Below are 72,089 nucleotides of genomic sequence, written 5' to 3'. Positions count from 1 at the left end.
AAGGCAGAGATGCTGTGTGTGGGGACTGACTTAGTCTTTGGGCAGACAGTAGCCCTCCGGGATCCATGCCTCATTCATTTTGATAAAGGTGAGGTACTGAACAGTTTTTTGACCTGACTGCTGGTGGTATAATACAATGTGCAGTTACACAGGTGCAGGGAAAAGGTATGCACTGACTGCTGCTATAATACAATTGTGCAGTCACACAGGTGCAGTGAAAAGGTATGCAGTGACTGCTGGTATACAATGTGCAGTCATACAGGTGCAGTGAAAGGTATGCAGTGACTGCTGGTGGTATAATACAATGTGCAGTTATACAGGTGCAGTGAAAAGGTATGCAGTGACTACTGGTATACAATGTGCAATCACACAGGTGCAGGGAAAAGGTATGCAGTGACTGCTGCTATAATACAATTGTGCAGTCACACAGGTACAGGGAAAAGGTATTCACTGACTGGTGGTGGTATTGTATAATACAGAGTGCAGTCACACAGAGGCAGTTAAAGGTATGCACTGAATGTGCTGAGCCTGGCACAGTACAGCAATTAGCAAGGGCCAGCTGCGACAGACAGGGCTGTATATGCAGTGTCAGTGGCAGTGCCCGCTATAAAGTGTCAGTGTTGCTGCCCGCTATAAAGGGCTTCCCCATCTTCCTTTCCCGCCACTACAATTCCCACTTGTCCATGCGTAGTTCTGGACTTCCGTGTTGAGCTCCTTCCTACCAGTTTCATCACAGTGTGACTCATTCAGGGGAGTGGCTCAAAAGGAAGACGGGAAGCCCTGTACAGCAAGCAGCAATGGTCTTTGTGGCCCACTTTTGGCACATACAAGCATTCAGAAGTGGGAAGTACTAACACCAGTGTTTTTTTAATCAAACAGTGTGATCCCCCAATCTCTGTTTGCAGTGTGTTTTCAGACAGCATGCGGACTGCAAGCCTAATCATATTTAAAAATAACTCAATGCACTAGACCGTTTGGAAATGTGCGTCCACTCAAATGATTTGTGTTGCTGGGAGCTGACAGGCACAAAGCTCTCACTGCACATTGTGTAATGAAACTGATGAAGTGTGTACTAGAGATGACATCACCTGGGCAGGTCATTTGTGCCTGCTCATCCAACTGATCTCTGTGCTTCACATTACTTCTTGATTACAACAGCTGCCATATAGCCTCAGAATGCTTTCATTTGTGGTGAACGAGTCTGGATATATGTGACAGAATTATCAGCTGCTGACTATAAAAAATATCATCTGCTCTCATACACTGCAAGACAAACAAATCACAAACTGAAATACAGAAATTGATAAAAGTTCAGCTACTCTCTCTCTCTCTCTCTCTCTCTCTCTCCTTTCCCAGTGTGATGAGGGTGTCAGGGCCTCCTGTCATGTGCTCCTGGTGTGCCCCCCCCCCCCCTTCTCAGCCCGCAGGACATCATGAGGCCCACAGCTGGAAATTCTCTACTGTGGAGCCTCCAATATAGATCTGCAAGCAGGGCATATTGGAGGGTTAACTAACCTATCCTCTTAGCACATGCCGGTAACTCCTATATTCCATGAAATCTGCCTCTTTGGTCTCCATGACTCCCTGTAACCAAGTGATTGCTCCTGCAGGAGGGGGACAATGCAATAGGCATATGGAGGTATACTCATGAAGGTGTGATAAAATTGCCATGCTGGTATTTGCCAATTTGGGAGACACACGAGAGCATATTCAACAAACTGTGGTAAAATTGCCTAACACAGGCAGCACACTTCCATTTTACTGGTACTGACACCAATTATATAGTGGGCATTGCGGAAACTTGTTAGTGAGTTTTGCAATGCGCAGTATACTAGCAATGTGCCTGTTTCCTAGGTAACATGATCTGCGCTTATTGTGCTATGCTAACGCATGCTATGTAACTGACCTGTGTACCAGTAAAATTTTACTGCAGTTTGCTGAATATATATTTTGACTTCCTAATTCTGGTATCTGGCATCACAAGGCAGAATTAATTTTGTATTTGGGGCAGCCAGCAGCCTGCTTTCAGTATTTGAGGGGTATATGGCTGTCTAATTACTGAAGTGTGGCCTGCAGGTAAAAGCCAAAAGCAAATTTGTCAGCTCTGAAAAAGTTATTGACAGGCTTTATACTAGTACAGACGCAGTTGTGTACGCATTTCAGTTACACATCAATGTTACAGATGCTGAGAAGTAGACAGAAGCGGACACATCTGCATTAGTGGACTCAGGACTTAAAGGGGCACTATGGCGGAAAATTGTAAAATTTAAAGTATGTGCAAACATAAACAAATAAGAAGTACTTTTTTTCCAGAGTAAAATGAGCCATAATTTCCTTTTCTCCTATGTTGCTGTCACTTACAGTAGTTAGTAGAAATCTGACAGAACCGACAGGTTTTGGACTTGTCCATCACTTCATAGGGGATTCTCAGCAAGGCTTTTATTCTTTATAAAGATATTCCCTAAAAAAGATTTAAACAATGATGCTGGACAGCTTCCCTGCTCGCTACACAGTTTTTTGGCAGTTGGACAGAGCAACTGCCATTCACTAAGTTCTTTTGAAAATAAATAAATCCCTGAGAATCCCCCCATGAAGAGATGGACTAGTCCAAAACCTGTCGCTTCTGTTTCTGCTACCTACTGGAAGTGACAGCAACATAGGAGAAAAGTAATTTATGTCTCATTTTACTCTGGAAATAAAATGTACTTCTTATTTGTATATGTTTGCACATATTTTAAATTTCACAATTTTTCGCCATAGTGCCCCTTTAAAGGTTTCCTTATTTCTTTCAAAGCACAGTCTAACTGCCACAGTAGTGTACACATGAGTAGGCAAGCCTGCCGCCAACTTGATTTGTAACAGGGAGATCTTTTATAAAGCATAAAGGGAACCTTCAGAATTCCCCATAAGAAGATGGACCAGTCCAAAAACCAAAATCAGTAAGAGGTTCACAGCTGTCAGAATAATAATCCATGTTGTAAGTGACCGCTACACAGGGAAACACTATTTTACAGTGCATTTTACACTAGGACAAACATATTTTATAGGTAAATGTGCATATGAATTTTTGTATTTGCAACTTATATTTCATAGTTGTCCTTTAACCTCCCTGGCGGTAAGCCCGAGCTGAGCTCGGGCTATGCCACGCAGGGGGAGATCTCACCCCCTGGTGGGGCGATTTTCATGCTGTAAATTGCTGTGCGCGCAGCCAGCACTTTGCTAGCCGCGCGCACAGCTTGATCGCCGCCGCTCTTCGGCGATCGGCCGCACGCAGCGGCGAAAGAGGGCCCCTTCCGCCAGAGCCCTGCGCTGCCCGGACCAATGAGTTCCGGGCAGCGCTATGGGCTGGATTGGAGGTGTCTGACGTCAGGACGTCGGCTGACGTCCATGACGTCATCCCGATCGTCGCCATGGCGACAGGAGCCAAACAGGGGAACGCGTTATATACGCGTTCCCCTGTTTGCTATAGATGCCGGCGACGATCGCACTAGAGGGACACATGCGCCCTCTAGTGGTGTTTCATGTAGCTACCACTCTGGTAGCTTTACATGAAACAAAAAAAAAAATTAAAAAAAAAAGTTTTTTTGCCAATTTGGCAAAAAAAATTAGCCGCCAGGGAGGTTAAAGGACAACGGAAGAGAAAGGGATATGGATGCTGCCATATTTATTTCCTTTTGAACAATACCAGTTGCCTGGCATTGCTGCTGATCTTTCATGCATCAGCAGTGTCTGAATCACACACCTGAAACATGCATACAGCAAATGCGGTCAAACTTGAAGGACATCTGAGGTGAAAATTAACTAAATTAAATATACAAAACTATAAAATCTGATTGTGTGTAGTTGTTAAGCAGAATATAACAGTTACAGTCTGCTTACTGTAGAATGTGGCGCACCCTTGTCCTTTCAGCTGTGTGTCATTGGGAATGCCTCAAAAGTCACTTTAGTCATATGATCTCAAAATCTGGATTGATAGCATAATTATGAAATGTGCAGTTACATCATTAATTAATTAAAAGGATCATTCATCTTCTTTCACACAGTCACAGGGGAGTCATCACAGAGCCATCTGAAGCTTTAAGGTCAGCTAGTCAGAACTTAGCATCATCCTTCTATTGAAGTTAAATATCTCATTTTAGCTATTTGAGAATAAGATTTCAGGATAGGGAATATTTTAAAGTGACAGTGAACTAGAATTACAAATACAAAGTGGCTGTTGTTAAAGATAGCGATAAGGAAAAGAGCAGGGATGTAGCAGTAGCCATAGCAGCCGCTATATGGCCCTGGAGCATGGAGGGCCAAGTCTGTGGCGTAGCTAGAGATCATAGGGCCCCACAGCAAAACTTTCATGGAACCCTCAGATGTAGGCACTCTTTAAGCTAATGGGATATTTATTGAAAAAAAAGAAACCAGATACGTACCTAAGGAGAGGGAAGGCTCTGGGTCTTATAACGCCTTCCCTCTCCTCTCCCGGTGCTCTCGTTCAGGCGGCAGCTCCTCCGTTCAAATTCTGTGCCGCGGGATGAGTCCTCCCGAAGACAGATGGCTTCAGACTGCAAGGAGCGGCCCATCTTCGGGAGCACTCGGGCTCCCGAAGACTTCCAAAGACTTCCTTTGGTGGCGGAGACAGCAGCATTTGACCAAATTGGTTGAATGCTGCTATGGTAGAGCCAGCGCTTCTACGGGGACTGGGAGAGGAGCGGGAAGGCTCTGTAGGACCCATAGCCTTCCCTTTCCTTAGGTAAGTATCTGGCTTTTTTTTAAATGTCGGTTCCCATTCATTTTTTGTAATGCCACCTGCCCATACCCTATGGATATGAGTTAATTGGGCAATTTACATTCCCATGCACTGCGCATAGATCATGGGCACTGAGACAAAATTTGAGGGTGGAGGAACACAAGAAAGTTAATTGTGAATACAGTAAGTACCATCTGGGCCCCCTATGCTCCGCGGCCCCATAGCAGTTGCTATGGCTATTGCTATGCATCTGGGCCCAGTGGGTACTTAACCTCCCTGGCGTTTTGATTAATTGCGGCGCACGGCCACGGGAGGGTTTTTTTCAGCAATTCTTTTTTTACATGTAGCTAGCCTAGTGCTAGCTACATGCTTCCCCCCTCCCTTCGCTATCCCACCCACCCCTCCGTTCGCCGCCTGCGATCATACCCAACAGGAAATCCCGTTCTGAACGGGATTTCCTGTATGGGCTTCCCCCGTCGCCATGGCTACGATCGGAATGACGTCAGGGGGAGCCCCGATCCACCCCATAGCGCAGCCTGGTGGTGGTTGGCCAGGCTGCGCAAGGGGTCTGCAGGGGGGCCTCTTTCACGGCGAGTAACGGCGGATCGGTGGCAACCGCAACAAACATGCAGCAAGCAAAGTGCTATCTGCGTGTTTAAAAAAAAAATTATGCAAATCGGCCCACCAGGTCCTGAGCAATGCACTGCGGCGTTATTGGGCGAGCTGAGCTCGTCCGTAACGCCCAGGAGGTTGATGTATTCACCATTAACTTTCTTGTGTTTCTCCACCCTCTGACTTTCTCCACCCTCTGACTTTGTGTGTGCAGTGTTGATTGCATGAGAATGTAAATTGCCCAGTTAAGTCACATCCATGTGGTAGGTCCAGGTGGCTACTCACCTCCCTGGTTTTAATCGCCGATCACTCACTTGCCGCCGGTCTCCTGCTCTGCATAGACACGTATACACACGCTGCTTCCTGCTAAACAGGAAGCAGCGTGTGTATACCTGGCTATGCAGAGAGAAGACATGCAGGCATGGGCAAACTTGGCCCTCCAGCTGTTGAAGAACTACAAGTCCCACAATGCATTGCAGGAGTCTGACAGCCACAGTCATGACTCATAAAGGCAAATGCATTGTGGGATGTGTAGTTCCTTAACAGCTGGAGGGCCAAGTTTGCACATGCCTGAGCTAGTGAGTGATCAGTGATTGGAACCAGGGAGGTGAGTAGCTATTTACAGCGCTTTCCTGCTGCAATCACTCTGCATCTGAAGGGGGAGCACGGAGGGCAGCCCGGGGAGAGGAAGGGAGGGGCAGGTCGGGCTGCCTTCCCCGCAGCTGCGGCTCCCCACTTTATTGCAGCGCCCCCTCCCAATAGCACTCAGGGTGGCTGCACGGCTGCACGGCCCCTAGAAACGGGCTGGGAGTATTTTTTTGCTTACTGGTGACAAAGGCATTTTGATTGATAAGGTGTGAAAATATCAACTAGGTGAAAACTTAGGCGAAAAAGTGAATTGCTACATGCACAGAGTCAGGATCTCCATGCATGCCCACTAGTCCCTGTACATTTTTAATTCTTATCAAACTGTGGGGATGTGGTGGTATGATCCAAAATGAGCAGGAATGGGCTGGGAATAGGTGAATATACCTCTCTTGCAAATCCATACAAAGAAAATGGTATATGTAGAATTAGAGATTGTCATACCTCCCAACATTTGAAGATGTGAAAGAGGGACACTTAAGCCATGCCCCTTGTGCGGCCTTAAGCCACACCCCTGCTTTTGCAAGAGGGTGACAATGGGAGGGAGTTTGCGGGGGGAGGGTGCCAGTGGGTGGGAGAGGGTGACACTGGGTGGAAAGGAGGGTGCCAGTGGGTGGGGGCGGAAAGTGCCAGTAGGAAGGAGGAGGGTGTGAGTGGAGAGGAGGCGGGTGCGAGTGGGCAGAGAGGAGAGTGCCAGTGGGCAGAGAGGAGGGTGACACTCAGAGGCAGGGAGGGTGACGCTCAGGGGGCAGGGACTGGGTGCCTGGGACAGGGACTGGGTGCCTGGGACAGGGGGCAGGGACTGGGTGTCTGGGGAAGGGTGCAGGGGCCAGGGGTAGGGTGCCTGGAGCAGGTTGCAGGGACTGGGTGCCTGGGGCAGGGACTGGGTGCCTGGGGCAGGGACTGGGTGCCTGGGGAAGGGTGCAGAGGCCAGGGTGTCTGGGTAAGGGTGCAGGGTTCGTGGGGAAGGATGCAGGGTGCCTGGGGCAGGGGCCAGGTGCCTGGGGAAGGGTGCAGGGTGCCTGGAGCAAGGTGACTGGTACATGGGGCAGGTGCCTGGTGCAGGGGCCAGGTGCCTGGGGAAGGGTGCCTGGAGCAAGGTGACTGGTACATGGGGCAGGGTGTCTGGGGAAGGGTGCAGGGTGCCTGGGAAAGGGTGCAGGGGGCCTGGGAAAGGGTGCAGGGTGCCTGGGAAAGGGTACAGGGTGCCTGGGGATGGGTGCAGGGTGCCTGGTGAAGGGACAGGGACTGGGTGCCTGGGGAAGGGTACTGGGTGCCAGGTGCAGGTGCCTGGGTGCAGGGACAGGGGACAGGGACTGGGTGCCTGGGACACGGTGCCTGGGAAGGGGCCAAGGTGCAGTGACACCTGGGGAGGAGGGTGGTAGGGGGAATTCCCGTGGGTGCGGAGGAGGGTGCCACTTTAGGTTGGGGGGGGGGAAAGGTTGGCTGGGCAGAAATGAGGTTGATAAACTGACCGAGGCTCCAGCCGCGGTAATGAGGGATGCGGGAGCTTCACTGCTTCCTCCCTCCCTCCCTCTCTCTGAATACCCCCCTATGTATGTCTGTGTCCCCCCTCCCTGTAGGGAGAGTGAGCGCAGCGGAGCGGGCAGTCGAGTCCTCTTACCGCTGATGCACGTGTACTGTCTCTGGCATCGGACCTCCATGTGCTTCCTGTGACGTCATAGTAAACAGGAAGCACATGGAGGTCCGATGCCAGAGACAGTACGCGTGCATCAGCGGTAAGAAGACTCGACTGGCCGCTCCGCTGCGCTCACTCTGCCTACAGAGAGGGGGGACACAGACATACATAGGGGGGTATTCAGAGAGAGGGAGGGAGGAAGCAGTGAAGCTCCCGCATCCCTCATTACCGCGGCTGGAGCCTCGATCAGTTTTCCACCTCATTTCTGCCCAGCCGGCCGGGATTCAAGAGGGGGGGCCTGGGACAGCGGGAGGGCCCCCCCGGGAGGGCCCCCCAAATCGGGAGAATCCCGACCAATCCGGGACGGTTGGGGGCTATGGATTGTATTGTTCTTTAGGACTGCCTGAACATCCCTATACAGGAAATCCATGGAAGCTGCTTACATCATAGAAAGTTTGCAGCACTTGTATAAATCCAGATATAATCAATCAGCCATGTTCAGCTGAGCTACTTCTTTAATAGGTGCTAAGCTAACCACAAAACATTACACCAGACCTCACACTGAAAGGAAATCTGATGTGAAAAGTAAACCAGATAGAGTTGGAACTTTTAAGGCCTCCTGCAAATGGAGCTGAAGACAGTTCAGGAAAAGGTCAGATGCATGATGTAAAGTGTAGCTTATGAGCCAGTTGTGATGTGTAATGCTAGTGCTGAATTACAACCTGTAATCTGAATCTACCAATCTAGCAAGTGTCACAAATCCCCACTGTAATTATTTATACATTTTTATTTATAAAAGTGAGAGCAGCTTCTTTTTATGGCTTCTGTGAGACAGATTTAAAGTTATTAATTTTAATCTTCATATTCATTTTGGTGCAATGCAGACAGCACATACAATAATACAGAGAATTGAGAGAGTAGTTTTGTTAGAAGACAGTGGGGTGGATTCACTTGACCTCTGTAAAATGCTGTGTGCAAAAAGCACACTCCAATTTTACTGGTATTCATGCAAGTAATGTAGCATGTATTGTACACTTAGCACAACTTTAGTTATATACTGTATGTTATGGTCATATATCCCAAAGCTGGCTGGCCAATACCCCATGTGGCTCAGCTAATGTGGACAATGTGAGAAGCGGAGGCAGGGCCGTTTCTAACCTTTTTGTCACCCTAGGCAAGAAGTCCTGCCCCTTCCCCCCCCCCCCACACACACACACCAGGGCAGTTCCTATGCCAAATTGCACCCATGGGAGGGTGTAAAAATTGCAACCCATGGATAGGTGCCCGCATTATAGGTTAGCCAGGTCTAGTTGCACCCAGTATAGGTAGCCAGCTATAGGTCCCCCCAGTATAGGTAGCCAGTATAATTGCCCCCAGTATAGGTTAGCCAGGTAGGTGCCTCCAGTATAGGTTAGATAGGCAGGTGCCCCCGGTATAGGCTAGATAGGTAGGTGCCCCCAGTATAGGTTAGCTAGGTGGGTGCCTCCAATATAGGTAGCCAGTATAGTTGCTCCCAATATAGGTTAGATAGGTAGGTTCCCCCAGTATAGGTTAGCTAGGTAGGTGCCTCCAATGTAGGTAGCCAGTATAGTTGCCTCCAGTATAGGTTAGATAGATAGGCGCCCTCTGTATAGGTTAGCTAGGTAGGTGCCTGCAGTATAGGTTAGATAGGGAGAAGCCCCCAGTATAGGTTAGATAGGTAGGTGCCTGCATTATATGTTAGATAGGTAGGTATCCACAGTATAAATTAGATAGGTAGGTGCCTCCAGTATAGGCTATATAGGTTGGAGCCCCTAGTATATGTTAGATAGGTAGATGCCCCCCGTATAGGTTAGATAGGTAGGTGCCTGCAGTATAAATTATATAGGTAGGTGTCCCCCCATAATGGAGGGGGGAGATGCAGTCTCACTGGGACTCAGCCACGGAGAGGGTGGCCCGACGTCTCCCGCCTTTCCTTTCCCCGGGGCCGCCCTGCATGCTCCCCCCTCCGCTGCAAAGTAAGCGCAGGTAGGCCTGCTATTGAGCAACTCACCTCTTTCTGCTCGTTCCATTTGCCGATCACGTGCTGCTGGTCTCCTCTGCATATCCACATATACACGCTCTACTTCTTGATTAGCAGGAAGTAGAGCATGTATCAGTGGCTGTGCAGAGGAACCAGTGCCAAGTGATAGGGGATTAGAGCAGAAGGAGGTGAGTTGCTCAGTAGGAGGTTTCCCTGCGCTTACTATGCAGTGGAGGGGGGAGCACGGAGGGCAGGAAAGGGGAGAGTCGGGCCGCCCTCCTCGCGGTTGAGTTCTAGTGAAGCTGTGGCTCCCCCCTCTATCACGGCGCCCGCCTCTCCAGCGCTCAGGGTCGGTTGCACAACTGACACACCCCTAGAAACAGGGCTGACACACTAGAGAATATAAACCATGTACCATATAAGGTGGATGCATAATACAGAGAGTCCCTGCGATACAAATAACTCACCAATCCTGACGCATTGCGTTGCACACCTTCTTTCTTCAATCCCCCAACCCACGGTGGAAATGCAGAGTATAGCGCAGCAGAAGCTGTGCTCTCACCTCTGTGCTGGAGTGCAGTGCTGTGCTTCTGCCTGTCTTCTTAATGCTCGGCCTAGTGCCTGGCATCTCCTACTGCATGCAGCATGATTACACATGAAATGAGGAGATCAAGATGTTGGCATTAGAGGGAGCAGGAGATGGACATGATGTCCCACAGTGCTGGACTCCAGTGTGGAGGTGAGAGCACAGCTTCTGCTGTACTATACGTTGCATCTACACTCTGGGCTGGGGGAGTGCAGCAGGTGGACAGAAGGAGGCACAAAGGGGGACAGAAGGAAGCACAGAGGACAGAAGGCGGCCAAATGTGGACAGGAGGAAGCAGAGACTGAAGGAGGCTAAATAGGGACAGAAGGAGGCACACAGGGTGGCAAAAAAGTGAAAGGAGGCACAACAGAGAACAGAAGGAGGCATGAAGGAAGAAACAGGCGGCAGAGGTGGCACAAAGGGTGACAGAAGGAGGGACAGGGGAATGGAGGAAGGCACAGAGGGATGCACAGGGGGGCATAGGTGGCACATGGGGACTGAAGGAGGCACAAGGGTACAGAAGGAAGAGAAGGAGGCACAAAGGAGGACAAGGAGGCACAGTGGGACAGGAGGAGGCACAGGAGGACAGAAGGAATAACAAATGGGGACAGAGGGAGGCACAGAGGGACACATAGGAGGGCAGAGGGGGCACAGTGGGACTGAAGGAGGAGCAAGGGGACAGAAGGAGGTCAAAGGGGGACAGCAGGAAACACAGGGTGACAGAAGGAGGCACAGGAGGACAGAGGGACACAGTGAAGGCAGCCTGCAACTTACACTATTATGTCTGCTCTTCAGCGCCATGCTGCTGGTCTTCAGGACACCAAACTGCCTGCTGCTGCACACAGGCAGACCTTCATTCAGGTGTGGCACCTACCAGGACCAATGGCCTTGAATGCCTTTGGTGAAAAATGACCCTGAGTGGTGACCTGTGTCCTCCCCTTACATCAGTCTGCAGGGAGGAAATATACAGGACAGACTGTGCCTGTACTCTCTCCTTCCCCTCCTCTAAGAGTCTCCTAGATACACGCATGCACGTACAGACACTTTTTAAGGCACAGTGTATACTGACCTGAGGAACCAGGAGAGTACCTGTGAAACGCCTTGTTCACCTTCGAGTGCTCAGTAGAAATCTTTACCAGCTACACTGGTGTGTCACTATTTGAGAGGTAAGGCCGTGCTTCTCTTATCCTTACTGTATACATTGATTTAGATATAATATATCTCAGTCAGAAACTTACACTGGGCACCTCCACCCGAACATTTTAGTTATCCTAGACCTCCACAGGCGTTAACATCTTTTAGGTTTTAGTGAAAAACCATAAGGAACCCCAGGAGAACGACCACCAAGGAGATGGCCACCCTGGCAAACCAAGAGTGGATGGTTTATTTCCTGCATGCTGATACAGTGGTTGGAGGGTCTGCATCACTTATCCTCCACCCCCATACTCAACAATACTGCACCATTGGGATCCTCTCTTTTTCTCTTCAAGGGACCTTGGATTTTACCTCAGGGCTCACCAACTACCTATCAGCCACTCTTGTAGCATTCTTCCAGTTGCTCCTTTAGCATCAATGCCAGAAGCCTGAAATTACACAGCTAGAAGTCATGTTAAGACTGAATTGGGGATCACTCACTTTGAATGGCTAGTGATCTTACACGCCCATGCTTTTAACAGAGTGGTTGGTCCTAAATCATGTAAAATTGTAAAGGTAATATACAAAGAATAACAAGCATACATACAGGGGCTACTATTGTCAGGAGAAGGTAACATATTTATCACAGCATTTATTGTAATGCAAAATAGTATTTCAGATTACCTCCTAGAGTTACAGTATACAGATTATTCAGATAGGTCACAGTGACCCAGAACCACTAGGGAGCTATAAGGAGCTCTAAGAGGCCAATAAGCCCTCTTACTAAAAAAAAGCTATGCTCAATATAAATGTGCCTGATTAAAATAGAAAGTATTAGCAGGAATTCAGTTAAGTGAGTAAGAAAGATTGACCCCATTACTGCTGAACATAGAAATCATCTCTTTATACCTCTAAAAGTCAGACACGCATCCAAAACTGCCCATCTCGTACAGCCGGATTCATCCATGCCATGCACTGATGAGGACTGAGAGCAAAAACTCCAAAACAACTGTATGCTTATTGGTTCAGTATGGCTCTTTAAAATTAGCATACTTAAGACCAGAAGCGCTTGATGTGTTTCTGTCTCCTAAAACGATGACCTTATGCAATCCTATTTAATCAACTTCTCTCATCTTTGTACGTTGGTGCCCCTAGTCCAGGACTAAAGTTGGGGAGAGATGTAGATAGCAGGATAGGTAAAGGTTAACAAGGGCAGGGAATGGTAAGAAGAAAGGATGATGGTGGCCTTATTCATTTAGTTATCTGCCTCTCATTAAGATGTATACATCAGTCCCATGGAGTCTGTATTTTTAGGGGAGTTGTGTATGGGGGGGGCATATGGTTGCCTGATGTTACCCAGGGGGCTTGTGACCAGAGCTGGGACAAGGTCCTCCTGCACCCAAGGCTGAGACACCAAAGTGCGCCCCTCCATCCCTGCCACCCCAGCCGTCACACACTGATTGCTATTAGACTAAGAAGTGCCACAGGGCCCACAACCTCCCTAACACCTTAATATCTAGTTATCTGGCTTGCAGTCACTGCCATGTATCCCTTTCTTATTTCTTTCTGCTTCAAACACAATTAGGAATGACAGCTGAATGAATTGTGCGCCCCCTCCTACACTGCTCCCTGAGGCTGGAGCCTCTCCAGCCTATGCCTCGGCGGGCCCTGCTTGTGACAGTGAGTTAGACTCATGCTAAGCACAGGCCGTTTCCCTTCTAGCATAAAATCCCAGTAGTTTATCCATTTAAAGGGACACTTAAGCCAGAAAAAAATGAGTTTTACTCACCTGGGGCTTCTACCAGCCCCCTGCAGCAGTCCTGTGCCCTCGCAGCCACTCACTAATCCTCTGGTCCCCCGCTGCCAGCTAGTTTCGTTTTAACCGACAGGACTGGCCACGCGTAGCTTTTTCCGCATTCCCGACTGCAATTAGCGCTATTGCGGGATGCAATGCGTACAAAAATATGCGTTGCCGCATTTCGATCGCATAGATATGCGGCAACGCGTATTTTGTACGCGTTGCAGCCCGCAATAGCGCTAATTGCAGTCGGGAATGCGGAAAAAGCTACGCGTGGCCAGTCCTGATGGGCCTGTCAGCAAAAACGAAACTAGCTGGCAGCGGGGGACCAGAGGATTAGTGAGTGACTGCGAGGGCACAGGACTGCTGCAGGAAGCTGGTAGAAGCCCCAGGTGAGTAAAACTCATTTTTTTTTCTGGCTTAAGGTACACTTTAAGGACCACGGGCTTAAACCCTCCTAGTGACCAGGCCATTTTTTACAAAATAGGCCACTGCAGCTTCAAGGCTTCATTGCAGGGCCACACAACTTAGCGCACAAATGATTCCCTCTCCCCCCCCCTTTTCTGCCCACCAACAGAGCTTTCTGTTGGTGGGCTGTGATTGCTCCCAGGATGTTTGCTTATTTTATTGTAAATATTTTAATGTTTTGTTTTTTAAATAAATAAATGCTTTTTTAAATAAATGATTTCTCTAGCTTTCCCTCCCTTCCCCCGCCAGCCAATCAGCGCGATCGGCTGTCATAGGCTTCAGCCTATGACAGCGGGCCGCTTCCTTGTCACCCAGGGGGCCAACCGCGTGACATGGCTGTCCCCAGTACAGCGCTGCCGTAGATCGCAGCGCTGTACAGTGTAAATAGACAGCGTGATGCGGTCAGAAAGAAGTTAAATAAGGCTTGATTCTTCTTAGGTATTTATTCTTCTATGATCCCCAGTACAGGAAGATTTGGAGTGGTAGGTAGTGGTCTGTAATCCTGGCACAGGTGCCAGAACGTGCTATCCCCTCCATATTACACACCCGTGCTTAGTGTGTATCAGCCCCGCCTACATGTACCTTTCTCAAGGCTGCTTGATGTTTGTACGCACTAGTTGAACCCCCCACAAAATGCAACTATATGAATTGTGCACCTCCTGTTTTTTTAACAGTACAATGTACCGTACATCCTCCTACAGTCATTTAACCTGTCCTACTCTCCATACATTTCTCCATTCCACCTTCACTCATATTCTATACCAACCCACCTGTGTCCAGTTTGTCCTTCCCTTTCCCACTCTCTGCTTCCTGTGGAGCTAGAAACTCACCTAAAGTCAGATTTAAACCTTATCCCTACTTCTTTGTTATATGCTAAAAAATCCTTTCCGCCCTGGCAGTTAACCTTTGACCTGTGCCTTGCACAGTGAGCATCACTTTGCTACTGACTAGACGGGGAGGGGGTAACCAGCGGAAGTGTCAGACACGTCTTCAGCTTCTCTCGGGTTTCAGCAACCTCAGCAATTTCCCTGAGAGCCAGACAGGAGAAATACCGACTAACAGCTTGTACAATTAGCTAGCTGACTTGGGGGTTGATTTATTTTGTAGGACGAGATCCTTGCACTTTGGTCCAATCAGTTGCCTCAAGTGACAGGCAGCCTATTGGGCCAGTCATTATGCAGAAATCTCGTCCTACAAAGTCACTGGATCTGACAGGGTCCAGAGTGGGACAACTGGAGCAGCTGCTCATTTTGGGGGAGCGCGAGTAAGTTAGTGGTGCATGGTACAGCAGTAGTGTGCCTACTTTGAAAGTTGTACTTGCGCTGTCACACTAAGCTGCGCTGCTTGATCAGTGTAGCTTAGTGAATCAACCCCTACTGATTTGTCTGTGAGCCAGATGTAGCCATCAAAAGAGCCCCATCTGGCTCCCGAGCCATAGGTTCCTTACCCCTGGACTAGACTATTATAGTATTAATTTTGTTATTGATCTGTTATTAGTCTTTTTATCACTGTTAGATGATTAACTAGTTGTGATTTTAATTATTTCTTTTTAAGAAAGGATAATTTATTTAGTTTTGTCTTTATGCTCTCCTTACATTGCAGAAAAAAAGACCTTCTAAAGCCCCGTCTACACCATAAGAGGTTGTAGCGATCCGGCGGCTCGATTAGCCGCCGGATCGCCTCCTGCGCGTACCCGCCGCGTCCCCACTCGCCGCGCGTGCGCCGCATTCGATTCCCCGCTCGTCCCCGCTGGCGCAGCTTATCTTCTGCTCGATTCCCTGCCATTGTCCCCTAGCGGGGAGCGAGCAGGGAATCGGCGGAAGCAAGATCCGTCCTGTCGGATCTTATCAATCGAGCCGCATCAGCGGCTCGATTGATAAGGATCATCGGAGCCTCATCTACCCGTGTAGATGAGGCTTAACACTATCTATTCTCTTCCTGCACACACAATCCCTGTGGTAGAGACTGCCATGGAACTCACCCATAGTGAGCTGGCAGGATTCATAGCGATATTGCTATGCAGGAGTTACTATGAGCTGCAGTAATTGTACGCCATTTTGATATGGTACTGTTGAACAAAGCCATCATCAATGTCCTGACAAGTAGATGTACAGAGGCGCCAAAAGGATAAAATATGCTAAAATGTTTAAAATATTCGGGTGGCGGCGGTGGACCGGCCACTCAGAAATAGACTATTCGTGACCTTGAGACTGTACTGTGTACTCCTATCTGTTTATTGCCTGAGGAAGCGGGAATATACCCGTGAAACGCGTTGCGGTTCTGTTCATGGAGTATGTGAATAAATTGTCTTTATCTTAAGCGACAGCATCGAGTCTATTTCTGAGTGACCGGTCCACCGCCGCCACCCGAATATTTTAAACATTTTAGCATATTTTATCCTTTTGGCGCCTCTGTACATCTACTTGTCAAGATATCCACCCTTGGTGGTTGGAAGGGTGACAAACCCTCCTTTCCTTCTTCAGAGAGTGACATCTTAATCCTGAGTGGGGACAGGTCTAATCTCCCCACCTGCCTATATAGTGGTTGCCTAAACGGTAACCCATGTTTATAAGTATAATACTTACTCCACACTAATTCTCCCTGATCCAATACATACTACACTATATTGGGCTCTCGGTTTCTCTGTTTTACCATCAATGTCCTATAATACAAAGGCAGACAATAGCAAAGTGGTTAAGTTCAAATAAACAGTACATCATTTGGTGTACAGAAAACTTCTGGAAACATATTTTCTCCCAACAGCAATTTCTGCACAGACCACATATGCTATGGCCTAGAGGTATGCCCCATACATGGGGCAACACAGAAGATCGGAAATGGAAAAGGAATAGAAAAACTGCATTAGGCCAAAAACCCTCTAGGAGCGATTTCTAAGCTCTAGTGATTTGAAAAAGCTCTTACTAATGCAATGCTATGAGGGATTTTTATAAAATCACATCGCTCAAGTGGGATCACACCCATAGCATTACATTAGCAAGAGTTTTCAAACCACAAAGCGCTCAGAAAATCGCTCCTAGTGGGTTTCTGGACTAAGGAGGGACTTGCACATAGGAGTCAACATTTGGAAGCCAGAGACTGCAAATGGAAGGGGGGGGGGGGGGGAGGGTTTAATCAGCACATGGAAGGGGGAGTCAGCACAAGGAATGAGGAGGCAGTACATTGTAAGGCAGAGAGGCAGCACATGGAAGGGGCTGGGGGTCAGCACATGGAATGGAGAGGCAGTACATTGTAAGGCAGAGTCAGCACATGGAAGAGGGAGTAAGCACATGGAAGGGGAGGGTGTACATAGTAGGGGGAAGTCACTAGAGAGAAGAGAGGATCTGTACATGGATGGAGGAGGTTACACATGGAAAGAAAAGGCTGTACATGGAGGAGGGAAAGCTGGGCATGGAAGCGGGGTGTTACACACAGAAAGTAAAATAGCACATGGAGAGGTAGTGTGCACATGGAAGGGGGAGTCTGAACATGGAAGGGGAAGCAGCACATAGAAGAAGGGAGGCAGTACCTGAAGGAGGTGGTGGGGGGAGGGGGACAGCACATAGAAGGGATGTTCCTCACATATAGGGGGAGGCTGTGTGTGGAAGAGGAAAGTTGTTGTACATATACCTGTACTGTAAATGTAATCTGCACATGGATGGAAAGGATACATAAATTTAAATCTGCCAGTCACTGAGCTGCTGCACTTTTGTGACACGTTTCTGTTAAACAACACCGACCAGCTTGTTTCCCTTCATACTGTTGAATTATTTATTGTTTACATTGTGAACTGAATTCTTGTACAATTTGCGCTTAGTGCTTCACAAACATTTTCACATCTCTTCCATAGTGCAAGTCCCATACATAGAATGGGGAAAGTGAACAGCTCCTATTCAGGTCAAGAGAGCTGCCAAAAATAGATGGATTCTGACAGACTATTGACTATGAACAAGAGCTGCCAGCTGTTGGCAGCACTTAAGCTATCCTAGAAATGTGTGCTGCCCAATACAAGTTGGCGGTTTTCCAGGGCAAAGAGTGACAGCTGTACCATAGATATGTGGAAATGCTGAGTGCTCCAAAAACAGATCTAGCCTTGGGAAGAACCTTCTAAAATTGCTTTCATATCACTTGCAGACAGCACATAAACTTTGACATTCCGCAAACATCTTGCCAGTTTTACTCATGTTTTCTCTAGTCACTTCATAAAGTACATTTTTTATGTCTGCAGCTTGCTATGAGGTTTAGCTATAAGCTGTGAGCACTCAGACCAGTGCCATATCCACCTTATATGGAGCAGTCTTTTTTATTTACTAAAGGTCACAGACAAAATAAAGATGAATTATTATATAGTATAAATTATAGCTACATGTTTTAATTCTGGAGCGAAAATTTCCCATGAGGTCAGTGAGCGGGGCTGGATTTCCTTGTACCGACGTCTGTGAGTATTACAGGTCTATGTAAAGCTCATCTCTGGCTCTATGCAATTAACTTTTTCTCCTGAGTTTTCTCCTAGGAGATATTTTCACACCTTGTCAATAAAATGCCTTTTAACCCACAGACAAGCGAGAAAATACGCAAAATAATTTTGATAGTAAATTTTTACCTACTTTTTGGTACCTTTTCAATTGCAATGTACAGAAAAGTTATTTTAAAAATAAGTTTAAAAATTATCTCGCAGGAGAAAACTTGCGCATTTAGCCATCAAATGCTAAGGGTCAAGCGCCATCAGTTGCAAAATAATGCAACTGAATGGGAATGTTAGTAACCACGAGCGTGTCAGCAGTTGACACATGGTGTAGCTACTGCCCTGCAAAATAACGCAGCACATGCAGTGGTCTTCACATGTGCTGGACACTTGCAGCCAGCTGCAAGCGCCCTGCACAGAAACGGAAGCTGCTGACAAGCAGTAAAGTGTGCTGCAGTCAGTCGTTCGTGTAAAAGAGCCCTAAATGTTTTAAGAGAACTTAGCACACCACTAAGAGTTTTCTCCAAGGAGATATTTTTTCATCTTCTCTTTAAAATAACTTTTAGGCACTTTGCAGTTTGAAAAGTACCCAAAGTACTATACAAATTATTTTGAGCATTTTCTTGCTTGCTGGTGGTTTAAAGGCATTTTCTTGAGGAGGTTTCAAAATATCACCTAGGATAATATTTGGGAGAAAAAGCTAATTGCATATGGGCCATGGTCTGGTACTTTGAGGTGCTTGTACTGCCAGGAATGAAGTGGTTAAGTTGTGTAGGTGGGAAAAGAAGGCAGTTCTTTAGATACTTGCGTTGTCAGTTAACAATACAGCCTAAAAGACATGGACAAGATCACTTTAATGTTTTATTTTATGCAACACAAAGCAAGACTAATGTAACTGCTAGCTAGAGTTTATGGCAGGCATTCTGTAGTAGCCATCAACATTTATCATTTTCTGACAGAGAGAGCCAACACTGTTTCCTGTTTATTCAGAATGGTCCCTCAGAACTGTACTCTTCCTACTTTTGCTATTCCTTCTCTTATTTGTCATGCTGCTTCTAATGTAGAAAATGAAAAGTATTTTTATCACCGCACGGAGGCATCATGCACGAAAAATGTACAGAATGTTTCCACACCAGGAAAACTATTGAGCAAAAATATTTTGAGGGAATGGCAAATGCTTAACATACTTAATTCATAGTTCATAAAGTATGCAAAGGCTTACTAACCACTAAATTATCATTAGAACTGGGCACTACTAGGCACAACCAAATAATGCTAGAATAAGTCCCCATTTTTTGACAGAATTAGAGACTAAACATATAAGGATATTCTTTTCACTACTTGGACCTTGAAAAACAGAGTGGGGAAAGGGGTGGAGGGAGTTTAAAGGGATACTGTAACAAAAAAGTACTTACCTTGGGAGGGGGAAGCCTCGGGATCCTAATGAAGCTTCCTCCTAAGTCTTTCGGACCGATCACTGGCCGCCCTCGAAATACAGCCAACAAGTGTGTAGCATAGTAGCGCCTGCATTATTCACCTTCCCCGGTCCAGCCCAACTGCAGTAGCAGCTTTCCAATAGGCTCCAGCAAAAATAGCCAAGAACGATGGGGTCCATTCTACTGCGCAGGCGCTAGATCGGGAAGATAGATATTTACATATCCGATCTTCTGTGCCTGACAGCGCTGGATCCCCAAGGCTTAGGAGGATGGGGAAGACTCATTAGGATCATGAGGCTTGCCCCTTCCGAGGTAAGTACCCCCAAAGGAAGTTCTCTTTATTACATATTTGCTTTAAAGGACAACTAAAATGAGAAGGATATGGTGGCTGCCATATTTATTTCCTTTTAAACAAAACCAGTTGCCTGACACCCCTGCTGATCTATTTGTCTGCAGTAGTGTCTGAATAACACCAGAGACAAGCATGCAGCTAATCTTGTCAGATCTGACAATAATATCAGAAACACCTGATCTGCTGCATGCTTGTTCGGGGTCTATGGCTGAAAGTATTAGAGGCTAGAGATGGCCCGAACCTCCGATTTTAGGAACTTCCAAAAAAAGTTTGGTTCGCACGAACTTTCGCGAACCGCAATAGACTTCAATGGGGAGGCGAACTTGGAAAATTAGAAAAAATTATGCTGGCCAGAAAAGTGATGGAAAAGATGTTTCAAGGGGTCTAATACCTGGAGGAGGAGACATGGTTGAGTGGGATAGACGTCAAAAGTCCCGGAAAAAAATCTGGATTTGACGCAAATCAGTGTTTTAAGGGCAGAAATCACATTGAATGCTAAATTGCAGGCCTAAACTGCTTTATAACATCTTGCATGTGTATACATCAATCAGGGAGTGTAATTCCTCCTCCTCCTGTCTTGTCTTGTCTTCCAGGGATTTGTAGGATGTCAAAAGCCAGCTTACATACATTGGCCGGGAATCAAACCCCGGTCAACTGCTTGAAAGGCAGCTCTGCTCACCACTATACCACCAACACTACATGCTGAAGCCAGCCTAGCATGTACCATTGTGATATACCCAAGAGAAAAATGAGCGTGCTTAGGGATTTGTAGGATGTCAAAAGCAACCTCACATACATTGGCCAGGAATCAAACCAAGGTCAACTGCTTGGAAGGCAGCTATGCTCACCACTGTACCACCAATGCTACATGCTAAAGCCAGCCCAACATGTACCACTGTGATATACCCAAGAGAAAAATGAGCTCGCTAAGGGATTTGTTCTCAAACCCAGGTCAAATGCTTGGAAGGCAGCTATGCTCACCACTATACTACTGACAGCACTACATGCTGAAGCCAGCCTAGCATGTACCATTGTGATATACCCAAGAGAAAAATGAGCTTGCTTATTTGCCTAATTTGCTAGATGAAAGCAGTGGGACACATGGTGATACTGCTTACAGGCTTCAATTCAAGACTTCAGAAAGATCATTGTGCCCCCCTGGATGATGCTGGTGTAACACACACAGCAAAGGACAGAGATTTGAAGTCTGGAAGATTCCAGGGCAAGGGTGGGAAGGATTAAAAGCTAGGTGGCCATGCAATTATTCCTGCTAACCTAAAGCTTACTTGTGTCTTACAACACATTGGCTTAAGACTTTACCAAATCCAATGCTCCAATATGGGAAGCTTCTCTGTTTGCTGTTTTTTTTTTGTTTTTAAGTGTGGTGTCACAGTTCACTCATTTCTTCAACTACAAGAAAGGCCCAGGAGTAGTCTTAGGTACCCTAATATCTATGTTACGGCAGGGCCCTTATTACACTTTCTCTTACAGGGCTATGGAAACCGCTTTGCCCATGCGATAAAGCAAGGTGCAAAAATGAAATCATGCCTAGCAGAGGATGGTTTCGATCCATCAACCTCTGGGTTATGGGCCCAGCACACTTCTGCTGCACCACTCTGCTTACGTTTGTATATAACCTTCAGGTTTAAGAAGGGTACATTAGTTGAAATAATTACACTACTATCTATGTTACAGCAAGGCCCTAATGACACTTTCTCTTACGGGGCTATGGCCACCGATTGGCCCATGTGGTAAAGCAAGGTGTAAAAACCAAAGTACACCTAGCAGAGGATGGTTTCGATAGATCAACCTCTGGGTTATGGGCTCAGCACGCTTCTGCTGCGCCACTCTGCTGCTGTACAGCAGATGCTTCGTTGTAGGAAAAAGTGAGTGAGACCGCTTAGCCGTATGGAAAAATGGGCACTCCTTTGCCTACTTCTTTCTGGCCTATATGTAGAAATTTGATATATACAGGTTTTATTTAAAGTGGCGTTAAACTTCTTGGAGCAGACTTTTTTCCTCCCTCCACAAGACACACATGCATCCACATAAAATCGTTTAGCAACAACTGTGTGCACAGTCTCTTTGGTGCAATCAGTTAGCTTATTCGGCTGTTAACCGAAAGGTTGGTGGTTCAAGCCCAGAGAGAGAAAGAGATGATTCTACATGGCTATCTGGGGTTCTCTTTGGACAACTGTTGAATGCAAAAGCAAGGCTGTCCCTGGGTGGGCTTGAACCACCGACCTTTCGATTAACAGCTGAATGCGCTAACCGATTGTGCCACAGAGACTGTGCATGCAGTTGCTGTTGAATTATTTTATGGGGATGTATGTGTGTCTTTTGGAGGGAGGAAGTAAGTCTGCTCCAAGATGTTTCAGTTTGTAGCGTTGGTGGCATAGTGGTGAGCATAGCTGCCTTCCAAGCAGCTGACCTGGGTTTCGATTCCTGGCCAATGTATGTGAGCTGGCTTTTGATATCCTACAAATCCCTGGAAGACAAGATCCCTGGAAGACAAGAGAGGAGGAGGTGGAGGGTGGAAGAGAAAAAAAAAAAGCACAAGAACAACATTAGCTCTCAAAAGAACTGTTGTGGGGTGCTATTTTAGGAATACAAATCAGCCAGGAGCAAGAGCCTAACTAATCTTTCCCTATGAGAGTCTGCCAGCAGCTTTCCCTTCGCTAATTACTGCAGGGACACAAGTGACTCTAATGGCCGGCACTGCCTGCCTTATATAAAGGGGGGGGGGTGGCTCCAGGATATAGTGTAGCCTGATTGGCTACAATGTGCCTGCTGATTGTGGTGTAGAAGGTCAAAGTTGACCCTAATGGTGCACTATGGGGGCGAACCGAACTTCCGGGAAAGTTCGCCTGGAACCGTGCGGGCCATCTCTATTAGAGGCAGAGGATCAGCAGGATAAACAACTTTCCAGAAAAACACAGCGCTTGAACTTCATAAAATGATTAAATCAATATAATATACATGAAGAAAGTCCTATATCAATGTGACCTATATATTACACAAGTGTTCACAGTCCAGGGGAGCAAGAAATAGGAAACAAAAATCTCTCTAGCTAATCACCCTAGGAGGAGCTATATGTGGAAGCTGGATTGCGTGGAGAAGAGGGAAGCGTAGCGGTGGTGGCCGCAAACTCTTCCCTAGCTCCTCCCCAGGAGAAACTATATGCAGAAGCTGGATCGTGTGGAGGAGAGTGGAACGTAGCGGCGAGCTCTTTCCTAGCTCCTCCTTAGGAGGAGCTATATGCAGAAGCTGGATCGCGTGGAGGAGAGAGGAGCGTAGCTGTGGTGGTGGCAAGCGCTGAACCCTGGATTACCATCTATAACGGCAGTCAGCCCTGGAGGCCGGACGGGGTGGAGCACGTTGTAACAACTCAGCAAGCTCTATCTAATGCTTGGACATGTGAGTGTAATGTTTTAAAAAACGTTTTTTAAAGTGCAAGTAAGCTGCGCAATGAAGGCTTTTTATCATAGCCGGTCTTTGATATGAGCGACCGGAGCGGTCGCTCAGGGCGCCAGCTTCCAAGGGGGCGCCTATAGCTGGTTGCCTATACTGAGGGCACCTACACCTGATTTCCTATACTGAGGGTACCTATAGCTGGCTACCTTTACTGAGGGCTCCAACATCTGGCTACCTATACTGGAGGCACCTATGCCTGGCTACCTATGGGGGGATGGAGACCTTCAACTGACTTCCTATACTGGAGGCACCTATGCTTGGCAACCTATATTGAGGGCACCTACACATGAGATCCTATACTGGGGGCACCTATACCTGGCTATCTACCTATACTGAGTCTGAGGGTGTTTTTTGGGGGGGGAGGGCGCACTGCAGTTATAACGCGTGGTGCAAATTGTCAGTGCTGTGCTATCATTCTAAATGGGGGGGGCTAACTGTCCCACTGATTGTTTTTATTAATATTCCTGAAAGGTTCTAGCCTTCATTTTTAAGTGTATTCAGGATAATGCATTCTTTCCATCCATTCGTGGTTAATAGTATTTTTTCTATTATACATATGTGACATGTCACGGAGATCTGAGCATTTGGCGTGATGTGTCACAACATCAAAAAGGTTGGGGACCACTGTCCTAGGATATATCTCAGGAGAAAAGGGGAATTGCATATGGGCCTGTGTGTGTGTGTATATGCACGTGGGAAAAGGATGGAAAGGGGGGGGGGGGCACAAAAATCAGGTTTCGCTCAGGGTGCTATGAAACCTAAGGCCGGCCCTGCTTTTTATTATTATTGAGGTACTTTGTATGGAACAAAGCCTGTGGTAATTAAGGATAAAGTGCTGCTGTGCAGTAATACGAGTGTAGAGGATTGCTCTAAGGTGTGGGGAACCTGTTAATGCCCCAAAGATGCTGAAAGGCCACAGTAATCCTGGTCCACCACTGTCGGTGAGTGTGGATCTCACAGGGTGAAGCTGGTGGAGGTGTTGATGATTGACTGGTTCGAAATTAATAAGGAAGCGCTATCTGATGGTGGATATGTAGATCAGCAGGATAGCCAGGTAACTGGTATTGCTTAAAAGGAATTAAATATGGCAGCCTCCATATCCCTCTTGGTTCAGTTGTCCTTTAACCTCCTTGGCGGTATGGATGAGCTCAGCTCGTCCATTAATGCCGGAGGGTGCCGCTCAGGCCCTGGTGGGCCGATTTTCATATTTTTTTTTTTAATACACGCAGCTAGCACTTTGCCTGCTGCGTGTCTACCTTGATCTCCGCCGCCCGCCGCCAATGCGCCACTACCCGCCGCGTTAGAGGGCCCCCCACGAGACCCCGTGCGCAGCCTGGCCAATCAGTGGCAGGCAGCGCTGAGGGGTGGATCGGGACTCCAGATGACGTCACGACGTCGATGACGTCATCACGTCCGTTGCCATGGTGACGGGGAAGCCCTAAAGGAAATCCCGTTCAGAATGGAATTTCCTTACGGGAAGACGGTGCAGCGGCGATCGGAAGGGCTGGGCGGACGCCACAGGGATGGGGGAATCATGTAGCTAGCGCTAGGCTAGCTACATGATAGAAAAAAAATATCAAAAAATAGTGCTGCGCATCCACCCTGGCGCATTTAATAGAACGCCAGGGTGGTTAAGGAGCAAAGCAGTCAATTTGGGCACAGAACCCAATCATTAAATTAGGCACTGCCATAGACCACAATGTAAATTTGCAACTATGGTTACACTGAGTAAATTGGAGTGCTGGGGTTTTGCTATCAGCAAAACTGGCAACCAACGCATCAGGTGGTAGGGGTGCATAAGTGGCGCTGGGGTTCGCCTATTACATAACCGAACTTCAGATGTTGGGGCCGGAGTTTGGCTATTATATAGCTGAACTTCGAATATCGGCAATCACTTCATTAACAGGTGCCAGAATTCGGCTATCATGTAGCTAAACACTGGATTGGGTTGTGTGGCAGGTATAGCCAACTTACATGATTGGCTATGACAGAAGTGGCATTGACATGTTAGTGTTAAGTGTATTTAGAGGGATTAGTGTTAGGTGCTGGGAAAGGCGAGGTTAGTGTTAAGGTGGCCATACACTTTAGAGAAGACACACACCGGCAGATAGTATAATATATTTAGGGGGGGGTCACATCTGACTACTTGTATTGGGGGCCCTCTGCTCCTACTGGGAGGTCCTTATGGATACCTTGGGAGGGAAGCTGGAGTCACATCTGACTACTGGCTACCTACACTTTGGGAGGATACTATTGAGGGGGGCCCAACCAAAATTTTGCTATGCCATGATATCTAGCTACAGTAGTTAGATAGTTCCACACGGTCTTCTAATTACACATGACTTTATTTAAGTATTGTATACAAAACATACAAAACCCCATTAAAAGGTGAGCCAGAGGTATATTGCAGCCTAGACCATACACAGCCGGCTGTGTCACCCATACCACACATGCATGCAACACTTGCACATCACTGTCCTGTCACTCCCGGGAGTTAGTGTCCACAAGAAGGTTCAGTTGCATTGTGCACCTGTATCAACTCCGATATCCAGTGGACTAATTGACTCCAGCATAACATAGTGATCTTAGGCAAAAAGTAGCTCTCTGTGCTTCAAGCATACACACAGTTCAGAAGAGCTCACAAGAAGATATTAATATATAATAAAAAAGCAGATTGAATAAAATGCAATGGCAGCTTTCAGAGCAAATAAACTGTACTTTGGGAACTTGTAATTTGTAAAAAGACAATATTACTTGTGCAGCAAATATGGTAACTGTATGGGTAATAAAAAGTAGGAAAACACATTTGTATTGAATGTCATGTCAGAGTTTCAGACCACTTTAAAGAACAGACTGTTACTTGTTGCCTAATATATTTTATCTCATCCCTTGACAGGTGCCATTGTAATGAGATGATCTTTGATAATCACTTCATAGAATTGAGTTTTCCATTCAGTAATAGCTCGAGGAAGAAGTTGTAGGAGTTAGTTAATAAATCTGATAATTAAATGTACCTTATTTTAGTGGCTGATAACATTTCTTGGCAGGTTGTACCAGTGTATACTGTATTTCTTATAAACGTTTGTTATGGCCTTGGATCACTGCATTAGGTAAAAATGAGAATTGACATTCAATAAAACAGTAAGGGGTCTGTTTTGGAAATTAGATCTTGATTCTATACATTACTTGTCACTTACATTTTCACACGTCTATTTTGAAAATTATATTTTAAGCAAGCAATTTATGTCTCTGCCAAGCACCTAGAGCTAAATAAATCAGAGATGAAACTTAGTGGTAAGCTAGATAGTATTTTCTGCTCCTATTCCGAGAACAGCACAAAGCCTTACATGGAAAATTCATTCTCTTACTAATGGGTTTTATTTTGTCTGTAACAAATGAATGCACACTCTTGTTGAAATACAACACTTGTCAACTTCTCATCTATCTGCAACTGAATTTAACATGTATTATAGATCATAAGCTCTCAAGCAGTGGCCTCTGTTTTTGTCTTGGCTGGACATCAGCAGATTGGTGCTTTCCTTTGCACTTGCTTGTAACTGAACGCTAGCTTATAGCCAAATGGCGTTTTATTTTCATCTTCATACAATGGTATATTATGCAAGCAAATTGAAAATTACAGTAGTTTTGGAGAAAGGGTATGTTCAATATAACCTAAAAACACAGTATAGAATCTTGGGGAAATCCTGTAAAAAGCCATTTTTGTCCTACAGTGGGCTACAATTACCTTGTGTGATGACAAATAAATGTAATTATGCCACAGGGAAATACTAACCAGGTTGCAGGTTTCAGAAGTTGGCGCAGTAGCTCCACCAACATCATAGCGTACTGGGAATGTAGTGTCCGAAAACACCCACTGTAGAGTCCACCTACCAACTGCAGTGTAGTCCCTAGACAATGCAAACCAATGTCTGCTGAAAAAGAGGCCTTTGGACACCTTGATCATCCTTTTACAGGGCATTACTTATGGTTTAGAGAGCACCTAATGGGTTACAGTATAGTACCAAACCATGTTAACTCCCTTCTGATAGGTCTCTGCCTAGTTTAAACCAAACTTTTCTAACCCCTCTCCAGAACAGATAGCTTCTTGTGAAATAAGGGTACGCCATAGTACTTTTACACAAGCCTGTTAGTCAGGAGTCTGCCTGCCTGCACCTCTGAAATTTCACTACCATATTCCACTTCACAAAGTTCCAAAATGTATCTATGTAATTACTAACCCTTATATACAAGTTATAAGAGATTATATATATATATATACCGGTATATATATATATATATATATATATATATATATACTGTATATATATATATATATATATATATATATATATATATATATATATATATATATATATATATATATATATATATATATATATAGCATCGGTTAGTGTTCTGCAATGTCTGCTATGCCAAAATGACTTCAAACAAATCTTTGAATATTCTTAGGTAAAACATCTGCAGTATTCATCCTCAGAAAACTTAGCACATCAAGACAATTGAGTTACTTATGGGAAACCCATTTAATTTAGTTTTGCTCATTTTAGCTTTATGTTTATAGCGCTGCATAATATGTTGGTGCTTTATAAATACAATAAATAAATAAATACAATAAATAAATAATTGTATCTTTATGTTTATATTTATTACTATCTGTACAACGGGCAGGAGCCCATTTCATTATTATTATTATTAATATTATATTATTGGTTTTGGGGTCAGGAGCCAATTTCATTGGATTTTACCCCATGATTGCTGTGAGCCAATCACAGCCATTACAGCACTTAAAACAGCATGGGCGACTCTGGTCTACGAAGTGCCCAGAGCCTTCTGGGCCGCAAAAGGTTCATCTTGTATTACTTAATGTTGTTTTTCTTGGTGTTGACTCATGTTCCTCTAGTATAATTGTGATTTTACCATAACTTATGCCAGTTAGCACATGTTGTACAATTAGCGCAACCTGCATTATTGTGTGCTACGCAGTGTGTGTTACCCTAGCAATATGCACAATACTTCAGAAACACTAAAAACAACCCTCTTATGCCTTATACCCTCAACACATTCTCCTACTTACAGTTATCACTTTCTTTTTTCTGATTGATTGTCACACGTTGTGCATTTCTTTTCGGGGGATCCTCCTAAGTACATTCAAATTTTACTGGAATGTCTCCCTGCATACTTGATTCACTCTACTTCACTGTCCACTTGAAATGCATGGAATCTGGATTTTGTTATTTTTACGTTCACAGAGTATTCACTCTTCTTGTTTTTACAGCTTTATCCCTAGCTTTCTTAAATTTCTCCTTTCTTGTTTTCACTTCTTTTGTATTGACTGTCCATATTTTTTTATTTTGATTAAAATTCTTTATTTGAATTTTACTCATTGGTTATTTTGTAGAGTAAGCAGCAGAGTGTTTTCAGTATCTGTGTATTAAGTACAGCATAGCAGAAATAAAGGAATGTGACATTGTGATCATATTCTTGTATGTTATTGTGCTCAGCTGACAGTTCCCTTGCCTACAATTTTCAACACTTTAGTGGTAGTAATTGCCAATGTTTCAACTTTAAATTGGTAAAGCAGAACTAAAGTCAAGCAAAGAATTCAGCCCAACATATGACAAACTCACATTCCTAAATCTGTTGCAAATGTGGAATAAACCTGCAGCCATATTGATCTTTGCAAATTATAATGTTGTATGCGCTAATCATGCGCTAACAATGCGAGTCAATGATTTGTAGCAAATAATAGAAACTAATATCCTTTACCGCTGTCTGCACATAAGTCACAAATGTTAGCTGTGGCAGCAGAGAATGAGAATCTTCAAGCAAGTTGGAGACTATCATTAAACAAACTAGTAACCTTAGGTTTAAAAATGGGCTAGGTCCATCAGCACTTCTCCACGTGCGCACACCGCCCACGCATGCATGCCCACACGCCCGCTCCTTCTGACCCCGTCCTCCCTCAGCTCTCCACAGGCTCTGCGTCCCTCCCTGCACGGGACACGCACACACAGGAAGTTAGGCACAGGGACGCAGAGACACTTGCATATTATTATAGAGGATGGACAGTGCAGCAGTGAAGTGAAAGGTATAATTTATATCTAATGTTTATTATCATCATTAAAACATGCTTCAAAAGATATATAAGTATAATGCAGGATACTTTTATACTGGTGTGCTGCAGTAGCAGTGCAATTCAATCACACTGCAGCCCAAAAATTCGCACTGCGCTTTATAGCTGCAGAGCGACTGAAAAAAAAGAGAAAAATTAACACTCGACTTCCGGTGCAATTACTGGGAGTTACCGGATAATGAACTGCAGCTTGCCCTTCACTTCTGCAGCGCCCGGAGCTCTTCCATCACATCGCGTCACAGTGCAGGCAGAGTGTGGTGTCTCAATAACTGTAATGGCCACTGCGACTAGCTGCGGTGGGGAAGAGTACAGTGGCACAGTACATGCAAAAGGGGCCTAAAGGAGCATCTTATTAGATTGTGCACGTGAGCTTTGGGGAATGGTGTCTGGTCTATTCAAACACAATTTAATAAGATACTTACCTGACCCTTTAATTATATCTTTCAAATCTTCCCCTATTTTCTTTGGGGAACGTTTTTGGGATATTCAAACATACCATACTGTATAGGGTTTGACCCATTCAGGTTCCGTGGTTTTCACGTGAGAAATGTTCACCTCCCATTCATTAGCCTATAACTTTATCACTACTTATCACAATGAACTGATCTATATCTTGTTTTTTCCGCCACCAATTAGGGTTTCTTTGGGGGGTACATTTTGCTAAGAGCCACTTTACTGTAAACGCATTTTAACAGGAAGAATAAGAAAAAAATGGAAAAATTCATTATTTCTCAGTTTTCAGCCATTATAGTTTTAAAATAATACATGCCTCCATAATTAAAACTCACGTATTGTATTTGCCCATATGTCCTGGTTATTACACCGTTAAAATTATGTCCCTATCACAATGTATGGCGACAATATTTTATTTGGAAATAAAGGTGCATTTTTTCCATTTTGCATCTATCACTATTAACAAGTTTAAAATGAAAAAAATATAGAAATATTTCATCTTTACATTGATATTTAAAAAGTTTAGACCCTTAGGTAAATATTTACATGTTTTTTTTTTTTATTGTAATTTTTTTTTTTTTATAGTACACATTTTATTTGGGTAGTTTTGGGAGGGTGGGAGGTAAACAATAGATTTATAATGTAAATGTGTGTTCATTTTAATTTATTTTTATTTTCAGTTGTAGTATTACTTTTTGGCCACAAGATGAGTTTGTTTACATGACGTCACTCTAAGCGTAACACACGCTTAGAGTGACGCATCGGGGAGGGAACGGCCAGAAAAGGCGCAGCTTCTGAGAGAAGCTGTCTCTTTTTCAGCGGGGGAGAGGAATCAGTGATCGGGCACCATAGCCCGATACATTGCAGGGCCGGGCCGAGGCATAGGCTGGAGAGGCTCCAGCCTCAGGGCGCAGTGTAGGAGGGGGCGCAGAATTCATTCAGCTGTCATTCCTAATTGTGTATGAAGCAGAAATAAATAAGAAAAGGGGATACATGGCAGTGACTGCAAGCCATATAACTAGATATTAAGGTGTTGGGGAGGTTGTGGGCCCTGTGGCGCCTCTTAGTCTAATAGCAATCAGTGTGTGACAGCTGGGGTGGGAGGGATGGAGGGGCGCACTTTGGTGTCTCAGCCTTGGGTGCTGGAGGACCTTGTCCCGGCTCTGATACATTGATTCCCTGGCTACCGAATCCGCGGCCGGGAGTGCGCGTGCGCGTGCACGTGTGCAATCGGCCGCGGGAGCGCGCGGTAGCGTGCATGGTTCCTGGACGTAGTTTCTACGTTCAGGAACCAAAATAGGTTAAGTATGATTCAAGTCTATGGTCCTGATTCACAAAGCTGTGCTAACTCTTAGCACGGCCGTTTTCGCGCGAATTTTCGCATTGCGCGCTCGTGAAAACGATAACGTTTTCGCGCGCAAACGTGAATTTCTGCGTGAAAACTATATCGATTTTGCATGAAAACTCGTGTTTGCGTGCGAAAACGTTATAGTTTCGCACGAAAATTCGTGAGCACGCGCAATGCGAAAATTCGCGCGAAAACGGCCGTGCTAAGAGTTAGCACCGCTTTGTGAATCAGGCCCTATGTCTGAGAATTCCTTAAGCCACGATCTTGCATCTGAAGAAGATAACAATATTGTTTTTGAGGTTCACAAAATGCACTAAGTCTCCCAAAACTTAGCTTTGTATTAACTGCCAGACTCATCCATTCCTTTCACTGCTCCGCATCCACATCCCCACCCTCTGTAAATTCCTGCACTGGCTCCCTATCCAATTCAGGATAAGTTTCAAGATTCTGTGCCTGGCCTATAAATCTGTGCATAAAACCTGCCTTACCTACATCTCAGAGCTTGTTCCAAGGTATACACCAGGCCACCCCCTCCGGTCCACTAACGGCCTTTGCTTAACTGCCCCACGCATTTCCCACTCCCATGTGCGCCTGCAGGATTTCTCAAGAACCACCACCACCTTATGGAATTCCCCTCCACTCTTCATCAGACTTGCCCCCTCCTTCAACATTTTCAAGCAAGCCCTCAAAACCCACCTCTTCAAGATGGCCTACCCACCCCCTACCACACGCTAACTCTGCAGAATACTTTATTTTACAGCCCTACCTAGTGTGTCCATCTCCCCTCCCCGTAGATTGTAAGTCCTTGGCAGGGTCCTCCCTCCCCTAGTGTATTCTACATGATCATGTGCTCCTTTCCTATGACCACCTCATACTTGAATGACTGGACCTACCTAACCAGCCCAAAATCACATGATCATGTGTTTTTTACCCTGTTTTTCCTATGTTGTATAACCTTGTTACATTTAGTCTGTCATCCTTTGTAACTTGTATGTATTTGTTTTCCAGTGCTGCTTAATATGCTGGCACTTTATAAATACAATAAATAATAATAATACCAATAGACAAGACACAGAACATTTATATCACGCTCTTCTATTGGTGGACTCAAAGCACCAGAGCTGCAGCCGCTAGGGTGTGCTCTACAAGCAGTAGCAGTGTTAAAGGGTACCTGAGATGGCTGAATATGGTGTATTTATACTTACCAGGGGCTTCCTCTAGCTCCATGAGGTGCGGGGGCTCCCTCGCCGTTCTCAATGGCCCCTTGGTTACGTGTAATAGCTCCAGGTAATCCGGCCAGTCTTGCGATTCTGCGCATGCATGACGCAGCTGTGTGTGTGCCCCCGCCATCCTCACATACCTGCGCAGAATGTTCCTGGCTGTGGGAGCACATAGGAGGGTGCATTTTAATTGTTAATAATCCATGGCTGTACATTACATTGTCTTTGCTGAAGTCCAAATGCATTGATCAATAATAAGAGATCATAAACCCTGTGGTCTAGCTGTGCTAAATACTCTGACTGGCAGCGCCAGTCTCTTCAGATCAAAGTGTTGGACTGGTGGCCATACACTTATAGATTTGCAGATTCAACCATCAGATAGATTTCTGTCAGATGCCTGTCAAGTTGCATCTGACAGGAATCTATCTGATGTGTGCCACACATTAGGAACAGATTTCCAATAGATTTCAGAATGAAATCTATTGGAAATCTATTGAAAATCGATCTAAATGCATTATTGCACCATTAGATCCACTGCAACTGTATGGGCCATCGATCTGCTGCCAGCAGCAGATCGACCTAGATTTTCCATCCTGTTAGATAGATCAAATCGATCGAAATTGATCGAAATCACTACATTTGCTGATTTGAAAGAATCAATCGATCGATGTCTGAAATCGACCAGTGTATGGGGCCCTTGACAGTAGGAAAGAGGTAAAATGATACATAGGTACTGTAGTCTAGGGCCAATTTTTAGAGCCAATTAACTTATCCGTATGTTTTTGTAATGTGGGAGGAAACCGGAGTGCCCGGAGGAAACCCACGCAGACACAGAGAGAACATACAAACTCTTTGCAGATAGTGCCCTGGCTGGGATTCAAACCAGGGACCCAGCGCTGCAAGGCGAGAGAGCTAACCACTACGCCACCGTGCTGCCATAATAACCGTAATATAACATTGGTAATGTGCAGTTGATGATAGATGTACCACATATTCAGTACAATTATCATGGGCTTTAAGAAATAAAAATGCTACCAGATGAGACACTATGTGGGAGGAAAGTGCTAACAAAAACAGAGCTAATTTTTATGCATACATTAAGACTATTTTAAGATGCAACTCTTTTTTTTTATTGTCAAATACTTCTACATATTTCATTGCACTACATATGCTTATCACAAATGTTACAGAAGTATCCAAATAGATATGAGTAGATGTTGAAATGGTATATGGTACTTTGAGTGTCAGGAACATTTTAGCAACCCTTCTTCAAAAGAAAAAGAAAAAAAAAAAGAATGAAAGAAAAGCTCCCAAATTTGAGTTAAAAGCCAAAAAAAAAATACTTTATGAAAAAAGATACATTTAGGAACATAGCACATACACAATGGCAAACTGTACATGCATGTGTCTATAAATTATATTGACTAGCGAGATTCTACTACCGGCAAACCATGCGTCCTTTTTTCCACACGCCTTTTTTCATGTACGTCCCACTTAGGCCTTTGCTGGTATAAAATCAGTGTGTGTCCAGCAGCGCTCAGCTCTGACATGGGCTTTTGCTGGCTATAGACACTATTTTGTTTTACTTTTTGGGGGATGCGTTTTTTGATTTTCTGATTATTATTGTGCACTTTTATTTTGCACTGTATTTCGTATAGAACATATATCCCTGATGAAGCACTTCTTGGTTGAATCATGTAGGATTCTCTGTGTGCATTTTAGGGTGCTCTAATCACCCCCTTTACTACTGACCAAAAGTGGGCTTTTCTGACCTCTTTCGCATGAGTGTCCAGTACTTCGGCAAAAACATCCCCATCTCCCCAGAGCATGTCCTTTGACTGTAGTTGTAGAGATACTGTTTGATGGCTTTCTCCTGTTGTAGCAGGCGGTTGAACATCAGGAGCGTTGAATTCCAGTGAGTCGGACTATCGCAAATCAAGAGTCTCACCGGCAAGTTGTTTCTCCGCTGAATATCGGCAAAGCGTGCCATGGCCGTGTAAGACCGCCTGAAATGCCCACACACCTTCCTGGACTGCTTCAGGACGTCCTGTAAGCCTGGGTACTTAGACACAAATCTCTAAATTATTAGATTCAGCACATGTGCCATGCAGGGTACATGTGTCAACTTTCCCAAATTCAAAGCCGAAATGAGATTGCTGCCGGTCACACACCACGTTGCCGATCTCCAGTTGGTGCAGGGTCAGCCACTGGTCCACCTGTTTGTTAAGAGCAGCCAGGAGAGCTGCTCCAGTGTGACTCTCCGCTTTGAGGCACGACATGTCTAAGATGGCGTGACATCGTCGTACCTGGCATGCAGCATAGGTCCTGGGGAGCTGGGTCTGTTTAGCTGGAGAGGAGATCGCAGCACTGCCACTCAGCCTAGGAGGAGGAGGACGACGACAGCGAAGAGGATGTAGCAGGAGGAGAGGAGGTGGCAGCAGGCCTGCCTGCAAGCCGTGGAGGTGTCACAACTAGGTCCGCTGCACAGCCACGTACTCCCTGCTTGCCAGCGGTCACCAGGTTGACCCAATGGACTTGTAAGTAATGTACCTGCCCTGACCTTGCTTGGCAGACCAGGCATCCGTGGTCAGACGGACCCTTAACCCAACGCTGTGTGCCAGAGATGACACCACTTGCCTTTCAACTTCATGGTACAGTTTGGGTATCGCCTTTTTTGAGAAATAATTGCGGCCTGGTATCTTCCACTGCGGTGTCCCAATGGCCACAAATTTTCAGAAGGCCTCAGAGTCCCCCAGCTGGTATGGTAAGCCAGCTGTCAGACGCCGGGCAAGGGACTGACTGGCAGACATTGTCTTCTTCGGCTCAAAGATTTCCCTCACGGACACCTGGCTGCTGCTGTGTGCAGAGGAGCAGGAACCGCTGCAGGTGAGAGGCAGAGTGGAGGAGGGTGGCTGTGATTGTGAAGGTGCCAGGGAGAAAGCGATGAAGAAGATGATGCACCTGAAGGATGAAGAGGAGAAGGAGGGTGGTTTTGCTTTTGTGTGCTTCTTTTACTCTGGTGCTCTTCCTATTGCAGTTTGTGCCTTTTCTCCATGTGCCTTCATAAGGCAGTTGTCCCTACGCGGCTGTTGGCCTTTCCACAGCTCAATTTTTGGTGGCTGAGAGAACAGATGGCATTGCTCTGATCTAAGGCAGACACACAAAAAAAAATCCAAACCGCTGAGCCCCCCTGAGGTGATGGCCCTATGGTGGCATCAGCAGCTGACGTTGAAGAGCATATTGGCTGGCTGTCCATAGGTGGCGATACATGGCGCCGGACACTGTCACCAGCTTTTTCTGAAGACGAGCTCCCCCTGCTTCTTTCAGCAACTTGTCTCCTCCTACTCCTCTCTGACACCCCCTCTGAACTGTCCCCTTGGTCATTTTGTCTCTTAGGATCCCATGTGGCATCTGTATCATCATAATCATCATAATCATCCTCCCCAGCTTCCCTTGCCTCAGACACCTCATAAACTGCACCAACAGCAGGTACTTCATCATCCTCCTCCTCACACGTTACGTCCATAGTGTCGCCTAACTCAGACATATGAGGGGGTGTAACTTGCTTAGCGCCTTCATCTTGTTGTAACAATAAAGTCTGCGAATCAGTTCCCCACCAAATAACTCCTGCAAAGTGTCAAATGCAGCGGATGTGGTGCTTGTAGTAGCGCTGGTGGCTGCAGAAGATGAAGTGTTCTGTGTTAAATAGTCAACCACGTCCTGACAATCTTGGGAGTTAAGGGGACGTGCCTTTTTCTGAGCAGTATACGTTGGGCCAGGGCTGCATGAAATCACGTCAGCACGACCTCGAACAGACCTGCCAGGTGGCCTGCCTCTGGCTCTGCCTCTGCCTGTTGTTTTGTCCATATCAGGGGGGGGGGGGGGTGAAGTGAAAGGTATGCATTGACTTGACTAATACAATGTGCAGTCACACAGGTGCAGTGAAAGGTATGCAGGGAATGGTATTACAATACAATGTGCAGCTGTCACACAGGTGCAGTTAACAGGTATGCACGGACTGGTATATTACACAGTGTACGGTCACACAGGTACTGTGAACAATTATGCAATGACTAGTATTACAAATGTGCAGCTTGCCACACACACAGGTACCGTGAACAGGTGCAGTGACACTGCGTGTGCTCACGTAGGTAGGTAGGTGCACTGAACAGGTGGGTATGCAGTGATTGGTATTACAAATGTGCAGCTGTCACACGTACAGGTACCGTGAACAGGTGCAGTGACACTGCGTGCGCTCACGTAGGTAGGTGCACTGAACAGGTGGGTATGCAGTGATTGGTATTACAAATGTGCAGCTGTCACACACACAAGTACCATGAACAGATGCAGTGACACTGCGTGCGTTCACATTGGTAGGTGAACTGAACAGGTGGGTATGCAGTGATTGGTATTACAAATGTGCAGCTGTCACCAACACAGGTAGTAGTCACTTAATGTGCTGGGCCTGGCAGTGGCACAGTAGGAATTACCAAGGGGCCAAGGTTCCACTAGCAGCTGTGACTGACTGACAGGGCTGTATATGCAACACAAGTGTCTGTGGGACACACACACAAAAAAATAGATCACAAGAACAACATTAGCTCTCAAAAGAGCTGTTGAGGATGAGGAGTGCTTTTTAGCAATACCAGTATCAGCAAGAAGGAGCAACCTAACAAGCCTAACACAAGAGCCTAACTAAGCTTTCCCTATGTCAGCAGCCAGGTTTTCTTCCTTCTCTAATTACTGCAGCCACATGAGTGAGTGAAATGGCTGACGCTGCCTGCATTTTATAAGGGGAGGGGGCCTCCAGAAGGGAGTGTAGCCTGATTGGCTACCCTGTGTCTGCTGACTGTGATGCCAAGGGTCAAAGTTGACCCTAATGATGTAGTATAGTGGGTGGGCCGAACTAGCATATAGCACGAGGTTCACCGCAAACGCAAACCACCAAAGTTTGCGCGAATAAGTTCGCGGCTGAACCGTTCGGGCCATCTCAAATGGCTACTACCACAGTCTCTACTGGGAGTTAGCCTAGAACACTAATACACTACCTAAGGTGAATCAAGGCCGCTCTTCTGCGATTGTACATGGCTTTTATTAGAAACTAGCTAAAAGGTTTGACTTTCAAAAAATGTATGCTAGGCCCCGGGTGTGACCCCTCCCAGCCCCGCAATGCACACACAGTTGCAACCAGTGCACACGATCTGGACCCAAGCACACACGCCCACCCATCCCCCCTTTCGCTGTCTGAAGTCTGACCACGTGCTGGGCATACATGCCAGGCACAACGCATGGACACAGGTACACAGGAGGATACAGGACAGGCGAATTATTATATAGTTGCTGTCCTTATCTTTTAAGTGATTAAATAAAAGTTACTTTTTAGCGCGTCTTTAGTGGATTCAGTGTTCTTCAGAACTAGTAGTTGAAAGATTAACTCCCTTGGCATTATGATTCTTTCCGGATTTTAGGGTCTAAAAACAGTGCAATTTTTTTGCACCCTTTCAGACCCTAAAACCTGGAAAAATCATGCTGCCAGGGAGATCTGCAGCAGTTCCAGGAATCACTCATCTCCGTGGCTTCAGCGCTGCAGTTTTCCCTCCATCCTTCTGGTGACGCTGCAACCCTAAAGTGAGATTGCTGGCTGCCGTCATGATGACAGCTGGCGATCTCACCAGGGGGAAGCGGAGCCTCGGAGGAGTGGAGGAAGAGTGGCGGCCAACGTCGGATCCCCTGGGAGGTATGTTGAAACGCCCACTGCGCACATTGCTCTGCATACATCCTCCGGCGGCTACCCCGAGCACAGGTCGGGATTACGGCTGTGAGCTGCGCTTTTTTCTGCTCCGACCCTAGCTCGGGATTACCGACAAGGAGGTTAAAGGACAACTGAAATAAGAAGAATATGGAGGCTGCTATATTTATTTCCTTTTAAACAATGCCAGTTGCCTGGCAGCCCTGCTGATCTTTATGGCTGCAGTAGTGTCTGAATCACAGTAGAAACAAGCATGCGGCTAATCTTGTCAGATCTAACAATAATGTCAGAAACACCTGCTCTGCTGCATGCTTGTTCAGGGTCTATTGCATTTTGCAAATTTACAAATTGCTTATCTATACTGTAAAGCATAGAAACATAGACAACATAGACAAACACGGGAGTAACTTACAAACTCCTGGCCCATATTTAAGCCTGGGGCCCTAGTACTGCAACGCTAGAGGACCATCCATTAAAGTTGATCACTAATGAGACAATATTTTTTTACCATTTCCATGTAATATAGAAATCTACCTTATGGTGGCCATACATGGTACACTTTTTTCATCCAATCTTATCATTTCTGTGTAGTATAAGGGTAAATTAAGTGAATATACTGAAAGAATAATTTAGGCAGTTCCCTTCTGATTCTGATATTACATAGAAATGATAAGATTGGATGAAAAAATTGTACCATGTATGGCCACCATAAGTCACCAATTTCCAGAATTTGCCTTTAGGTGCTCATACATGGTATAATTTTTTTGATTAGATAATTTTGTTAGATTATTCTATTAGATCAAATATAAAGATTGTCTGATCGGATTTTTATAAAAAAAACTGGATAATTGTTCAATTTTCTTGATTGAAACAAAGATTATTTTTGACTATCATTCGATTTGATTGTTTTACTCGAATAAACAGGAAAATCGAAAGTTTTTATTGTAGCGTGTATGGGTACCATTTGTCTGATATCTTTCATCATTTTCAACTTTTTCCTCTTTTTTAATACAGTGTTTACAAAGTTCTAAAAATTGTATTCTTTGTAAATGTTCTAAATATAATGTAGTTCTATTAATATTCAGTTTTCTCCTCTTCACATAGTAGTACTCACTTGAACTCTGATGATTTCAGATTGCTTTTTATGTTGATAAATCATGTCTAGTTCCATGGGAATTAAAATGTGCTGGTAATTCTGGTCTTATTTACCTAACAGTGCCCTCTGCTGGTGAGCAACTGAAACATACAAACTAGAGGTAACAGATCAATTTAGGATCCACGTCATTTACAATAATTATACAAACTACATTCAAGGTAGTAAATTAAACCTTAGGCCAAGACATTGTAAGATAAAAAAAAGAAGAAAAAAAGGAGGGTGGAGGGTGTTGAATAAAGTACATACAATCTGAGAAGTGATTTTTTTTTTGGCATTCATACACAAAAAAAAATGAGCCTTACACTTATACAGTGTATAGTGATCGTGCAACCCAGCTAACGCTAGAGGTTCCACATAAATGCCTCAATTCACTTATTCACTCACTTCACAGTAAAATGAACATAACATTACTTGTGTCATGTAGGTAACACAACGCCTGCTATGCCACTAGCATAACACGTTCTAGAAGCAACGTGCACGTTACCTGCATAATGAGAGTTGCCCTGAGTGTAACACATGCTACATTGCTTGTGTAAATACTGGTGAAATTGCCATTCTCTATTTACACATGGTAATTTTACTGGCGCTAAATTAATCAAGGTCATAATAATACAAGATCAAAAATTTGAAAACTTTTATACTGAAATAAAAAAAAAAAGTTTATTTACAAACGTATACAAAGATTCAACAAGTAGATTATAAAGAAAGATGTGTGCTATCCACCAGCACAACAATGCATTAAGGGAACCTTAACCAAGCCTTTAAAAAGTTTCACTTACCTGGGGCTTCCACCGGCCCCTTGCAGACATCCTGTGCAGGTGACATCACTCACCAATCATCCGGTACCCCGCCATGGCTCAGTTTTGTTTTCGGAGCAAGTGCGCAGGCGCGCATCCTGGATTGAACTCCTGTCCTTGTGGCTGTCCTGTGCCTGCGCAGTACACGCACTATGCGTATGTATGTAGTATGCATACTGCGCATGCGCAGGACAGCCACAGGGATGGGACCTGGATCAAGGAAGCATGCGGCCACACTAGCCCAGGCATACTAGCTGGGCAGTTGGCCAGTCGCCGAAGACGAAACTCAGCCACAGCAGGTGACCGAGGGATCGGTGAGTGACGGTGCGGGCACAGGACATCTGCACGGGGCTGGTGGAAGCTCCAGGTAAGTGAATTTTTTTTTAAGGCTCAGTTAAGGTTCCCTTTAATGCAATGGTACAGTTGTGAAATACAGTTAGTAGATTGTAATCTACTAACCCTTGATCAAAGGCTGGTAAGATTACCATAAGCAGACAGCACATGATAATTTACTAGTATTTATGCAAATTGCTTATAGGCGTCAATTCACTAAGGGCAGTTGGGTAAAATAAAATAAGGTCGGTAAAATACCACATTCGGTGTTTTACACTTTTTTTTTTCCAAATTCACTAAGATCTCCCGCATCCGGAAAAGGTTCAGTAATTTACCAAACAAACATTCTTTAATTCACTAATCAAAGCTCGGTAAGTAAGTGAGATTTCTTACGGAGCTGTGTGGACCAGGTCAGGCAGGAAACTGAGTCTGTGTGCATGAGTCATGTTTTTTCTGTCCAGTGCATCCCCAGATTCCCTTTCAAAAGGGTTTTATTGAATTTTAAGCTCAGTTTAACAATGAATAGCAAAAAGAACCCCCTATAAGGGGAAGAGCAATAATGATAATCAACAAGAACATAGTAACAACATTGTCCATAAGGTTTCAGAGGAACAGGTGAGTGATACAAATTACAGGAGGCAATATAAAGAACAGAAAGACATTTGAATAGCCAAATAAATCACAGTATGGAGGATTAGGAGGCAAGTCAAGTTGTTACTACCAGGGAAAGTAAACTGGGATTATCTGTGTAATCAAGCTATGGCTCCCAGGTTTGGGTGACCTGGATTCCCTTTAGAAGTACCACAGCCACCAGAGGGAGTGCTTCTGTATTCCAATATACAGATATTCACATCTAAAGGGATACAGAAAAGCCTTTTAAAATGTCTTTTCCCCTACTCTGCGTTCTGAAGTCCCGCCCTCCAGAGTACGCAACCAATGGGGTGAGAAGCAGGGCTGCAAGGCTCTCCCTATTGGCTGTCTGGCTCTCCCTATTGGTTGTCTGCTACATCTGTCAATGTTACCGCATGGAGAGTGTAAGTTAGAGCTGGAGGTAAATACTGAACACTTTTGATTGATTTACCAAATGATTTAATCATTGTGAATTGCAATTCCTTGACATTAAAGGTATCTACTGCACAAGTCAGTAATTTACCTCACTAGTCGGTAATTTTACTTTTCAGTGCAGTAATTGGTCTAGTGAATTAGCATTTGCCATGGTGATCGAAAAAAGCTGCCTTTTCTGCATTACCGAATGCAGTAATTCTTAGTGAATTGAGGCTATAGTGTGTTGCACTCAACTCTGGTAATGTAGGTAATGTTTGCATTGTTTCTAAACTGCGCATTTACTAAAATAGCAGGGCCGGATTTGCTATTAGGCATGAAGGCACGTGCCTAGGGGCGGGCCATTGGTGAGGCTGGATAGTGTAATGGTTAAGGGCTCTGCCTCTGACATGGGAGACCAGGGTTCGAATCTCGGCTCTGCCTGTTCAGTAAGCCAGCACCTATTCAGCAGGAGACCTTAGGCAAGTCTCCCTAACACTGCTACTGCCTATAGAGCGCGTCCTAGTGGCTGCAACTCTGGCGCTTTGAGACCGCCAGGAGAAAAGCAATATATAAGTCTTTGTCTTTGAGGGCGGGTCACTAGCTGCCCAAAATGTCTCCTTGTTTTCCTCGCTCTGCAGGGTGTAAGATAGCAGAGAGTTTGTACAGCAAGAGGCAGAGGCTAGAGAGGTGCAGGCTAGCACCGTGGGCTGTGTTCCTCTCCGCTATGCCCGCCCACCTGGCTTCCTCAAATGATTGTCCCAGCCAACGGTGTTCCTCTCCGCTCTGCCCACCCACCCGGCTTCCTGAAATTATGGCCCTAGCCAGTTGCGTTCCACTGCCGATCAGTGCATTGCCACCTGACACCCAACAACAGCGTCAGATGATTTCTACTAGATATCAAAATTACGATCGGGCAGCATGTTGTTTAACGTATACTTAAAGTGTACCCAAGGCAGTATTTAAAAAAAAAAGAAATACTAACCTAAGAAGAGGGAAGCCTTTGGATCCTGTGGAGGCTTCCAAAGTCATCCTGGCCCTCATTGTTGCTGCACACGGATCTCTGGAACATACCTGACAAGAGCATGTCTGATATGTTACACGGCCACACTCCTCTTCGTGCTTGCACAAGTAAACTCACACCTGCGCCAGAGCCGATTGTTCTAGGGGTGTGGCCGGTGTTAAGGGGAGGAGCTTAGGGTGCCAGATCTTATGTGCCTGTAGGCTCTTGAGCTGTAAATTCGGCCCTGCCAAATAGTGTTACTAGTAATGCATGCGTTACCTACATAGTCTGAGTTTCACTATGCAAACAATGTGCACTATGTTACGTGTGTAAATACCAATGAAATTGCCATTGCTGACTGCGCACCATAATTTTGCCTCTGCAATTAGAAAAGGTGCTCAACTTTAACTTGCATGGGAGCTGTGCAAGACCTTTACTCTCTAAAGGTACAAACACACATCAGATTTTTCTAAACGACCAGTCCAAAATATTATTTATAATAAAGCGTTACAAGAAAAGAACCTCTCATACCTACTGTGAAACATGGAGGTAGAAGAGTCATGGTTTGGGGATGCTTTGCTGCAGCAGGACCTGGCCAGATCACCATCATAGAATCCATCATGAACTGTGTATCAAAGGCTGCTTGAGGAACATGTGAGACCATCTCTAGGAAAATTAAAGCTGAAGCGGTACTGGACCCTGCAACACAAAAATGGCTTAAAACACACCAGTAAATCCACCAAGGTCCTAGTGGATATAAACTAAGTAATAAAGATTCCTGGAATGGCTGAGTTAAAGCCGAGATCCTAATCCTATTGAGATGCTGTGTGATTATTTGAAACAGGCTTTACATAAAAGAAACATAAAGAGTTGCTTCCTGCTGTGCTCCCTGCCCTGTCATAGTTTCAGTCTTAGCCTGTCTAAGCTGTTACCCTGGGCACCTGTTCCTAGTTCCTGTGTTACCTTGTGTGGATTGCACTGACTCCTGCGGAGGAGCAGTGAATACTTCCAGTTCTGTTCTTGCGAAGTAAGCCATCGCTGCGGTCGCGATTGGCTACTTCATTCCAGTCTGTCTTGTTTGTGAACACTTGCTGTCGCTGTGGCAGTGACTAGATTAGCAAGCGTTCATTCTGTCTGTCTTGCCTTGTGGGTTGCATTGGCTCCTGCAGAGGAGCAGTGAATCCTTCCAGTCCTGTTCCTGGAGATTAGTCATATAGCTGCGGTTGCTATTGACTATCTCACTCCTGTGTGTTTGTCTACATATGAACACTTGGTGTCGCTGAGGCAGTGACTAGATTAGCAAGCGTTCATTCCGTTTGTCTCAGTCCTTGTTTATGTGTGTCCTTCGGGACCGTAGTTAGTTCCTGATACGTGCATATATATTGGTTCGCCAGTATATTCGTATCTCAGTTAGATTTGTTATTCTGCTAGTCTTGTGTCATATATTGTTTTATTGCCAATATATATGCATACTAGCGCGTTTGTTATTTTCCATATTGCGTCGCGGACTATTGCTTCTTAGTTAGTGTTGCGTCATATATTGGTTCTTTGCCAATATATACTCATACTAGCGCGTTTGTTATTTTCCATATTGCGATGCGGATTACTGTATATATTTGTGTATTTCTGTAATGAGGCAGCAGCAGGCTGAACGCGGACGTTTGTTCGCGTCCGCATCAGCAGCGCAACCGCCCGCATGGTCGCATGCGGAACGCGGAGAAACGTCCACGTCCGCAGCGGTAGCACGATCCACCGTTCAGTCGCAGACCTCTCGGCGTACTCCACGTCGAGGCTGCACTCCTGGAACACCTTTACAGGCCTCATGGCATGCTGCTCGCCGAGACACCTCTCATGACAGTCTGGACCCCGTAGGGGCCGCGCGCGTGTGCAGTAGAGCCTTTTATACTCTTAGAAAGAGAGTCAGCTGACCAGCTGGTCAGCTGACCTCAGCAAGGTCCTTGAGCTGTGCTGCAAGGTCCTTGAGCCACGTTGTGATTGGTTGAATGGCTGGGCGGGCTGTTTGAGTCCAGCACAGTATAAAAGCAGGCATTCTGTCAGTTGCAAGTTGTCTGCAGTCAGCGAATACTTGTGTGTTAGCACTCAGACCCTAGTCAGATCCCAAAGTGTGCTAGAACCAGCTGGAGCTGGGGATCCACACTTAGCCAGATTCTGTTGATATTTCAATCTAAATCAAAGTTAGCGCTCAACAGGTACTCCTCTTAGCATGTAACCTAACAACCATCAGCCTTTGCGTCAGTATACAATATTGGATGGCTATGCCCCAACAATCCACATATTTTTTGCTCTTATGGCAAGAAAAATTGTCCTTATTTTGTGCCTTCCACCCTCCCAATATCAGTAACCCAGACTTCAGTGTATAAATTTGTATCAAAAGTCCAAGTTTCCAAGTCCCACTCTAGTATGAGCTGAGGATATCATACAAAACACACTGATCCTTTGGAATCCACTATTTGTGCAACAATTACGCTCACCAGATCGTAGTGCCAATCGTGACAGTTGGCATAAATCACATTCGGCCCAGCCAGTCGCAATCCTCAGGTCTCCTACACTTGCATCGATTTTTTCAGCATCATTTCCCTCAGTTCATGCAAGAAAAGGAAAAAAAGAGACGGCTCCTTTGGTGCAATACGTAATCCTCAGTTTACACCACCTGTGTACCACACACTCCTTCACCATTAAGCACCCGGTGCCCACACTGCACTTCCCAGGCACCAGTATCAAATACTAGCCCCTTACCAGAAATTGTGGCTGACCCTCACGACCAGCATCAAAATTTGTCAAGCTGTACTGCAATCCTCATAACGACTTTCTCAGCAACACTGCACCTTGAACTCAGACAAATGCTTCCATAGTGTAATACCGTTTATTCTTAGTAAAAATCGTATAAAATTGTACTCACAAACATCAGTAAAATCTGCGCATATCAATAAAATCCTCGAGGCTCAGCGTCCCTCTCCGTGGATAGGCTCCGCCACGGAGCCTATCCACGGAGAGGGACGCTGAGCCTCGAGGATTTTATTGATATGCGCAGATTTTACTGATGTTTGTGAGTACAATTTTATACGATTTTTACTAAGAATAAACGGTATTACACTATGGAAGCATTTGTCTGAGTTCAAGGTGCAGTGTTGCTGAGAAAGTCGTTATGAGGATTGCAGTACAGCTTGACAAATTTTGATGCTGGTCGTGAGGGTCAGCCACAATTTCTGGTAAGGGGCTAGTATTTGATACTGGTGCCTGGGAAGTGCAGTGTGGGCACCGGGTGCTTAATGGTGAAGGAGTGTGTGGTACACAGGTGGTGTAAACTGAGGATTACGTATTGCACCAAAGGAGCCGTCTCTTTTTTTCCTTTTCTTGCATGAACTGAGGGAAATGATGCTGAAAAAATCGATGCAAGTGTAGGAGACCTGAGGATTGCGACTGGCTGGGCCGAATGTGATTTATGCCAACTGTCACGATTGGCACTACGATCTGGTGAGCGTAATTGTTGCACAAATAGTGGATTCCAAAGGATCAGTGTGTTTTGTATGATATCCTCAGCTCATACTAGAGTGGGACTTGGAAACTTGGACTTTTGATACAAATTTATACACTGAAGTCTGGGTTACTGATATTGGGAGGGTGGAAGGCACAAAATAAGGACAATTTTTCTTGCCATAAGAGCAAAAAATATGTGGATTGTTGGGGCATAGCCATCCAATATTGTATACTGACGCAAAGGCTGATGGTTGTTAGGTTACATGCTAAGAGGAGTACCTGTTGAGCGCTAACTTTGATTTAGATTGAAACATTTATAGGGTACACACAACCCCCACTGAGTATAGCGCACCAGGAAAGTAATAGTACTGAGTAAATTAATTTTACAGTGAGGAGCGCACTGTGCAAATATTTTTATAATAGATTCTGTTGATAGCCTAAAGTACTAATTGCATTGTATATTGTGTATGACCTTTTGCCTGTTACCTCATTATTCTCTTGTCTCCTGATTTTGTACCTCGCCAGCCCGTACCGTTACCGACTATTGGCTTGGCTTCTGACTTCCCTTGTGTTTCTCGATTCTGTACCTCTGCTCATCTGATTTCCCGTTGCTGACCTTGGCTTGACCTCTGATCTTGATTTCTGTCTGACGATTCGGTACTTCTCTGCCAGTTCTGATACCGAACCGTTTTCCGTTTGACTTCGCCCCCTTTAGTGGGTTTCCACTAAAGGGTTTACTTTGCTGAGTTCTTCTTGCGGGGAACTCAGTAACTCCTCAGCATATCATTACTGTTGAGGAACGCAATTCTGCGTTCTTATCCTAGTCGCAGAATCGCACACACTGCCCTTCCTTCCAGAGGTCACCTTCCCTCTGAGTTAACGTCAGTGTGGTGGGTTTTCCACAAGTTATCTGTTCCTTGTGTTTTCCAGAGTACGCATAAATATTTGTATTATTGGTGATGCCGCAGATCACCATATAATCAAATATATCTGTATTACTAGTGATACTGCGGATCACTAATAATCAGAAAACTCTGAAGTGTATGCACCAATCACCACAACATTACAGTACTGCAGACCAGTAAAAGTAACATGGAGGGAGTTGCCGAGCAGTTGCAGACTTTAACTGCAGCAGTCGATGAGCTTAGAAACACCGTTGCTGCTCAGCAGGTCCAGATCAACCAGCTGACTGAGGCCTTTCAGAAACTACCGGCACCACTTAATATTCTACCCTCCCCAGCCAGTAGCGAGCCTAAGATGGCTCTTCCTGAAAGATTTTCTGGTTCTCGGTCCGACTTCAGTAATTTCAAAAATCGTTGTTTAGCCTATTTTCAGATGAGGCCCATGTCATCTGGTTCTGAGGTACAGAGAGTAACTTTAATTAAAACTTTGTTACAAGGGGATTCTCAGACATGGGCTTTCAGCTTACCTGAGGGTCACACTGCCTTATCTTCTGTGTCCGAGTTTTTCAAGAACATGGCCATCATATATGAGGATCCTGATTTAGCCGGCACTGCCGAGCGTAAACTCCGAGGCCTAAAGCAAGGCAATCGTATGGTTGAGGAGTACGCTGCCGAGTTTAGAAGGTGGGCGGTCTCAGCGAGGTGGGATCAGTTCACTCTTCTAGACACATACATGACCGGTCTCTCTGAGTCTATTATTGATGTCATGATAAGCCACCCTGAGCCCAAAGACGTAGATGCAGCTATTGCCTTATCGGTTAAAATCGATAGACGCATTCGTTATCATAAAAAGGGCAGGTCATCTGTGCTAGTTAGAGCGCCCTCTACTGTTGGTTCCCCTGAGGTTCCAGAGGAGGAGCCAATGCAGTTGGGGCACGGACGACTCTCAGTCGCTGAGAAAGCTAGGAGAAGGAAGGAGGGTCTGTGTCTATATTGTGGGGAAAGGGGTCATCGAGTGCAGAACTGCAGTAAGAAGGCGGAAAACTTGTCCGCTTAGGGATGGTTGGAGGTACCACCCTAAGCGAGCCAGTTCTACCTCCATGTCAGAATAAAATCTTGCTGCCCTGTTCTCTTCATTGGGAGAACAGTGACTTCCTTACCTCTGCATTTGTTGACTCTGGGTCAGCTGCCAACTTCATTGACAGAGACCTTGCTTTAAACTTTAACATTCCCATTCTTCCCATACAAAGACACATCTATGTTACAGCAATCGATGACTCTCCTTTACAGAACAAGACACCTCTTTGTCAAACTCCGCCGCTCACACTTCAGGTTGGAGTATTGCACACTGAGGTCATCCAGTTCTATGTTCTAAAGATGGCCACCTCATCCGTCATACTGGGGCTACCATGGTTGAAGAAGCATTCCCCTCAAATAGACTGGAAAGAGGGTCAATTATCTGCCTGGTCCCCCTATTGTCAGGAGAATTGTCTGAAATCTATTTCTGTGTGTGCTTCAGAGGTCCAGGTCCAGGGGGTCCCATCTCAGTACACTGATTTTTCCGATGTATTTTGTCCTCGATCTGCTGACAGGTTGCCTCCACATAGACCCTATGACTGCCCCATTGAATTGAGACCGGGTACACTGCCTCCTAGGGGTCGTTTGTACAACCTCTCCAGCCCTGAAAAGGTTGCAATGAAAGATTACATCAAGGAGAACTTGGAGAAGGGATTTATCCGCGCCTCCAAGTCTCCTGCGGGTGCAGGTTTCTTTTTTGTTAAAAAGAAGGATGGTGGTCTTCGCCCCTGCATAGACTACAGGCAGCTAAACAAAATCACCATAAAAAATCGATACCCTCTTCCACTCATTGATGACCTGTTTACTCAGATTACTGAGGCCTGTGTTTTTTCAAAATTAGACTTGAGGGGGGCATACAATCTTATTCGGATTAGAGAGGGCGACGAGTGGAAGACCGCATTTAACACTCCTGACGGTCACTATGAGTATTTAGTTATGCCCTTTGGATTGTGCAATGCCCCAGCTGTCTTTCAGGAGTTTGTTAATGATATTTTCAGAGATGTGTCTGGCAGGTTCACAGTGGTCTATCTGGATGATATTCTAATTTTTTCAAAAAATTTACAGGAACACAGGCAGCATGTAAAATTTGTGTTACAGAAGCTCAGGGAGAACCAGTTATATGCTAAACTGGAGAAATGCCTCTTCGAGGTGAAAGAGGTGGCATTTTTAGGGTATATCATTTCCACCTCTGGACTGGCAATGGATCCAAGCAAAGTCTCAGCAGTTTTGGATTGGCCGCAACCTTCAGGCCTCAAAGCCCTGCAGAGATTTTTAGGCTTTGCTAACTATTATAGGCGGTTTATTAAGGGGTACTCTTCAGTTGTCGCCCCCATGACCCAGTTGACCAAGAAAGGCGCTGATGCGACTAACTGGTCACCAGAAGCCATTGAGGCCTTTCAATCATTAAAAAGATCTTTTTGTTCCGCCCCCATATTGCGTCATGTTGACGTCACCCGCCCCTTCATAGTAGAGGTAGATGCATCGGAGGTTGGGGTTGGGGCAGTCCTCTCGCAAGCTTTTGGACCCGATAATAAGGTTCATCCTTGTGCATTTTTTTCAAGAAAGTTTGCACCGGCAGAGAGGAATTATGATGTGGGGAACCGGGAATTGTTGGCTGTTAAGTTAGCTCTAGAGGAGTGGCGTCATTGGTTGGAGGGGGCAGAATTTCCCTTTACTGTTTATACTGACCATAAGAACCTTGAATACATTGAGAAGGCCAAAAGATTAACACCCAGGCAGGCGAGATGGGCACTTTTTTTTTCCCGGTTTGATTTTATCATAACCTATAAGCCTGGGGATAAGAATGTTAAGGCTGACGCCTTATCCAGGTGTTTTGAATCTGAATCTGCCCTACCAGCCACCCCTGTCAATATTCTACCTGAAAGGTATTTTCTGGCAGCCACGGAGATCTCCGAAGACTTGTCAAAATCGCTTATTGCATGCCAGTCCAATGTTCCCAATGGCAAACCTGAGGGACTTCTGTACGTCCCTATTCGTTTTCGGGAACGGGTGCTCCAGATGTTTCATGAACATAAGAATGTGGGACATCCAGGTATTGCCAGAACCCAGGAACTCTTGAATAGGGCAGTCTGGTGGCCTTCTTACATGTCTGATTGTGAGGAATTTGTTAAGTCCTGCTCTGTCTGTGCCAGGAGTAAGTCCTCCAGGAAAGCTCCAGCAGGCTCTCTTCAGCCCCTGCCTTCTCCACAGGTTCCATGGTCTCACATTTCCATGGATTTTGTGGGTGAGCTGCCTGAATCTGAAGGTAACACTGTCATCTGGGTTGTTACGGACAGATTTAGTAAAATGGCACATTTCGTTGCTCTGTCTGGGTTTCCATCTGCCCAAAAATTGGCAGATTTGTTTATTAATAACATCTTTAAGTTACATGGAATTCCGGTGGATATTGTATCTGATAGGGGGGTACAATTTGTGTCAAAATTCTGGAGGGCCTTTTGTAAGGATCTGGGGATTTCTTTATCATTTTCTTCAGGTTACCATCCCCAGACTAATGGGCAGACGGAGAGGATCAATCAGTCCATGGAGCAATTTCTTAGATGTTACATAGCAGATGCACAACATCTCTGGACAAGATTCCTTCCATTTGCCGAATTTGCCCACAATAACCTGAAAAACGCATCCTCTGGTTATTCTCCCTTTCAGATTGTCAATGGGAAGTGTCCCAAGTTTACGTCACTTCCAGTCAAGGAGTCACCTCTTCCAGCTCTCCAGGAATGGCAGGGGACTTTCAGAGAGATCTGGGGGAAGGTCAGAGATAATTTGGACAAAGCTTTTTCTGTTCAAAAGAAATTTGCTGATAGAAAACGTTCCACTGAGTGGAACTTTATTCCAGGAGATTATGTTTGGGTCTCTACTAGACACATTCCTCTCAGGCAACCATCAGCAAAATTAGGTCCTCGCTTTATCGGGCCTTTTCCTATAGAGAGTAGGATCAATGAGGTCACCTACAGGGTAAAATTACCAACTAATATGAGATGTGGCAGGACTTATCATGTTTCTTTATTGAAGCCTGCGGTAAGGGTAGATTCTACTCCCCCTGCTCCTGTGGTAGTGGATGGGGAATTGGAATATGAAGTCCAGGACATTTTAGATTCCCGTTTTTCACGCAACAAGCTCCAGTATCTGGTGCACTGGAAGGGGTACGGGCCAGAGGAGAGGTCATGGGTTCCCCTTCGAGATCTTCATGCTGAGGAGAAAAGGAGGAGATTTCATGAGTTGTATCCTGGGAAACCGGGCGAGGCACGCCCGGAGGTCATGCCTGAAAGGGGGGGTACTGTAATGAGGCAGCAGCAGGCTGAACGCGGACGTTTGTTCGCGTCCGCATCAGCAGCGCAACCGCCCGCATGGTCGCATGCGGAACGCGGAGAAACGTCCACGTCCGCAGCGGTAGCACGATCCACCGTTCAGTCGCAGACCTCTCGGCGTACTCCACGTCGAGGCTGCACTCCTGGAACACCTTCACAGGCCTCATGGCATGCTGCTCGCCGAGACACCTCTCATGACAGTCTGGACCCCGTAGGGGCCGCGCGCGTGTGCAGTAGAGCCTTTTATACTCTTAGAAAGAGAGTCAGCTGACCAGCTGGTCAGCTGACCTCAGCAAGGTCCTTGAGCTGTGCTGCAAGGTCCTTGAGCCACGTTGTGATTGGTTGAATGGCTGGGCGGGCTGTTTGAGTCCAGCACAGTATAAAAGCAGGCATTCTGTCAGTTGCAAGTTGTCTGCAGTCAGCGAATACTTGTGTGTTAGCACTCAGACCCTAGTCAGATCCCAAAGTGTGCTAGAACCAGCTGGAGCTGGGGATCCACACTTAGCCAGATTCTGTTGATAGCCTAAAGTACTAATTGCATTGTATATTGTGTATGACCTTTTGCCTGTTACCTCATTATTCTCTTGTCTCCTGATTTTGTACCTCGCCAGCCCGTACCGTTACCGACTATTGGCTTGGCTTCTGACTTCCCTTGTGTTTCTCGATTCTGTACCTCTGCTCATCTGATTTCCCGTTGCTGACCTTGGCTTGACCTCTGATCTTGATTTCTGTCTGACGATTCGGTACTTCTCTGCCAGTTCTGATACCGAACCGTTTTCCGTTTGACTTCGCCCCCTTTAGTGGGTTTCCACTAAAGGGTTTACTTTGCTGAGTTCTTCTTGCGGGGAACTCAGTAACTCCTCAGCATATCATTACTGTTGAGGAACGCAATTCTGCGTTCTTATCCTAGTCGCAGAATCGCACACACTGCCCTTCCTTCCAGAGGTCACCTTCCCTCTGAGTTAACGTCAGTGTGGTGGGTTTTCCACAAGTTATCTGTTCCTTGTGTTTTCCAGAGTACGCATAAATATTTGTATTATTGGTGATGCCGCAGATCACCATATAATCAAATATATCTGTATTACTAGTGATACTGCGGATCACTAATAATCAGAAAACTCTGAAGTGTATGCACCAATCACCACAACATTACAATTTCCTTTACTTGTTTCCTGCTCTGCCTTTGTCTTGCCTTGTGGATTGTGCTATCGCCTGCGGAGGAGTAGCGAATCCTTCCAGTCCTGTTCTTGCGAGGTAAGCCATCGCTGCGGTCGCGATTGGCTGCCTCGTTCCAGTCTGTCCTGTTTGTGAATGCTTGCTGTCACTGAAGAGTGACTAGATTAGCAAGCGTTCATTCTGTCAGTCTGTCCTTTTCTCTCTGAAGTCCTGGTTATGAACGCTCAGCGCTGTTTTTGCGCTGAGCAACCTTTGTTAAGTGTTATTGTGGTTGCTCGGAGCTACGCCTGCTCTGTGCGCCACATCTCCTGCTGGAGTCAGTCCTCTCCTCCACCAGTGGGTTCGCACTATACCCTGACATTCATAATTTTATGCCTTGCTTGCGTCTTGTGTGTGTGTGTCTCCTTTACGTCAGAGTGTGCATTGCGCGCTGACCGTAGAGGATACACCGCCAAGCGTTACACTAACATACACCTCTTCAAAGGAGGGTGAAAAGCACAAAGTGGGTAAGAGGGGCCCAGTAGTGGATAACATTCAATCAAAAACAACTAAAATAGAAGAGCAGGGGTGGATTACCTCAATAATGACAATTGTAGAAGGTGAACAGAGGCGTCAAAATGATAAAATATGCTAAAATTGTTAAAAAGTTAGGGAGGCAGTGGTGGACGCGTACATTAAAAAAGGGCGTCGGGAAAAAAGGGTGCAGGGTTTTAAACGATAAGCACGAATAACGTTTAAAAATAAATTGTGCTATATTTCGTTTAAAAATAATGTTTTATAAAGTTATAAATCATTAAATAATGTGTATGAAATCGGCAATTGTAAAAACGTTAATCTTCCCTGTTTAAAAAGTGAAATGTATAATAACGTTTTATAAAAGATGAATAAGAATTTTACTAAAGCTATACCTAACCCTACTCTCATACAGAACCCTCCCTATACCTACCCCTAACCCCTAGACCCCCCTGGTGGTGCCTAAACCTAAGACCCCCCTGGTGGTGCCTAACCGTAAGACCCCCCAGGTGGTGCCTAACCCTAAGACCCCCCAAGTGGTGCCTAACCCTAAAAACCCCCAGGTGGTGCCTAACCCAAAGTCCCCCCTGGTGGTGCCTAACCCTAAGACCCCCCTGATGGTGCCTAAACCTAAGACCCCCCTGGTGGTGCCTAACCCTAAGACCCCCCTGGTGGTGCCTAACCCTAAGACCCCCCAGGTTGTGCCTAACCCTAAGACCCCCCTGGTGGTGCCTAACCCTAAGACCCCCCTGGTGGTGCCTAACCCTAAGACTCGCCTGGTGGTGCCTAAACCTAAGACCCCCCTGGTGGTGCCTAAACCTATGACCCCCCTGTGATAAGCATTAATAACGTTTGAAAAAAATATTGTGCTGTTTTCCGTTTAAAAATAATGTTTTAAAAAAGATTGTACAGTTTTTCGCTTAAAAATAATATTGAAAAAATTATAAATAATTAAATAATGTGTAATCATGAGAAGCAGTTATAAAACAGTAAAAGTCTCTGGGCGCCGCTTGTAAAACGTTATTTTTCTCCGCCGCCCTTTTTTCCTGTTGGGCGCCCATTAAACGATATTTATTATGGGAGTGAATGGCGGCGCCCTTTTTGTCCACTTGCCTCAGGCGCCCGAATTTACTGTTTCCGTGGTGGACTCACCATCCCCAAACAGACACAAAGCTGTTGATTTTTCAGTACGAAAAATGTATTCACATGCTCAAATTATAACAGGCAACGCATTTGGCAGGTATATTCCCCCTTCCTCAGGCAATAACAGAAGAAGTATCACACAGCAAGAAGTCTAGTACATGCCTAGCGCCTAGGCGTGTACTAGACTTCTTGCTGTGTGATACTCCTTCTGTTATTGCCTGAGGAAGCGGGAATATACCTGCCAAATGCGTTGCCTGTTATATTTGGAGTATCTGAATACATTTTTCGTGCTGAAAAATCGGCAGCTTTGTGTCTGTTTGAGGATGGTGAGTCCACCACTGCCTCCCTAACATTTTAACAATTTTAGCATATTTTATCCTTTTGGCACCTCTGTTCCAGGGATGCTCGGAAAATTCCGCGGAATTATGAATTCCGTGATTCCGGACGGAATTAGGTTAATTCCGATTCCGGTAGTCAAATCGGAATTCCTATACCTCTCAAACGGAATTCCGCGGAAATGTTATAATTCCGACGGAATTTTCCGGAATAGCACAAAAAATCTCTCTCTCCCTCCTCCTCCTCCTCCTCCCATCCATTGCAGTAGAGAATTGCAGATTTTCAAAACAGCTTGTATACCATAGCTGGGATTTGAACCCAGGACCTAGTGTGTAGTAGGTATCTGTCTTAACCTCTAGACCATGACCCACACTACATGCTAAAGCTGGCGGTAGCATAAACCATACTTCCATTATGATCAATTTGATAGAAAAAGTAGCATGATTAAGGATTTGTACTTTTTGAAAAGCATGCTTAGATACCATAGCTGGGATTTGAACCCAGGACCTAGTGTGTAGTAGGTATCTGTCTTAACCTCTAGACCATGACCCACACTACATGCTAAAGCTGGCGGTAGCATAAACCATACTTCCATTATGATCAATTCGATAGAAAAAGTAGCATGATTAAGGATTTGTACTTTTTGAAAAGCATGCTTAGATACCATAGCTGGGATTTGAACCCAGGACCTAGTGTGTAGTAGGTATCTGTCTTAACCTCTAGACCATGACCCACACTACATGCTAAAGCTGGCGGTAGCATAAACCATACTTCCATTATGATCAATTCGATAGAAAATGTAGCATGATTAAGGATTGTACTTTTTGAAAAGCATGCTTATATACCATAGCTGGGATTTGAACCCAGGACCTAGTGTGTAGTAGGTATCTGTCTTAACCTCTAGACCATGACCCACACTACATGCTAAAGCTGGCGGTAGCATAAACCATACTTCCATTATGATCAATTCGATAGAAAAAGTAGCATGATTAAGGATTTGTACTTTTTGAAAAGCATGCTTATATACCATAGCTGGGATTTGAACCCAGGACCTAGTGTGTAGTAGGTATCTGTCTTAACCTCTAGTCCATGACCCACACTACATGCTAAAGCTGGCGGTAGCTTAAACCATACTTCCATTATGATCAATTCGATAGAAAAAGTAGCATGATTAAGGATTTGTACTTTTTGAAAAGCATGCTTATATACCATTGCTGGGATTTGAACCCAGGACCTAGTGTGTAGTAGGTATCTGTCTTAACCTCTAGACCATGACCCACACTACATGCTAAAGCTGGCGGTAGCATAAACCATACTTCCATTATGATCAATTCGATAGAAAAAGTAGCATGATTAAGGATTTGTACTTTTTGAAAAGCATGCTTATATACCATAGCTGGGATCTGAACCCAGGACCTAGTGTGTAGTAGGTATCTGTCTTAACCTCTAGACCATGTCCCACACTACATGCTAAAGCTGGCGGTAGCTTAAACCATACTTCCATTATGATCAATTCGATAGAAAAAGTAGCATGATTAAGGATTTGTACTTTTTGAAAAGCATGCTTATATACCATAGCTGGGATTTGAACCCAGGACCTAGTGTGTAGTAGGTATCTGTCTTAACCTCTAGACCATGACCCACACTACATGCTAAAGCTGGCGGTAGCATAAACCATACTTCCATTATGATCAATTCGATAGAAAAAGTAGCATGATTAAGGATTGTATTTTTTGAAAAGCATGCTTGTATACCATAGCTGGGATTTGAACCCAGGACCTAGTGTGTAGTAGGTATCTGTCTTAACCTCTAGACCATGACCCACACTACATGCTAAAGCTGGCGGTAGCATAAACCATACTTCCATTATGATCAATTCGATAGAAAAAGTAGCATGATTAAGGATTTGTACTTTTTGAAAAGCATGCTTAGATACCATAGCTGGGATTTGAACCCAGGACCTAGTGTGTAGTAGGTATCTGTCTTAACCTCTAGTCCATGACCCACACTACATGCTAAAGCTGGCGGTAGCTTAAACCATACTTCCATTATGATCAATTCGATAGAAAAAGTAGCATGATTAAGGATTTGTACTTTTTGAAAAGCATGCTTATATACCATTGCTGGGATTTGAACCCAGGACCTAGTGTGTAGTAGGTATCTGTCTTAACCTCTAGACCATGACCCACACTACATGCTAAAGCTGGTGGTAGCATAAACCATACTTCCATTATGATCAATTCGATAGAAAAAGTAGCATGATTAAGGATTTGTACTTTTTGAAAAGCATGCTTATATACCATAGCTGGGATTTGAACCCAGGACCTAGTGTGTAGTAGGTATCTGTCTTAACCTCTAGTCCATGACCCACACTACATGCTAAAGCTGGCGGTAGCTTAAACCATACTTCCATTATGATCAATTCGATAGAAAAAGTAGCATGATGAAGGATTTGTACTTTTTGAAAAGCATGCTTATATACCATAGCTAGGATTTGAACCCGGGACCTAGTGTGTAGTAGGTATCTGTCTTAACCTCTAGACCATGACCCACACTACATGTTAAAGCTGGCGGTAGCATAAACCATACTTCCATTATGATCAATTCGATAGAAAAAGTAGCATGATTAAGGATTTGTACTTTTTAAAAAACATGCTTATATACCATAGCTGGGATTTGAACCCAGGACCTAGTGTGTAGTAGGTATCTGTCTTAACCTCTAGTCCATGACCCACACTACATGCTAAAGCTGGCGGTAGCTTAAACCATACTTTCATTATGATCAATTCGATAGAAAAAGTAGCATGATTAAGGATTGGTACTTTTTGAAAAGCATGCTTATATACCATAGCTGGGATTTGAACCCAGGACCTAGTGTGTAGTAGGTATCTGTCTTAACCTCTAGACCATGACCCACACTACATTCTAAAGCTGGCGGTAGCATAAACCATACTTCCATTATGATCAATTCGATAGAAAAAGTAGCATGATTAAGGATTTGTACTTTTTGAAAAGCATGCTTATATACCATAGCTGGGATTTGAACCCAGGACCTAGTGTGTAGTAGGTATCTGTCTTAACCTCTAGACCATGACCCACACTACATGCTAAAGCTGGCGGTAGCATAAACCATACTTCCATTATGATCAATTCGATAGAAAAAGTAGCATGATTAAGGATTTGTACTTTTTGAAAAGCATGCTTATATACCATAGCTGGGATTTGAACCCAGGACCTAGTGTGTAGTAGGTATCTGTCTTACCCTCTAGACCAGGGGTCCCCAAACATTTTGGGTTGAGGGCCGGGTCAACATACTTCAGACCGCTGGTGGGCCGGAGTAAACATAAAATGATGTAGAAGTCTTTGCGGACCAGACAGTGAAGCATACCCAGGTGACAATCTGCAAGCCAATTGGACAGCAGTGTCACCTGATGTGGAATTTGATTGGAAACCAGCAAAATTTCTGCTTTCTGGCTTCCATGTGGATGGGGGGTGCTGCACTGCTATTCCATATGTGGACCACCAATATTTAAAGATGTAGCTGACTGCATTTATAAGCAATACATTTTCTGTGTGGGGGGCCGGTAAGAAAGCCTTAGGGGGCCACATTCGGCCCGCGGGCCTTAGTTTGAGGACCACTGCTCTAGACCATCAACCACACTCAGGGCCAGGCTTTAGCATGTAGTGTGGTCAGAGGTGGGACAAGGTCCTTCAGCACCCAAGGCTGAGACAGCAAAGTGCGCCCCCCCATCCCTCCCACCCCAGCTGTCACACACTGATTGCTATTACACTAAGAGGTGCCCCAGGGCCCCCACCCCCAACACCTTAATCTCTACTTATCTGGCTTGCAGTCGCTGCCATGTATCACCTTTTCTTATTTCTTTCTGCTTCAAACACAATTGGGAATGACAGCTGAATGAATTGTGCACCCCCTCCTACACTGCGCCCTGAGGCTGCAGCCTCTCCAGCCTCAGCCTTACTAGTGGGTAAGACAGATACCTACTACCATGCAGTGTGGTTCATGGTCTAGAGGGTAAGACAGATACCTACTACACACTAGGTCCTGGGTTCAAATCCCAGCTATGGTATATAAGCATGCTTTTCAAAAAGTACAAATCCTTAATCATGCTACTTTTCTATCGAATTGATCATAATGGAAGTATGGTTTATGCTACCGCCAGCTTTAGCATGTAGTGTGGGTCATGGTCTAGAGGTTAAGACAGATACCTACTACACACTAGGTTCTGGGTTCAAATCCCAGCTATGGTATATAAGCTGTTTTGAAAATCTGCAATTCCCTACTGCATGATATGGATGGATGGATGAGAGAGAGAGAAAGAAAGAAAATAAGAAAGAAAGAAAGAGAAAATTTTTAAAAAGCACAGATAACGCGTTTCGAAGGTCTATACCCACTATGGTCTATGTCCACTTCCTCATGCCAAATACAGTGCCTAATATGTATCTAAGCCAAGAACGTTTAGTTATTTCTTTACATCACTCATTCCGCATAAAAACTAACCTATTGGAGCTCCTGGTGCTCTTTTTGTCACCTTTTCTTACTAGTTCCTGAGTTCCCATACCTGAAATTCATCTTCCGGACCTCCCAGAACATAACATTATGCATTCATAAACACAGCATTATTTTTATTAAGATTTAATTTCTGCTTCCTAAGCTAGCCAGGTGTAAACTGCACACAGAATCAGCTTGTCTTACCAAAGTGAAACGATGCAAGCCAAACAGCAACATTTTACCACTTAACCTCCCTGGTGGTAAGATTATTTCCGGATTTTAGGGTCTAAAAGCGGTTTCACATGCTTTTAGACCCTAAAAGCAGGAAAAAACTGCAGTGAGATCTGTGGCAGTCCTGCACTTACTCAACTCCCTGGACAGGCCCGTTTTTAGGGCCGTGCGGCCCGTGCCGCCGCCCGGGGCGCTGTTGGGAGGTGGGCGCTGAAATGGAGGGGGGAGCCGGAGCCGCGGGGAGGGCAGCCCGACCTCTCCCTCCCTCTCATGGGCCGCCCTCCGTGCTCCCCTCTCAGATGCAGAGCGCAGCAGCAGCCAGGGAGAGAGCGCTGTATACAACATACCTTCCTGCGTTCCAAGCGCTGCTCTCTCACCGCCGGTCTCTTCCTCTCTGCCTATACGCTGATACACACGCTGGTTCCTGTTTAGCCGGAACCAGCGTGTGTATCATCGTATAGGCAGAGAGGAAGAGACCGGCGGCGAGAGAGCAGCGCTTGGAACGCAGGAAGGTATGTTGTATACAGCGCTCCCTCCCTGGCTGCTGCTGCGCTCTGCATCTGAGGGGGAGCACGGAGGGCGGCCCAGGAGAGGGAGGGAGAGGTCGGGCTGCCCTCCCCGCGGCTCCGGCTCACCCCTCCATTATGGGGACAGCTACCTAATCTAACCTACACTGGGAGGCACCTACCTAATCTAACCTACGCTGGGGGGACACCTACCTAATCTAACCTATGCTGGGGGACAGCTACCTATCTAACCTATCCTGGGGGGCACCTACCTATCTAACCTGTACTGGGGGACACCTACCTATCTAACCTATACTGGGAGGCAGCTACCTAATCTAACCTACACTGGGGGGCACCTACCTAATCTAACCTACACTGGGAGGCACCTACTCAATCTAACCTATGATGGGGGGCAGCTACCTAATCTAACCTATACTGGGGGGCAACTTCCTAATCTAACCTACGCTGGAGGGCACCTACCTATCTAACCTATACTGGGGGCACCTACCTAATCTAACCTATGCTGGGGGGCACCTACCTATCCAACCTATACTGGGGGGCATATAAAGGAACAAAAAAGAAAGCCCAGAACAACAGCACCACTCAAGAATAAGAAACAATTTATTGGTAAATAATTACAATATTGGTATAGGACATTTATTGAATATTCAAAGGAATAAAAACACTAAAAACAGACCACATATTCCCATACTAAACAGCTGCAAACCATCCTGCCAAATGGCCTATACACTGAAATACATGCATATGTATATATATATATATTAACTATATGTGCGTGTGTATAGACCACTGAATCATATATATGTATGTGTATAAATCAAGTCTAGATATGGATGGGCTGAATGAACAAATATACCTTGGTGGGCATCAAAAAGAGCCCACCAATGGTTGAACCCGGGTTCAGTAAAGTGCAAAAGTGAAAAACATAAGTGTGGAAACAAGGAGATCACATAAGACCAATTACTCTAGAGTAATTGGTCTTATGTGATCTCCTTGTTTGCACACTTATGTTTTTCACTTTTGCACTTTACTGAACCCGGGTTCAACCATTGGTGGGCTCTTTTTGATGCCCACCAAGGTATATTTGTTCATTCAGCCCATCCATATCTAGACTTGATTTATACACATACATATATATGATTCAGTGGTCTATACACACGCACATATAGTTAATATATATATATATACATATGCATGTATTTCAGTGTGTAGGCCATTTGGCAGGATGGTTTGCAGCTGTTTAGTATGGGAATATGTGGTCTGTTTTTAGTGTTTTTATTCCTTTGAATATTCAATAAATGTCCTATACCAATATTGTAATTATTTACCAATAAATTGTTTCTTATTCTTGAGTGGTGCTGTTGTTCTGGGCTTTCTTTTTTGTTCCTTTATATTATTGATTTGGGCCCTAGCACACTCATTTGCATATATATTGCCTAGTGTTGCGGACATTATCCTTTCTGTTTGTTCACTAAGGGTGAGTTCTCCTTATCACCCTCTCAGTCCAGCACCTGGCAATATTAAACTCTAAGGTTATTTGTTATACTATTGTCTTTTGCCTCTATTGGACATTTTTTGATATTCAATATGGAGGGTTTCATTGATGCATTGGAAACCAGTTGGAATAGGAAGTTTGAGACAGTTTTTTCTGGAGGCAATCCTGGTGGGGGAAGCGGTGCTCCTGATGACGCCAGACAAATATGCAGAGCATATAAAGAGGCTAATAAAACCTACCTTAGATTATGGTGGAATGTGCATAGCCTTAAACAATATAAAGAGGAAGGTATCTACCCCAGGGGTTTAAGAGTACAAATTTTCCCCGCTTGGGAGGTAAAAGATAATTATAAAGCCACCTGGGAGGATGGTTTAGCCAAATGCTCAGTCATAATTATTGACATGCTGATTGAACATGATGAACAATTACTTATAAAGAAAAAAATGGAGCTCAAAGATATTGAGAACTCCATCAATGGCCTTGATAGGAGCACTGTTGTCCAGCCATTTTTGAAACAGCTTAAGGCAGACATGGATAGTTTTGAGAAATTCATTGTTGATGGTAAAAAGAAAAAACTAATAAGGGATAGACAGGATTATGACAGTGGAGCAGCCTATAGGTGGAGGCATAGAGGCAATGGTAGAAAACGCAGGAGATTTCCTAGACCCAACAAGCCCAAAAGACCTGATGGGGCAGCACCACCTCCCTCTCAACCCAATAATGGATATAATCCTAGGGTGCCTTTACCCAGTGATACTGCTTCATCATGTGATTTTTTATCAGACAGCGATGGGGACGCAGAAAGCGTACGAGGAGGGGGGGCAGGAGATATAAGAACAAATCACCTAAGAGACCCCCAAACCCCACGGGTGAAGAGACTGAGGGAACAGCAACACCTGGACTAAAAGTAATCAATCTCACTACTCATGTTTTGACAGAGACTGAACTTAGGGTCTTAGGCAGAGGGCTCACCTTTTCACCAACAAAAAGTTTGGACAAGTTTGAAGTACTAAAAGATGTTTACCTCTTTTGCAGAAAGCTGGCATTTAAGAAATATTTTGAGGGAGGTATGGAGGTTCCTCCCCCCCAAATGGAGTCTTTGGACCGGCAGGTCTTTGAGGATTTGATGGGGCTGCTACAGGAAAATCAACAAGAGACTTTGGTGAGTAGTCGCCCCTACCAATTTAGACCCAAATCGAAGTTTGTGATACCGTTTAGCTCATGTCCAGCTGTCAAATTTTTCTTTGAAACTACTTGGAAGGAAATTGAACGTCTACCCATCATCCGTAATCAAGGGCAAAACTTGAGTATAGAGGAACAGAAGGCTATTAGAGATTTATCAGAAAACGCCTCATTTTTAATTAAAGAGGCGGATAAGGGAGGCAACATTGTCCTGTGGCCCAAGGAGATGTATTTGCATGAAGCTTATAAACTTTTGAGAAATGCTAACAATTATGTTCCACTTCCAGGAAATCCAACAGACTACTACAAGGCGCTCTTGGAGGACATTTTAATCTTGGCTAGAAATGCAGGTATTATTACTAAGAAGGAATACGAATTTTTATCTGTCAAACATCCTGTAATACCATCTTTCTACTTGTTACCCAAGATTCACAAGGATGCTACTTGTCCACCCGGTAGACCGATTGTAGCTGGGATTGGAAGTCTCACTGCCCCCTCCTGTGAGTTTATTGATTTCTTTCTGCAGAAACATGTGACTAGTTTGGATTCTTATTTGAGAGACAGCTCCGATCTTCTTAAAACTTTGGAGGGACTGACAGTGACCCCAGGTACTTATTTGGTGTCTTTTGACGTGGAGTCCCTATATACTAACATCTCACACCTTTGGGCTATAAGAACGATGTCATATTTCCTTGATATGGAGAGCAACCAACAAGGGGACCTGAAGCAACTGTTGTTACATTTAACCGATTTTGTTCTTGCACATAATTATTTTCTGTTCAATGGGCAGTACTTCAAACAGATCTGTGGTGTAGCTATGGGCGCAAAATGTGCCCCGTCCATAGCAAATTTGTTTCTGGGCTACTGGGAGCGGGAGGTGGTGTTCAGTGCTGTTATGGAGGAGTTCCAGCCTTATATTTTAGGCTGGCACAGATTTATTGATGACATATTCATGCTATGGGGAGGATCTAAGGAGGATTGTGATAGATTTCTAGCTGCTTTAAACAATAATACAATGAACATTCATCTAACAAGACATATTTCATCAACAGATATCGAATTCCTTGACATTAAGATTAAGATTGATACGGATGGTCGTTTAAGTACGGATCTATTTCGGAAACCAACCTCAGTGAATTCCCTATTACATTACCAAAGTGCGCACACTAAACCTTTACGAAATAATATCCCCACTGGCCAGTTTTTACGCCTACGTCGTATTTGCTCTAATGTTGATGATTTTCTTGTGCAGGCACGGGGACTGTCCACTCGTTTTAGAGAAAGGGGTTACCCTAAGCGGGTCATCTCACAAGCATACCAAAGAGCAAAAGCTGCTGACAGACTAGAACTCCTTCACCAAGCCACTAGACCCTCCAGACAACTGGTAAGATTTAGTACTGTTTATAATTACCAGTGGAAACAGTTGTATGGCATTTTAAATAAATCATGGCCTGCTCTCCTTTCGGATCCGGTACTTGCTAAATGCATCACCCCAAATGCCTCTATTACAGCAAAGAAATGTCCAAATCTTAAAGATAAGTTGTGTTCAAGCTATTTTTCTGGAGAAAGGAAGAAATGCAGAGGTCCACTAAGAGGTAGCTATCCGTGTGGAGATTGCAATATATGTAGCTACATGCGACCCAAACAAGATATTTATAATGCAAGTGGTACCAAATGCTATAAAATATCGGGCTATATTAATTGCAGAAGTAAGGGAGTCATCTACACTTTGACCTGTCCATGTGGGAAAATTTATGTTGGACAAACAAAAAACATGCTGAAAACAAGGGTCCAGCAACACCTATCCAAGATTAGACTGGCCAAAAGGGATAAAGAAAATAATCAACCACTAACGTCAGTGGCCTCCCATTTTCTGATAGATCATGGGGGTTCCCCAGGAGGATTACGGGTATGTGGTGTTGAGCAAGTTAAATTAGGCTTAAGAGGAGGGGACATAGTAGGGGCCCTCCTGAAGCAAGAAGCCAGATGGATTTATCAGCTGGATAGTATGGCGCCCTCTGGTATTAACGAAGAGATTGATTGGACTGGTTTTCTGGGGTAATGTTCTAGAGGGGGTCCCTTTGTGATAATGAAGTGATCCCCTTTCCAGCAATTGGTCAATAGCAGACTTGGGCCTGGTGGGGAATGGTTAAGCCCGTCCCTCTTATGTTAGTTACAATGTGTACCTTTGGGTTTTTCTGGATATTTTGATACCTTTGTTCATTTTTGATTATTATACATGGCTTGTACTAACACATCATGTCTTTGTGTGCAGACTGTTCATCTTTGCCCTTTATCCATTGTGACCTCTGACAGCTATGGACTTTTGTTGGACTTCTTTGTTGGACTTCTTTGTGTTGGCCTTTTCATGCATGGACCCCTTTAAAGACTCCTATGGAACCAGGAGGGACTCTTGTAGCTCTTTCCATGATGTTGCTTTCCAATCAAACAGAGCTTTGAAAGGTGGACCTTTGATTCTGCTCATTTTGGACATGGACCCTTTAAGGATGGAACATATCTGTGGACTGCTCCTTTGTCTGAACTGTGGCCCTTTAATTCAATTGGAATTTACTATCTCCATAATACTGATATTTTTAATTAATAATTTTTTTCTGCTATTTTTGTCTCTTCAGATACCTTTTGCATATTGTGTGGCTTTTTTCTGAGATTTGGCATCAATATATTAATATGCAGATACACATATATATTTCAGAGGCAGGATGTCGGTTTTATGCCTAAAATTTATAAGATTACAATTATAGCATATGTATGTTGTATATGCCCATATGGTGATATGTATTACAGGCGGGGTATGGTGTATAGATAGGGACTCACTCTGTCTCGTTCTCCTCCCCTCTGTTTGCCGCTGCGTGCGCTTTTCTGTGCACAACTACTCACCTATTGGATTCTTTTTTCCCCATGCGCTCCAGCGTGGTACTCACTTCCTGGTCTTCTGGCTGCACTACTTCCGCCTCCGTGACGTCACTTCCGCCTGGCGCATGACGGCTTTTGGGCTTCTGCCCACCCTTCTTCCGCATTTAAACGCCGATCTGGCGTTGCACACCTCACAGGTCCTCTCCTCCTTTCAAAGCGGGGTAACGCCCGCGGAGCTGCTGGGAATGTTTTGAGGGGACCCTTTTCCCGTCTTCAGCTGCACTGCCTGGTCTATCTTTTACTGCTCCCTGGGCTAAGTATCTCCTTTGCGCACATCCTCTGATGCACTTTAGATATAGGCTGCTCCGAGATATATGTATTGTTTTATTGTTCTGCAGCCATTTTGTCATTTTTTACCTGTGTTTACCTGTGTTTACATTGCACTTTAGAGTAATTGGTCTTATGTGATCTCCTTGTTTGCACACTTATGTTTTTCACTTTTGCACTTTACTGAACCCGGGTTCAACCATTGGTGGGCTCTTTTTGATGCCCACCAAGGTATATTTGTTCATTCAGCCCATCCATATCTAGACTTGATTTATACACATACATATATAGGATTCAGTGGTCTATACACACGCACATATAGTTAATATATATATATATATACATATGCATGTATTTCAGTGTATAGGCCATTTGGCAGGATGGTTTGCAGCTGTTTAGTATGGGAATATGTGGTCTGTTTTTAGTGTTTTTATTCCTTTGAATATTCAATAAATGTCCTATACCAATATTGTAATTATTTACCAATAAATTGTTTCTTATTCTTGAGTGGTGCTGTTGTTCTGGGCTTTCTTTTTTGTTCCTTTATATTATTGATTTGGGCCCTAGCACACTCATTTGCATATATATTGCCTAGTGTTGCGGACATTATCCTTTCTATACTGGGGGGCACCTACCTAATCTAACCTACACTGGGGGGCACCTACCTATCTAACCTACACTGGGGGGCAGCTACCTATCTAATCTATACTGGGGGGCAGCTACCTAATCTAACCTACGCTGGGGGGCAGCTACCTATCTAACCTGTACTGGGGGGCACCTACCTAATCTAACTTACACTGGGGGGCAGCTACCTATCTAACCTACACTGGGGGGAGCTACCTATCTAACCTACACTGGGGGCAGCTACCTAATCTATCCTACACTGAGGGGCAGCTACCGATCTAACCTACGCTGGGGGCACTTATCTAACCTGTATTGGGGGCACCTACCTAGCTAGCCTATACAGGTGGCAACTATACTGGCTACCTATATTGCAGGCACCTACCTAAATAACCTATACTGGGGGCACCTACCTATCTAACCTATGCTGGGGGCAACTATTCTGGCTACCTATATTAGAGGCACCCACCTAGCTAACCTGTACTGGGGCACCTACCTATCTAACTTATACCGGGGGCGCCTGCCTATCTAACCTATACTGGGGGCAACTATACTGGCTACCTATACTGGAGGCACCTACCTGCCTAACCTATAGCGGGGGCAACTATACTGGATCACCTATGCCTGGCTACCTATACTGGGGTGCCTATTCTTGGCTACCTATACTGGGGGGACCTATACTAAGTGCAACTAGACCTGGCTAACCTATACTGCGGGCACCCATACCTTGCTTGGGGGGGGGGGGGGCAATTTTTACACACTCGCCCTGGGTGCATTTTAGCCTAGAAACTGCACTGTCCCTGGATGTCAGGGGAGGGGGAGGTGAGTTGAAACCCCCGCTGCGCTACAAGCTCTGCATATACCTCCCAGCGGCTACCCTGGGTCAGGCTCGGGATTACTGCTCATGGCTTCCTTTTTCCACCCTGAGCCAGACTCAGAGTTACCCCCAAGAAGGTGAGGAAACAGAAAATATTGGTGATGCAAATACTTTAGATGATTTAGGCTTTATTCACAGGCGCTGAGCGATTTATACTGTAATTTTTGAAGAGCTTTTCCCTGCTATTTGTGTTTAAAAAAGCACTTTTCTAAGCGATTTTGCTCAGCGATGATTTTTTTACTTCCTGACGTCAGTTTCGGCAAGCACGCGCGGCGGGGGGCGGGCGCGCACGGGCACGTGAGCGTGCAGCGTGTGTGCGGTGGCGGATGCCGGTGACAGACCTAGCCCATTTTTAAATGGGCTAAGGTCACTAGTTTATTCATAAAAGGAAATCGCTATACAAAGCGCTCAGAAAATGGTACATGTAGCGCGTTTGTGATTTCAATGAAATTGAAACACTTACATGTGAACACTGTCGTAGTAAATCATTACACAAATTCTTTAAGGGCGATCTGCAAAATCGCCAGTGCTTAAAAAAAAGCAGCAAACGCTGACAGTGTGAACGAGCCCTTACTTGGCACTATAATACATTGCATCTAGATAATATTTTGTGGGCTAAACATCTTTAAACCTGACTGACCTGCAACTATCTCTTCTGCCATGTAATCATAGATATGCATAGTAGTGAATTCTTCGAAAGTTATATTAGAACACTGGTTACATTTGCCTGTTCCAGCTGGCATGAACTTTAAAAATAAATCTTGTATTCGTATTTAGCCATCTATTTAGAACACATCTCCAGGCACAAATCTAAAAATATCATCTAATAACTTAGTAATAAGAATGCTCCAATGATCATTTCTTTGTGAAATGAGTCTTGAGCACTTAAAAATCTCGCTAAACACATGACTTGAATCAGCCAAACTGAGGCAGTTAGTAGAAGGCTCTATGAATGGAGCTTCTTCTTCGATGACATCACTTTACTATGGAGATTGAGTTATGTGAGAAACAGTGGAGTACTTAGGGAATTTGACACCCAGTGCGGATTACTTAACCCCCCCCCCCCCCCCCAAAAAAAAAAATTGGGGGGGATTTTGAGGAAACAGGAAAGGGTCATGGGGAAAGACAACAAGGGTGAGAGGGGGAGCTGGGAAAAGAGATAAGATTATCTGCAATCAAGTTAATCTAAACTGCCTGGAGCTTGCTTCTATGCTCACTACAGATGTCAGCACATGTATAACTGGCTTCTGCAACAGCAGACTGCGCTGCATAAGTATAAATAATCAATAGTCCAGAGCACTCTGGTATTACAGCAGCCAGTGCATATGGCTACTAATGACAGGCAACTTCTGAAGCACTAAACACATCCTGCCACCTCTCCCTGCTAATGTCCCAGCTGCAGCACAGCAATTATTCTCTCTACTCACCCTGCTGCTCTGCGCATTCACTCACTGCAGGCTGTGTGTAGAGAGTGAGGAAGCACAAAGAAAGGATAGCTGGGTCTCTACCTGGATTTTGCAATTATAGCTGTGGCTTTATTAGCACCATAGTAGTTGGTTCCTATCTGTTCAAGGTAGAGCCTGGAGACTACTGCTTTTACGTTTGTAGAGAGTGAGGAGACACATTGCCCACGGGACAGGAAGTTGTAAGGGTGCTACATCTAGTGCAGGAAGTAGTACAGTCCCCTGCACTGCCTGGTGCTATTTTCCCGATAGTTGCCCAAGGGGGGGCATAAGAAAGCAGTGTTTACGCCATGATGTGGACAAACGAGACTTTGCATCATGGGTGTGCAGAAACTGTGTGATGCTAATAGTATACCGTAACCACAAAGCAGCAAACATAGCCATCTATGACCATTAAATAATAAATGCAGTAACAGTTACCCCGGACACCAGAAAATAAATGCAATGGGCAACATGTCAATACAAAATAAATGCAATGCGGGCAACATGTCAGTATACAATAAATGCAATGCGGGCAACATGTCAGTACAAAATAAATGCAATGCGGGCAAACATGTCAGTACAAAATAAACGCAATGCGGGCAAACATGTCAGTACAAAATAAACGCAATGCGGTCAACATGTCAGTACAAAATAAACGCAATGCGGGCAAACATTTCACCAGAAAATAAACGCAATGCGGGCAAACATTTCACCAGAAAATAAACGCAATTCGGGCAAACATTTCACCAGAAAATAAACGCAATGCGGGCAAACATTTTACCAGAAAATAAACGCAATGCGGGAAACATTTCACCAGAAAATAAACGCGATGCGGGTAAACATGTCAGTACAAAATAAACGCAATGCGGGCAAACATGTCACTACAAAATAAACGCAATGCGGCCAACATGTCAGTACAAAATAAACGCAATGCGGGCAAACATTTCACCAGAAAATTAACGCAATGCGGGCAAACATTTCACCAGAAAATAAACGCAATGCGGGCAAACATTTCACCAGAAAATTAACGCAATGCGTGCAAACATTTCACCAGAAAAGAAACACAATGCGGGTAAACATTTCACCAGAAAAGAAACGCAATGCGGGAAAACATTTCACCAGAAAAGAAACGCAATGCAGGCAAACATTTCACCAGAAAAGAAACGCAATGCGTGCAAACATTTCACCAGAAAAGAAACACAATGCGGGCAAACATTTCACCAGAAAAGAAACGCAATGCGGGCAAACATTTAACCAGAAAAGAAACGCAATGCGGGCAAACGTTTCACCTGGAAAAGAAACGCAATGTGGGCAAACATTTCACCAGAAAAGAAACGCAATGCGGGCAAACATTTCACCTGGAAAAGAAACGCAATGCGGGCAAACATTTCACCTGGAAAAGAAACGCAATGCGGGCAAACATTTCACCACAAAAGAAACGCAACGCGGGCAAACATTTCACCTGGAAAATAAACGCAATGCGGGCAAATATTTCACCTGGAAAAGAAAGCATTTACTCACCTGGCAGAAGTCTCCGGCATCTGGCGTGCTGCTCCCGGGACCATCTTGCTGCTGATCTTCTCTCCCGCGCTGACAGGGCTACGGCAAGATGGCGCCCAAAGCCCTGTACTGGAGACACAAATAGTCTCCAGTACAGGGCTCCGGCAGCCATCTTGCCGTAGCCCTGCTCGCCTGCCGGTGTCAGAACAGACACCGGAAGAAGGAGGCTGGAGCGGGGCTGCGGGCAATGAACTGGCACGGCGTCTATAGACGCCGCTGCCAGTTCATGAGTATAGAGTGACCAGAGTCCCGAGGCCGGGACGTCCCGCTGCTGAAAGCGGGACGTTTCCCGGGACCTCATGCAGCCTGGGACAGCGGACCCCGAATCCGGGACGCGTCCCGGGCAATCTGGGACGGCTGGTCACTCTAACTAAGTGCATTGTGGCCAAATTTGGGGTGCAAAGTGCACCATGGCAAAAAAATGGGCATGGCCATGACAGGACGTGGGCAGGGTCTTCCCAAAACACAGGTAATTCAACAAAAGACAAAATTAGACAAGACCCCCATCCCCCCCCCCAAGAAAAGAAAAAAGAAAATACAAACCCACACATAAGGCTACCCCCCCCCCCCCCCCCCCCACACACACACATATACAACACACAGAACCTGTGTAAACCTGTAAAAACTGTGTGATGCTATCGTACCCATATGGACCAAAATCTCTTAAGAATGCTATAAAGAGTTAGGGCAGGCCTGAAGGCAAAGGGGTAAAACTCAGTACTAGAAAGATGTACCTAATAAAGTGGCCAGTGCAATACATAATTTCCCTGTCATTGTGTTCCTTTTGGTTCATGTATTAGCATAACATTATTAGTAATCATGAGCTCCCAAAATGCCAAATGCTGCAACAATAACCTTAAGGGACTTGATTCACTAAGACAAATAGCATGCCTTATCAAAATAAACACGCTTTATCAAAGTTAACATGCCTTATCAGAGTAGCATAGCGAGCGCTACGAACTTATGCCTGCCAAGTGGCAATGACGAGCTCCACTAGTCCTGCCCTGAGCCCCTGCGGGTTCGTATGCTACTCTTATAAGGCGTGTTAACTTTGATAAGGCATGTTAACTTTGATAAAGGTGCGTACACACGCACTACCGGCGGCAACGATGGGTCCGTCAGACCCTCCTGCTGTGCGGACGTTTAGCCGACAGTAGTGCGTGTGTACGCGCTGTCAGCAGACTGACAAGGCTGTTTCTGTCTGAACGATCCACTAAGCGGATCATTCAGAAACAGCCTTATCAGTCCGCCGCCTGCACGTACACGAGCACTACTGTCGGCTGAACATCCGCTCAGCGGGAGGGTGTGACGGACCCGTCGTTGCCGCCGGTGGTGCGTGTGTACGCACCTTAAGGCATGCTATTTGTCTTAGTGAATCAAGCCCAAGGTATGAAATGCAGCCACTACAACCATCAAGCAATGCATTCAACAAACATTACCTCTCACACATGAAATGTGGCAAACATTACCTTAGATGCATGCAATGCAGCAGTTGTCACCTCTGACACCTGAAGTGCAGCAGACCTTTTCTCCCACACATGAAATGCTACCATGTTTATTACAAGTGAGGTGGACATACCATGACATACACCACCTATCAAAATCATTTTTAAAAGTTCAAATTGTGCAGGACTGGCAATTCAACAGTTTCTTTGCCATCTGCCAACTTTTGATGAATCTGTACCTTCTGTTACAAAAAAAAAAATAAAACAAAATAAGTTTATAACATTTTGGTGGGGAAAAACTAACCTATTGAAAACATTAGATTTTCTATATCATTTTGCGTTTTAATGATCAAGTGAATAGTTATAGACTCATATCAGAAAATGCAGGTAGTTCAAGTAGTACATTTGTTATTTTTAGTATGCT

General features: G+C 45.0%; 1 long non-coding RNA gene across 1 annotated transcript; it reads right to left on the bottom strand.

The window, feature by feature from the left end:
• Positions 1 to 32,522: 32,522 nt before the first annotated feature.
• On the bottom strand, positions 32,523 to 47,168 carry LOC137563787 (uncharacterized). The gene is made up of 4 exons (XR_011030438.1): positions 46,585 to 47,168; positions 43,132 to 43,299; positions 39,385 to 39,520; positions 32,523 to 32,680 (listed from the first exon to the last, which is right to left on the bottom strand). It is a non-coding gene; the product is annotated as an uncharacterized lncRNA (long non-coding RNA).
• Positions 47,169 to 72,089: the final 24,921 nt, after the last annotated feature.

The sequence above is a fragment of the Hyperolius riggenbachi genome, chromosome 3 (genome assembly GCF_040937935.1).
Source record: "Hyperolius riggenbachi isolate aHypRig1 chromosome 3, aHypRig1.pri, whole genome shotgun sequence".
Lineage (NCBI taxonomy): Eukaryota > Metazoa > Chordata > Amphibia > Anura > Hyperoliidae > Hyperolius > Hyperolius riggenbachi.
This window is presented reverse-complemented; position numbering and strand designations above follow the sequence as displayed.